Source organism: Moschus berezovskii, chromosome 12 (assembly GCF_049115385.1).
Source record: "Moschus berezovskii isolate FMDL1 chromosome 12, NW_MosBer_1.0, whole genome shotgun sequence".
Taxonomy (NCBI): domain Eukaryota; kingdom Metazoa; phylum Chordata; class Mammalia; order Artiodactyla; family Moschidae; genus Moschus; species Moschus berezovskii.
Genome location: NC_142471.1, coordinates 95,307,533 through 95,371,611, shown reverse-complemented (window position 1 = coordinate 95,371,611; position 64,079 = coordinate 95,307,533). Strand labels below are relative to the sequence as shown.

At 48.9% G+C, this 64,079-nt stretch overlaps 1 protein-coding gene across 3 annotated transcripts; it reads left to right on the top strand.

Moving 5' to 3' along the window:
- Nucleotides 1-11,318: 11,318 nt before the first annotated feature.
- C12H10orf143 (chromosome 12 C10orf143 homolog) lies at nt 11,319-41,570 on the top strand. Of its 3 annotated transcripts, none has more exons than XM_088842439.1 (5): nt 11,329-11,483; nt 14,154-14,345; nt 31,005-31,178; nt 31,276-31,338; nt 41,041-41,570. In XM_088842439.1, exons 2-5 carry the CDS (start codon nt 14,277-14,279, stop codon nt 41,068-41,070), a joined length of 336 nt encoding a protein of 111 aa, XP_088698565.1. In that variant the 5' UTR covers nt 11,329-11,483; nt 14,154-14,276; the 3' UTR covers nt 41,071-41,570. The 3 variants fall into 3 exon arrangements, with proteins under 3 accessions (XP_055280361.1, XP_088698565.1, XP_055280362.1); XM_055424387.2 differs by having other exon boundaries at nt 11,330-11,483; nt 14,154-14,340; XM_055424386.2 differs by lacking the exon at nt 14,154-14,345 and having other exon boundaries at nt 11,319-11,483.
- Nucleotides 41,571-64,079: the final 22,509 nt, after the last annotated feature.

Below are 64,079 nucleotides of genomic sequence, written 5' to 3'. Positions count from 1 at the left end.
AGGCCTTTCTCTCCGCCGGGTGAGGGCCCGGAGCGGGCTTCTGCCCACCTGGGTGAGAGGCTGGTTTTCCAGTTTCCGCACATCCTCTGTCGCGGCTTCACGGTTAGAAATGACCAGACACGTGTCACAGGGATTTCTGGCCACCGCTTTTTTTCTCCCCTTGAATCAGGTCTTACCCAGGACCGAGTTATTAGGGGGCATAACTGTATTTACCCTACAGAAACATGTCCTTTTACGACAGGACATAAATATTAAATAACAGTGTTCTGGAATTCCTGTCCACTGACGCAGCTGGGGGAGTCGAGTTTAGAAGAATCCCGAGGCCTACTCTGATCCCTAAATGAGATGTTTTGTTTTAAGGACAGCGAAAAAAATCTTTAACACTATTTAGCAATTTCTGTGGAGGGATTTGTCTCTTCTTTACCGAAAAATGCAGTATGTGAGTTCGTGTGCCTTTGCTTTTGTTTTATAATTTCAAACAGTCAGAAAAGATGGCATCTGCTGGCAATCAATTTATTTTGATTGATAAAAAGGGGTTAATAAAAGCCCCTCAGAAATAAAAAGAAGGTGACTAGTGATATATCTTTCAGGAGCCTTCTTTCATCTGTGCATAAGCAGAGCAAGCTTTTGCTTCTCCCCAATAAGTCTTCTCGCCTTGTTTTCTCTACCTACCCAGTCATTTATAATCCTTATTATTTCCAACCCACATGCTAACGCAGCCTCAGTCATATTTCCACAGCCTGGGGCTTTCTCCTTACTACGTTGTGAGAGCCGAGAGGCAAGAACACCCTATAATTTATATGAAAATACATGCCAAAAATGGATTGTCAAACATAGCCAATGGGACTTCATACACTTGCAAGTAAAAAAATTTTAGGATGAAATATAAAACATCATGCTACAATTTCCACTACTGCCGAGACACAGCACAGCACAGAAAGTCCACTGGTGTCTAGCATCTAACATTCATCATGCAGCGATTAGAAGCAGAGGAGAGTTAAAATGAGATAAAGTGTTCAACTCTAAAGTTAATGCTTTTGCAAGCACATATGTGGTTTATTCATATTGTAATTTTTCTACAGCACCTATGTAGAAAATGCAAAATGACAGACTATAAAATCCCTGCCCACTGTATGTAGCAAGTGTTTACAGTCCCATTATGGGATGGACAGAGGCACAGACATTTTACAGTACCATACAAATCTCTAATTTGCACTGGTTGTAAAGCCTTTCAAATAATTTTCTATTTTTGATCATCCCTGAAGAGCATATGTACAATGTCAGGAAATAATGTAGGGAAATGGCTTAGATCCCAAAGGTCTCCATGTAGGGATGTTATTTTGAAAGTTGAAAATGGTGTTTTATTATTATTATCATTATGATTTGCCTTAATGAAATAAGCCTGGATCATTATAAGGATTGCATTTAGAAAAATCTTATACTGAGTCTTACCATAAAAAAATAATAATAACCTGAGCGAAAATAATGTGGAGACAAAACCATGGCCCTTAGGAAGACAAACACGTGCTAACTTTCTAGAAAGACGGGCATCCTTCGCACTCTAATCATTGCCTTGGGATGGAGCAGCTGTCCATGGTGAGTGGGCCCTTCTAGGTACCCGTGTGCTGTCCACCTGAAGACCAAGGCAGGAGAGGTGGGCTAACTGTGGGGCCCTGTAGGCAGTCCTGACCAGCCACTCTTTAGTAACACTTTGACTGAGGCATGGAAGCATAAGATAAAATCACAAAGACAAGAGGTGGACTAGTGGATGGCTTGTGCATTCTCATTGTTCCCTTGTCCCTCCTAACATCCCAGAAACATGGGCTGTCTTTAGCTGAAAATAGCCCAGAGTGGGCAGGTGACCCCACACAACCACCTCTGCTGAACGCATTCATTCATCGGCTCAGCCCTAAGCACCCTAGCTGGGTCCCGTCTGTGCTGGGCACTGGGACCACAGATTTTTAGGAAGAGAAGCCCTTGGCCACGCACTCCCACGCACGAACGACCTTGAGCACAAAGGTGGGTGTTCAGAATAAAGATTATTCACATCTGTGCACAGCAGAGGCGCCCCCTGAGGGGACCTCTGTACCCACCAGCCGTGCCTGGAAACTCATGTGGGGACATCAAGGCCCCTGGGGCAACTAGCAGAGCTGTTTTGTTTGTTGAACTGTTGCTGTGGTTTGCTTGGCCAAACTCGCTGGGTTTCAGGAAGACCTGTGACGTAAGGAGGAGGGTTTCCAAAGGAAGGAAAGGCGAGGGCAGGAGCTGTGTCCAAACAGAGCTGTGTCTGAATTCAGGTCTGCCCTTCAACCTTGTGCAGCCGCGTCTCTGACGCTGACGTCTCTATTTCTTTATCCGAACCTGAAGACAGACCTGCAGCGTTGCTGCGAAAGTGAAGTTGCTCAGTCGTGTCCGACTCTTTGCGACCCCATGGGCTGTAGCCTACCACGCCCCTCCATCCATGGGATTTTCCAGGCAAGAGTACTGGAATGGGTTGCTATTTCCTTCTCCAGAGAATCTTCCCGACCCAGGGATCGAATCTGGGTCTCCCGCATTGCGGGCAGACGCTTTACCATCTGAGCCACCAGGGAAATCCGCAGCGAGGATGATGGCAAATCGAGGGTGCAGGAGTGACCACTAAAGACGTTAACGACCGGTGGGCGGGGACCTCCCGAGCGCCAACTGCAGGCCAGGCTCCACCCCGGGGAGACCAGCCCTCCGGGAGGGCACGGAGACCATCCCTGGACAGAAGAGAAAGACCCCTCGCTCCCCAGGGATCAGTGCCCTGGGGGACTGGAACCAGGACGATGGTGTCGGGGTGGGGGCTTCACTTCTCTTAGCAGGGAATAGTTTCCTCAAGCTCTGGAAAATAAGAAGGAGAGCTATTACTGTTTAGGGAGATGCGTTTCCAGGCAAAGATGATAAACAGCATTGTCACAGAACAGCCAAAGAAACTGTGAATTTCAAAGGAATGAAATAGTCAATAATCTATACTAGTGCCCAAGGAAGTTCTGGAAACTTTTTTTAAAATAAGAGGGCAAGAAGAAAGGAAACAACATTTATTAAATACTCACTATGTGCCAGGCTCTGTGCTTCTGGCTATCAATATGTAAAACAGGGGCTTCCCTGGTGGCTGAGTGGTGAAGAATCCACCTGCCTGTGCAGGAGACATGGGTTTGATCCCTGGGTTGGGAAGATACCCTGGAGAAGGAAATGGCAACCCAATGCAGTATTATTTTTTACAGACGTCATTAAAGATTTAAAGGAGGAAGGTTAAGTCAGTGGAAAAGTAGAAGTAATGACTTCACAACAGGTCACCCCCTCCTCTCAAGACATACACAGACACACAAGACATGTATGTGTGCACACAACCTCCCACCCATTAGAGAGGCTGTAAAGAGCATGCTGTCAAAGGCAACCCATAGCTACTCCATGAAGCCCTGACATCCCTGACAGGCTTTACTCCCATTTTACAGAAGAGGAGACAGGCTGCGAACAAACACTCCTCTCAGCACACCTCACTAGTTAAGCAGATAACAGAACCTTTCCAGAATCTTCCTGGACTGCAAATGATCCAGTGCTTGGCTAGGAAAGACTAGAGGTTCCTCCCACCAGCTACGGTGAACTGCAAATGTGCCAAGTACCACACATCATGCTGGTCACTGTACAGGGTCTCACAGTAAACTCAGAGTGCCCCACTACAGAAGGGACAGCACACACACACACACACACACACACACACACAGTTATTGTTCAGTCACTAAGTCAAGGCTGACTCTTTGTGGCCTCATAGACTGCAGCACGCCAGGCTCCTCTGTCCTCCACTATCTCCCAGAATTTGCTCAGATTCATGTCCATTGAGTCGGTGATGCCATCCAACAAGCTTATCTTCTGTCAACCCTTCTCCTCCTGCCTTCAATCTTTCCCAGCATCGGGGTCTTTTCCGAGTCAGTTCTTCGCATCATGTGGCCAAAGTATTAGAGCTTCAGCTTGAGCATCAGTCCTTCGAATGAATATTCAGGGTTGATTTCCCTTAGGATTGGCTGGTTTGATCTCCTTGGTGTTCAAGAGACTCTGAAGAGTCTTTTCCAGCCCCACGGTTCAAAAGCATCAATTCATCGGCACTCAGCCTTCTTTGCTTCCCTTGTGGCTTAGCTGGTAACGAATCAGCCTGAAATGCAGGAGACCTGGGTTGCATCCCTGGGTTGGGAAGATCCCCTGGAGAAGGGAAAAGTTACTCACTCCAGCATTCTGGCCTGGAGAATTCCATGGACTGTATAGTCCATGAGGTTGCAGAGAATCGGACACAACTGAGCAACTTCCGCTTCACTTCAGTGCTCTTTATGGTCCAGCTCTCACATCCGTATCTGACTACTGGGAAAACCGTAGCTTGGACTATATGGACATTTTTAGGCAAAGTGATGTCTCTGCTTTTTAACCCACTGTCTAGGTTTGTCATAGCTTTCCTTCCAAGGAGCAAACATCTTTTAATTTCATGGCTGCAATCAACATCCACAGTGATTTTGCAGCCCAAGAAAAGAGTATCTGTCACTGCTTCCACTGTTCCCCTTTTATTTGCCATAAACTGGCAAATACACACACACACACACACACACACACACACACACATAAGCTGAAGAGTTGATTCATTAGAAAAGATCCTAATACTGGGAAAGATTGAAGACAGGAGGAGAAGGGGATGACAGAGGATGAGATGGTTGGATGGCATCACCAACTCATGGACATGAGTTTGAGCAAACTCTGGGACACAATGGAGGACAGGGAAGCCTGGTGTGCTGCAGTCCAGGGGGTCGCAAAGAGTCAGACACAACTGAGCAACTGAACTGAGCTAAAACTCTGCCCCAGTTAAACTCTCCATCCCCCTCCCCTGGTCCCCAGAGGCCACCACAATGCTGTCTGTCTCTCTGACTCTGAAGACCCTACTACTTCACAGGAGTAGAGTTCTTTTGCACTTGACCTTTTGTGACCTGCTTATTTCATTTTGCATAATGTCCTTGGGGTTCATTCATGTTGCAACCAGTGCTGGAGTTTCCTTTCTTTGAAGACTGAATAATATTCCATTGTATGGATGGATCACATTCTGCTCCTGCAGTCACCCACCTGTGGACACCTGCGCTGCTTCCAGCCCTTGGCCATTGTGAATAGTGCTGCTCCCTGTTTCATTATTTGGTGTAGATATTCAGAAATGGAATTGCAGGATATGATAATTCTATCTTTTAACTTTTTGAGGAAATACCATAATATTTTTAATAGTGTCTGCACCATTTTACATTCTCATCTGTAACACACAACGGCCCCAATTTCTCCACATTTTAGCCAACACTTGTTAGTTTGTTCTAGCCCTCCTAATGGGTATGAAGCGGTATCTCATTGTAGTTTTGATGTGCATTTTCCCTAGTGATTAGTGGTGTTGAGCATCTTCTCGTGACCTTTTGTATATTATCCTCCGAGAAATGTCTCTTCCAGTCCTTTGTTCTTTTTTTAATCCAGTTGTCTGAGTTGTAGGAGCTCTTATGTATTCTGGATATTAACTCCTTTTCAAATATATAATTCGCGAATATTTACTCCATTTTGTGGGTTGCCTTTCACTGTGCTAACAACATCTTTTTGCAGAAGTTTTACATTTTTATACAGTTCACTTTACCTAATTTTTCTTTTATTGACTGTGTTTCTGGCATCATTTGCAAGAATCCAATGTCATGAAGCTTTCTCCTGTTTTACTCTGTTGTTGTATACAGTACATTAGAATAATGAATACTTCAAACTATCACATTTTAGATACTTTGTAAAGTCTTAAATTGTAAGATACACGAATTTAAATATACTAGGTGAATAACAGGAGGGGTTTAGTGTGCATCTTGTGGTTGGAACCCAAATGGCCAATGTTCGCTAGTGTGCTACAGTGAATGGCGTTCTAAATATCCCAATTGTATTAAATGAAAAAAGAATCATGACACTTGTTAAAGAATAAGGCAGCCTTAATGCAGGGGATCACTGGGACAGGTATAGGGACTACTGAAATGGAATTTTGTGAATGCAGAGAGTGGGCTCAACTCTAAATACAAGGGAAAGGGGAAATTTACAGCCAAGGAGCATGGTAGGGAGAGTGGGGTCCATGGACGGAAAGTTTCCAAGAGGAAACATCCTGTATAAGGGGAGGTTCTGGCTAAGTCAACCTAGCAGGATTCTTGCTGAACGCAGACCACCTCCGTCAGACGTCTCCTGGGGGATGGTGGAGGATGAGGAGACACACCACAGATCAAGGGCGAGGGCTTCCAGCTAAGTGACTCCGCAGAATTTGTGCCGGAATTGGAAAACTCAGGGGTGAACCTGGGAGCCTGAAGGTCACAGCCTAGTTGATAAGAGGATTCAGAGACCCTGACTAGAATTCGGTCAAGGAGACCACCTGTTCCTTCCTCAGGAACTAAGCTTTTGTGCCCCTACAATATTTGGATCAAGCATCTGAAAAAGCAGCCCTAGGTGCAAAGAGCAGTGAAACTGAAATGGACGACGAAGCAGGTCCTTGACTCAACTGCAAGACACACACAAAGCTCTTAAAGTAGAGGTAGTAATACAGGTCTACAGTAGTACTTCATTTTCAATTCTGAAATGCAAAACATTCTAAGACTTACAAGTTTTCCCCTAAGTGAAAGTGAGGTGAAAGTCGCTTAGTTCTGTCTGACTCCTTGCAACCCCATGGACTATACAGTACATGGAATTCTCCATACTAGAATACTGGATTCGGTAGCCTTTCCCTTCTCCAGGGGATCTTCCCAACCCAGGGATCAAACCCAGGTCTCCCGCATTGCAGGCAGATTCTTTACCAGCTGAGCCACCAGGGAAGCCCTAAGTTTGGAGCAAACTCATTTTAACTGAGACAGAGACTATTCATAGCCTTCATATATCCCATTTCTGGGTAATATTTGTGATTCTTCACACATTTTTGCTACAGAAATACTGTCTTTGATCAAATGTGGTTCCAGACCCCACTGAAGGCTTCTTGTAGTATATATACCGCCCTTTCAAACAGAACCCAAAAAATTTTGAATTCCAAAACCACATCTGGCCCCAAGGTCCCCACACTCATATTACCGAGCTCCGACTGACATTTCTTGGTCTTCCTTTACCGTGTGCAATGCAATGATCTGATATATGTCTATACTGCAACATTGTTGCCAGAATATGGTATGTTAACACATCCAGCACCTCACATGGTTACATTTTATGTATGTGTGGTGTGAGACGTTTTAAAACCTCCTCTTAAGCATCTTTCAAACATATAGTACAGCACTGTTAACTATATAATCACCATGTTGTGTATTACAAGCCCAGAGCTTAATTACCTTGTCACTGGAAGGTCCCAAGGGTTTTTGATACAGGATTAACTAGTAGTCCCAGAAATATTACCAGTAGTATCAAGTACTTAGTTTGTGTCAGTCATTGTTCTAAGTACTTTATGTAAGTACCTCATTTAATCCTCCCAACACCATGTGAAAGTGTTAGTGGCTCAGTTGTGCCCAACTCTTTGCGACTTCACGGACTGCAGTCCACCAGGCTTCTCTGCCCATGAGATTTTCCAGGCAAGGATACTGGAATGGTTTGCCATTTCCTTCTCCAAGGGATCATCCCAACCAACCCAGGGATCAAACCTGGGTCTCCTGCACTGCAGGCAGATCCTTTACCGACTAAGCTACCAGAGAAGCCCATCCTCTTTTATAAATGAGAAAACTGAGGTAATTAGCTATTTAATCTGCTGAATATCATGTAGCAAGTAGCCCAGCTGAGTAGGGCTTCATGCATTTCAGCACAATGGATACAGATAGGTCTTTGTAACAAAACAGCGTCCAAATGCAGAATAGTAAACTTACAGTGACTCAAATATCAAAGAGGAGACAAGAAATCTGAAGACTGGTGGGCTGCTGGTTTTGGTTGGTTCAGAAGCTGCTTTTGAACTATTAAGAAAGCTGAGCACTGAAGAATTGATGCTTTTGAACTGTGGTGTTGGAGGAGACTCTTGAGACTCACCTGGACTGAAAGGAGATCCAACCAGTCCATCCTCAAGGAAATCAGTCCTGAATATTCATTGGAAGGACTGATATTGAAGCTGAAACTCCAATACTTTGGCCACCTGATGCGAAGAACTGACTCATTTGAAAAGACCCTGATGCTGGGAAAGATTAGGGCAGGAGGAGTAGGGAACGAGAGAGGATGAGGTGGGTGGATGGCATCACCAACTCAATGGAAAAGAGTTTGAGTAAACTCTGGGAGTTGGTGATGGACAGGGAGGCCTGGTGTGCTGCAGTCCACGGGGTCGCAAAGAGTTGGACACGACTGAGCAACTGAACAGCTTTCTTTATAGTCCAACTCTCACATCCATACATGACAACTGGAAAAACCACAGTTTTGAATGGACAGACCTTTGTTGGCAAAGTAATGTCTCTGTTTTATAATATGCTGTCTAGGTCGGTCATAACTTTTCTTCCAAGGACCAAGTGTCTTTTAATTTTATAGCTGCAGTCACCATCTGCAGTGATTTTGGAGCCCAAAGAAATAAAGTCTGTCACGGTTTCCATCGTTTCTGCATCTATTTGCCATGAAGTGATGGGACCAGATGCCATGATCTTTGTTTTCTGAATGTTGAGTTTTAAGCCAGGTTTTCATTCTCCTCTTTTACTTTCATCAAGAGCCTCTTTAGTTCTTTGCTTTCTGCCATAAGGGTGGTGTCATCTGTGTATCTGAGGTTATTGATATTTCTCCCGGCAATCTTGATTCCAGCTTGTGCTTCTCCCAGCCCAGCATTTCTCATGATGTACTCTGCATATAAGTTAAATAAGCAGGGGGACAATATACAGCCTTGACGTATTCCTTTCCCGATTTGGAACCAGTCTGTTGTTCCATGTCCAGGTCTAACTGTTACTTCCTGACCTGCACACAGATTTCTCAAGAGGCAGGTCAGGTGGTCTGGTATTCCCATCTCTTTCAGAATTTTCCACAGTTCATTGTGACCCACACAGTCAAAGGCTTTGACACAGTCAATAAAGCAGATGCTTTTCTGGAACTCTCTTGCTTTTTCGATGATCCAATGGATGCTGGCAATTTGATCTCTGATTTCTCTTCCTTTTCTAAATCCAGCTTGAATATCTGGAAGTTCATGGTTCATGTACTGTTGAAGCCTGGCTTGGAGAATTTTGAGCATTACTTTGCTAGCATGTGAGATGAGTACAATTGTGCAGTAGTTTGAGCATTCTTTGGTATAGTCTTTCTTTGGGATTGGAATGAAAACTGACATTTTCCAGTCCTGTGGCCACTGCTGAGTTTTCCAAATTTGCTGGCATATTAAGTGCAGGACTTTCACAGCATCATCTTTTAGGATTTGAAATAGCTCAACTGGAATTCCATCATCTCCACTAGCTTTGTTCGCAGTGATGCTTTCTAAGGCTTACTTGACTTCACCTTCCAGGATGTCTGGCTCTAGGCGAGTGATCACACCATTGTGATTATCTGGGTCATGAAGATCTTTTTTGTGTAGTTCTTCTGTGTATTCTTGCCACCTCTTCTTAATTTCTTCTGCTTCTATTAGGTCCATACTTTTCTGTCCTTTATGTGCCCAACTTTGCATGAAATGTTCCCTTGGTATCTCTAATTTTCTTGAAGAGATCTCTGGTCTTTCCCAGTCTATTATTTTCCTCTATTTCTTTGCACTGATCACTGAAGAAGGCTTTCTTCTCTCTCCTTGCTATTCTTTGGAACTTTGCATTCAAATGGGTATAGCTTTCCTTTTCTCCTTTGCCTTTCGCTTCTCTTCTTTTCACAGCTATTTGTAAAGCCTCCTCAGAAAACCATTTTGCCTTTTTGCATGTCTTTTTCTTGGGGATGTTCTTGATCCCTGCCTCCTATATAATGTCACGAACCTCCGTCTACAGTTTTTCAGGCACTCTATCAGATCTAATCCCTTGAATCTATTTCTCACTTCCACTGTATAACCGTAAGGGATTTGGTTTAGGTCATATCTGAATGGTCTAGCGGTTTTCCCTACTTTCTTCAATCTAAGTCTGAATTTGGCAATAAGGAGTTCATGACCCGTGCCACACTCAGCTCCCGGTCCTTACAAGCTGATTAAGTTCTGGGCTTGTAATATACAGCATGGTGATTACAGTTAACACTGCTGTCGTGTGTATTTGGAAGATGCTTAAAAGTAGGTTCTAAACCATTTCGCACCACACACACACACACACACAATGTAACTATGTGAGGTGTTGGATATGTTAACTGTACCTCATTGTAGTGATCATTTTGTAGTATATACGTATATTAAGATCATTTCATTGTACACAGTAAACAGAACGACTGTGGGGACCTTGGGGCACATCCTTCTTTAAACAGTAAAGAACATCTGTCCCAGAGACAGCCGTGCCCCAACAGACCCATCAGCCCATAACGCTCAAAGGATTAGCTTATACCAACTTTAATTAAGCAGAAAGGACCTCGGGCTCCATGCTTTGGTGCAGAACGGAGCGGGGGCGCCGCGGTGGGGTGCACGGTCCAGCCTGGACAGACTGGCGGACTCCTGAGCCTCGGACCCCTGAGAAGAGGGCGGCGCAGCTCGGCACCGGGCTGGGTCGGGGAGCGACGCCCAGGGTTCCGGGGGTTGGGCGGCACACGACCCGAATCCCACACCGCACGACGGCCGCTGGCAGCACGACCTCGCTTGCCCCTTCCGCACAGCGCGAGGGCCCGCGCAGCTCAGAACTGCGACTTCAGCGAAACGGGGGTGTTCCCAGCGCCTCTGGATGAGAAGCCACAGTGCACCACGCAATGCCAGGCTGGAGGATACCACGCGCCGGAGCGTGGCTCCCGCCCGGAAGCGACGAGGACTCCCAAGGACTGCAACTCCCAGAGACGCCAGCGCTCCTCCCCTCTGATAGGCCCGCTGTGCCACCTATCAGCCAACCAGCGACGGCAGACAGGGCTCAGCGACCAATCACAAGAGGGGAGGCGGGCGCTCCCCCAGCCGACCGCAGGTCCCAAGTCGAATCGGGGCGAAACCCTAAACAGGAGGTTCTCTGGAGCCCCAAGGCCGACACAGTGACCGGAGAAGTGACAGAATCAACGACCTAGGGAAGTGACAGTCGCTAGAGAAGTGACAGAACCAACGACCTAGGGAGGAAATCCCCTCATGTCCTCAAGGTTCTGGTCTCCGCTACTCCAGCCTGTCGCCGCGCTAGCCAGAGCTCGCGAGTTCCTGGCGGCGCCCCGCCCCCAGCTCTTTATTGGCTCCCTTGGGGCACGTGAGCGCAGGGGGCGTGGCCTCGGCAGCCCGGGCTGGGCCGGGAGGGCGGCACCTTGCCGCTAGCGGGGGCTAAGAGGCCCAGCCGCCTGGGGCCTGGGGTCGCATGGACACCCTGGCGCTGGGCCGATGGCGACGGCGGAGGCCCGAAGATCTGCAGGTCCCGGGGGACGCGGTGAGTCCCCCGGGGCCCGGGCCTTACTAAGGGGAAGGCGGCAACGGTGGGCAAACGCCCACCGGGTTTGGCGACTCCTGGCGCCTGAGGCGGGAGGAGGCCGGGCCCAGGCGGGCGGCGCGCGCTCGCTTGGTCGGTGCGTAGTGGGCGCGGCCTGGGTGAGGCGGACCGCCCCTCAGACCGCGCCTGCGCAGAGATGCGGGCCCGGGCGCGCGGTGTGCGCCGGCTTGGGCGGAGCACAGTGGGCGGGGCCTGGGTGGGGCGCGTCGCCCCCTCAGATGCGCCTGCGCAGAGTTGCGGGCCCGGGAACTTCGGGGTCCTGGAAACCCGGCGGTGGTCGTGTGTGTTCAGGGCTGCTGCGGAGGCCTCGGAGGTTCCGCGTCCAAAGTCAAGGGCCCTCCCGTCTTCTGCGCGCAGCTGTTCCTGAGTCAAACCACCACCTGCAGGCGCTGGGCTGGATGTGGTGTGGGTGCCAGGCCAGCAGACACTCCAGTCGTTTGCTGCTAGAGAGCAGGGTGAAAAGTGATGGGTAATGGGAGGGTCCCTAATCAAGCTCGGGGTGTGTTGGTCGTCGAGTCTATGAGAGGCTTGAAGGGAAAATTAGTGTGGGCTGGAAGTGAGTAGGCCTTCAGGGGACCGACAGAAGCCTTGTGGGATTGGGAGAAGGAGGGCAGAGCCTCTTGCCCAGCACCTCTGCCTGCGAGTCGCCGGTTCTCATTTCATCTTGTTTACTTCATGGATCCCTCTAAGAGCAGCAGCCATCTGCCGCCGTACCGAGCAACAGAATTATTTATCTGCTTCTTCGACTCCCGGCTCCATAAGCATGGCGTGTGCCTTCCCAGTTAGTGCAGGCAACCTTTTTCTCCAGTGTTTTGCACAGCCTATCAGGATTGAGGAGTTTCTTCCCTGAAGCCTCTTTTCTCGCTGCCCGCTGCCTGACCATGAGCTAGTGTCACTTATATTCTTGATGCAGCACCCCTCTCCCTGGTGCCACCTCATAGGGCATAGGCTAAGCTTCTGTAACAGGGAGACTTCAGACCACCCCGGCTCAAACCCGAGGGAAGTTTAGTTCTGTGCATAGCAGTATGGAGGTGAGCCCAGGGCAGTGGAACAGTTCAGTCCAGTTCAGTCGCTCAGTCGTGTCCGACTGTTTGCGACTCCATGGACTGCAGCAGGCCAGGCCTCCCTGTCCATCACCAACTCCCGGAGTTTACTCAAACTCATATCCATCAAGTTGCTGATGCCATCCAACGATCTCATCTTTGCTGTCGTCCCCTTCTCCTCCTGCCTACTAGTGGTACCCAGATCAGAGACATCCACACACCCAGTCTCATTCTGCCCGTGGCTTCAGCAGCCCCTTGTCCTCCAGACACGTGTGTGTTCAACCTCAGTTATGTCTGATTCTTTGCAACCCTGTGCATTGTGGCTCACCAGGCTCCTCTGTCCATGGGATTTCCCAGGCAAGAATACTGGAGTAGGTTGCCTGCTTCAGGGGATCTTCCTGACCCAGGGATTGAACCCACGTTTCCTGTGTCTCCTGCATTGGCTGGTGGATTCTTTACCACTGAGCCACCTGGGAAACCCCATCCTCCAGACAGTGGGAAGTAAATAGGAAAGTGACACGATCATCCTGACATTTCAAGGGGCACCCTTTCCACAGAGCAGCCTTGTGGGAAATGAAAGGGATGGTGGTCAGTTGGGAGGCACAGTGTATAGACGGTGAGAGGTGTCAGAGGCTCAGACTGGGGAGTGTAATGACAGCACACAGACGTGGCTCTGTATTTCGGAGGAAGAACTGGCAGATCTTGGGTAGGGTGGGTGTGGAAGGGAATGTGAAGGCAGGAGTCCAGATCATCCCCAGGGTTGTGACTTGAGCACCTGGGTGTGCAGTGGTGCTGACTGCAGGAGAGGATGTCTTGGAGACAGTTAGCTGAGATGTGGCAGATTCTGCCAGTCCTCAAGTGGCCACCATATGGCTTATCAGTTTCACAACAACCTGTTAGGATGCCCATATGACCAACGAGGAAACTGAGGTACAGAGAGATTAATCAACTAGCAAGTGGTGGCTGCTGCTACTGCTGCTAAGTCGCTTCAGTCATGTCCTACTCTGTGCGACCCCATAGATGGCAGCCCACCAGGCTCCCCCATCCCTGGGATTCTCCAGGCAAGAACTCTGGAGTGGGTTGCCGTGGCAGTAGGTCCTAAACCCTACCAGCACCCTCCAGAGCTTGTGTTCTTAACCACTGGGCTATACAGCTTCCTCCAGGGTGCTTGTGGAACTAAAACATGAGACTTCAAAACGAACTCCGAAGTTGGCCATAAACTGATGAAAGGTATGATGTGCTGGACTATCAGGGATGGGGAGGCGTAGGTCACTGTTGATCAGAGGAAACATGAAAGACTTAGTAGAAGAAACCTTGAGTGATCTTTCAAATTGGAGTTGGTGGGATGAAGTGCCCAGGCTGAGGCTCCAGCACTTCCAAACTGTTACCAGTCAGGGATGAGGGTGTGTAGTGCTGGGTATGTCCTGTCTTCTGACTTGATAAAGTTCTTGGTTGTGTTGTAGTGTCCTAGTTTTTGATCTGATAATCTGGATTGAGCTTCATAAAGTAGCCAAGTTCTTCCCTCCATTTTCCACTCTCATTCTCTCTCTCACACACACCCATTCAGAGGTTGGTTTCTCGGGAAGCATGAGTCCCTTCGTGCCTCTGTGACAGCCCAGTGGCTCTACACCCTGTGTGTTAAAACCAGCAGAAGAGATTAGGAGCTGCAGCCACCAGGACCATCTCTGGAATGAGGATTCTCATGAGCCAGGGTCAGGAGTCTCTCCTGTCCTCTGGGGAGTGTCCTGATCATGGTAAGGTTAGTGAATGTGGTAACAGTTAAATAGCAGTAATGCTTATCGTTTCTGTTGCATAGACTTTTTAAAAATTATTTTTCTGAGCATGTATTGTATACCAGCACTGTTCTAGGCTCTGGAAGAAGAGAAGTGGGGCCTTGCTTAGGTTGACTCCGTGACTGGGCATCCAGTGCCTGGCTCCTTGCAGTCCCTAACCACCACACTCACCACACCTTTCAGAATGGAAGTGTCAACCCAGACGCTCGAAAATTCATGTCTACGCCTCAGCCTTTTATCTCCCTGAAGACTGTTTTTCCAAAAAAGCTCTGTAAAGAGCAGGCTCTCTGGGCAGAGTACAGAGATTTCAGTAACGAGAACAAAAACTTACTGTTTGCCTACAGAGTTACCATTTCCAGTGCACTTCAGTCTTTTGAATATTCTTATTTCCATATTTTTGGTTTTCTTCCTGAAGGAATTCCTTCAACACACATTCCCTGGTGGCTCAGATCTGCCTGCAGTGCAGGAGACCTGAGTTTGATCCCTGTGTTGGGAAGTTCCCCTGGAGAAGAGAATGGCAACCCACTCCGGTATTCTTGCCTGGAGAATTCCCTGGATGTAGGAGCCTGGAAGGCTACAGTTAATGGGATTGCAGAGTCAGACGCAAGTGAGCGACTAACACTTTCAGAGTTCGTGTAGGTTCTGCACTGCAGCAGCAATGTCACTGCTGACTAAAGCCACTAACAGGTTAATGTTTTCAACACAGAGTTTAACTCGTCAGCCCTTACGTGGCTTTGTTTAGCTGTGCTGTGAGGGTTCTTCTGCAAGTCTGGAAGTGGTTAGGTGCACATTCTGTTGGCAGATGTGTTTTTCCTTCCGGGTGCACCTGTACACAGGTCATGCCTTCAGTCCCAGGGTGAGCACACTTGAGCTTTGCGGGAGGGCAGGTAACTGATTTGTGGTCTGGAATGTTTTTGATTCAGCTTTTGAAATTTAGACGTGAGTAAATTGTAAAATTCCTGCCATTTTCACCAATCCTTGATGTTATGAATAGCTGCCCCTAAATTAGAGGGCTGATGATATTTTAAATCTGCTTTTTCTGGGTAACTTATAGATCTACTTTTGCTAATGCTTGAAAAGTTGTCCAGTAAAGCTGGGTGTTCTTGTCAGCAAAACCACTCGGATGTATTGATGTCTCTAACTCCATCCAGGTAACGTTATGGGGTCTAACTTACAAACTGAGAAATTCAGAATTAAATTTGCTTGTTCCGCCCCATAGGACAAAGGTTTTCTTGCTCATCTGCTGAATGAGATCCCCACTATGAAAACCTAGTGAATAGTAGCTGATGGTGTGGATCCCTGACAAAACCATTTGGCTCTGCCTTTCGGTGGCTACTCTTTTCATTCTAAATAATTGCAACCCACTCCTCAAGGAACTATCTATTTCTCTCACCTGTTTTTTTTAGTTTAGAAGTTATCCATTGAGCTATTTTGTATTGTTTGGTCTACTCAGTTTAATTGTACTCAGCTATCAAAAGCAGAGTCATTACTTTGCCAACAAAGGTCCATCTAGTCAAGGCTGTGGTTTTTCCAGTGGTCATGTATGGATGTGAGAGTTGCACCATAAAGAAGGCTGAGCGCCAAAGAATTGATGCTTTTTGAACTGTCCTTTGGGAGAAGACTCTTGAGAGTTCCTTGGACTTCAAGGAGATTCAACCAGTCCATTCTAAAGGAAGTCAATCCTGAATATTCATTGGAAGGACTGATGCTGAAGCTGAAGCTCCAATACTTTGGCCACCTGATGATAGGAGTTGACTCATTGAAAAAGACCCTGATGCTGGAAAGATTGAAGGCAGGAAGAGAAGGGGACGACAGAGGATGAGATGGTTGGATGGCATCACTGACTCAATGGACTTGAGTTTGAGCAAGCTTCTAGATTTGGTGATGCATAGGGAAGCCTGGCGTGCTGCAGTCCATGGGATCGCAAAGAGTCGAACATGACTGAACGACTGAATGACAACGATCCTCCCATCTAGAAAAAGGAAATTTAAAAATCACTTCTTCATCTTCAGTTGTAACTCTAATCAGATATTCATGCTGCCGGCTACACACAGCCTTAATCATTTAGTTTTCAACGGGTTTCTTTGTACATAACTCAGAAGAGTCAAGATGAGGTTGGGTCAGTCAGGAGGCAGCTTTGGACGGTTTGGGCCCTTTTAGGCGTCTGCTGTGCACAGCAGGGCCCCATGGAGGATCAGGACCACACGGGGCACACCAGAGGCCATTCAGCACCCGCTTTGTAATTGCTCACCATGAAGAGTGTGTGTGTTCAACTGAAAAGAAATGACGGGAGACTCACACTGATGCATCAGGTTGTTGGTATCTTCGAAGTATATATCATTTATTTAGGGAAAACTATAAATCGCCTGGTGCAGTGTGCCCTTTCAGAATGGTCCCCGTGGCTATGACTTCTCAGATTTCCCTTTCACACTTACCATCAAGACCACATGGATTAAAGTTTTTAAAATTTTAAGTGTACAATGAAGTGATTTTTTGTGAATTTAGCTGTGCAGCTACCACCATAATAAGACTACTTTGTTCAGAAGGAGATGAGTGCAATTGTGCGGTAGTTTGTGCATTCTTTGGCATTCCCTTTCTTTGGGATTGGAATGAAGACTGACCTTTTCCAGTCCTGTGGCCATTGCTGAGTTTTCCATATTTGCTGGCATATTGAGTGCAACACTTTCACAGCATCATCTTTCAGGATTTGAAATAGCTCAATTGGAATTCCATCACCTCCACTAGCTTTGTTCGTAGTGATGCTCTCTAAGGCCCACTTGACTTCACATTCCAAGATGTCTGATTCCAGGTGAGTGATCACGCCATCGTGATTATCTTCGTCGTGAAGATCTTTTTTGTACAGTTCTTCTGTGTATTCTTGCCACCTCTTCTTAATATCTTCTGCTTCTGTTAGGTCCATACCATTTCTGTCCTTTATCGAGCCCATCTTTGCATGAAATGTTCCCTTGGAATCTCTAATTTTCTTGAAGAGATCTCTTGTCTTTCCTGTTCTGTTGTTTTCCTCTATTTCTTTGCATTGATCGCTGAGGAAGGCTTTCTTATCTCTTCTTGCTATTCTTTGGAACTCTGCATTCAGATGCTTATATCTTTCCTTTTCTCCTTTGCTTTTCACTTCTCTTCTTTTCACAGCTATTTGTAAGGCCTCCTCAGACAGCCATTTTGCTTTTTTGCATTTCTTTTCCATGGGGATGGTCTTGGTCCCTGTCTCCTGTACAATGTCACGAACCTCCGTCCAGAGTTCATCAGGCACTCTATCTATCAGATCTAGACCCTTAAATCTATTTCTTACTTCCACTGTGTAATCATACGGGATTTGGTTTAGGTCATATCTGAATGGTCTAGTGGTTTTCCCTCCTTTCTTCAATTTAAGTGTGAATTTGGCAATAAGGAGTTCATGATCTGAGCCACAGTCAGCTCCTGGTCTTGTTTTTGCTAACTGTATACAGCTTCTCCATCTTTGGCTGCAAAGAATATAATCAATCTGATTTCGGTGTTGACCATCTGGTGATGTCCATGTGTAGAGTCTTCTCTTGTGTTGTTGGAAGAGGGTGTTTGCTATGACCAGTGTGTTCTCTTGGCAAAACTCTATTAGCCTTTGCCCTGCTTCATTTTGTGCTCCAAGGCCAAATTTGTCTGTTACTCCAGGGGTTTCTTGACTTCCTAGTTTTGCATTCCAGTCCCCTATAATGAAAAGGACATCTTTTGTGGGTGTTAGTTCTAAAAGGTCTTGTAGGTCTTCATAGAACTGTTCAACCTCGGCTTCTTCAGCATTACTGGTTGGGGCATAGACTTGGATTACTGTAATATTCAATGGTTTGCCTTGGAAACGAACAGAAATCATTCTGTCGTTTTTAAGATTGCATCCAAGTACTGCAAGTCATGCTCAAAATTCTCCAAGCTAGGCTTCAGCAATATGTGCATCGTGAACTTCCAGATGTTCAAGCAGGTTTTAGAAAAGGCAGAGGCACCAGAGATCAAATTGCCAACATCCGCTGGATTATGGAGAAAGCAAGAGAGTTCCAGAAAAACATCTATTTCTGCTTCATTGACTATGCCAAGGCCTTTGACTGTGTGGATCACAATAAACTGTGGAAAATTCTGAAAGAGATGGGAATACCAGACCACCTGACCTGCCTCTTGAGAAACCTGTATGCAGGTCAGGAAGCAACAGTTAGAACTGGACATGGAACAACAGACTGGTTCCAAATAGGAAAGGGAGTACGTCAAGGTTGTATATTGTCACCTTGCTTATTTAACTTATATGCAGAGTACATCATGAGGAACGCTGGGCTGGAAGAAGCACAAGCTGGAATCAAGATTGCTGGGAGAAATATCAATAACTTCAGATATGCAGATGACACCACCCTTATGGCAGAAAGTGAAGAGGAACTCAAAGGCCTCGATGAAATTGAAAGAGGAGAGTGAAGAAGTTGGCTTAAAGCTCAACATTCAGAAAATGAAGATCATGGCATCTGGTCCCATCACTTCTTGGGAAATAGATGGGGAAACAGTGGAAACCGTGTCAGACTTTATATTTTTGGGCTCCAAAATCACTGCGGATGCTGATTGCAGCCATGAAATTAAAAGACGCTTGCTTCTTGGAAGGAAAGTTATGACCAGCCTAGATAGCATATTAAAGAGCAGAGACATTACTTTGCCAACAAAGGTCCGTCTAGTCAAGGCTATGGTTTTTCCCGTGGTCATGTATGGATGTGAGAGTTGGACTGTGAAGAAAGCTGATCGCCGAAGAATTGATGCTTTTGAACTGTGGTGCTGGAGAAGACTCTTGAGAGTCCTTTGGACTGCAAGGAGATCCAACCAGTCCATTCTAGAGGAGATCAATCCTGGGTGTTCTTTGGAGGGACTTATGCTGAAGCTGAAACTCCAATACTTTGGCCACCTCATGCGACGAGTTGACTCACTGGAAAAGACTCTGATGCTGGGAGGGATTGGGGGTGGGAGGAGACAGGGACGACAGATAATGAGGTGGCTGGATGGCATCACCGACTCGATGGACATGAGTTTGAGTGAACTCCAGGAGTTGGTGATGGACAGGGAGGCCTGGTGTGCTGTGGTTCATGGGGTTGCTAAGAGTCGGACACGACTGAGCGACTGAACTGAACTTGTTCAGAAGGATCTCTTGTGCCCATTCATGCCCCCAGGTCTAGTCAATCACCAGTCTACTTTCTGTTTCTCTAGATTTGCCTTTTCTAGACATTTCATGTAAACAGAATTATATAATGTATGGTTTTGCCGCTGACTTCTCTCACCTTTATAATGTTTTTGAGGTTCGTCCACAATGAAGCATATATTAGTAGCTTGTTTTTTTATTGCTCAATATTATTCGATTGTATAGACGTACCACATTTTGTTTATTCATTCATCAGTGGATGGACATTGGTGCTGTTTTTTCTTTCTGGCTGTTACAAATAGTGCTAAAAACGCGGAAGGATCACATGGAGATCGTTGTGTAGACGTAAGTTTTCATTTCTGCCAGATAGTCACAGAGGCATTAGAATGACTGGTTCCAATGTTAAATTTATGTTTAACTTACTAAAAACTGCCAGGCTGTGTTTTAAAGTGGTGGCAGCATTTTACACCCCTTTGCTGTTCAGTTGCTCAGCCGTGTCCGGCTCTTTGACCCCATGGACTGCAGCACACCAGGCCTCCCTGTCTAGCACCATCTCCCGGAGCTTGCGCAAACTCACGTCCGTTGAGTCAGTGATGCCATCCAACCATCTCATCCTCTGCCATCCCCTTCTCCTCCCGCCTTCAATCTTTCCAGCATCAGGGTCTTTTCCAGTGAATTGGCTTTTAGCATCAGGTGTGCAGAGTATTAGAGCTAGAGCTTCAGCTTCAGCATCAGCCCTTCCAATGAATGTTCAGGGTTGATCTCCTTGCAGTCCCAGGGACCCAGAGGAGTCTTCTCCAGCAGCACAGGCCGAAAGCCTCTGTCTGGCGCGCAGCCTTCCTCCCGGCTCAGCCTTGCGCCCCTGCGGGCGCTGAAGGCAACTCTGCCTTGTCCACATCTTCCTCACGCCTGTCTTCACTAGTCATTCCAGTCGGAGAAGTTAGGTATTCACAGCAACCTAAACTTCTGTCTCCCTAGTGATGAATGTCTGACGTTGAACATCTTTTTATGTGCTTATTAATCATTGATATCTTTTTGGTGGTCTGTCTATTCAGATTTTTTGCTCATTAAAAAAATAGCTTTCAGTTCAGTCGCTCAGTCATATCCGACTCTGTGCGACCCCATGACTGCAGCATGCCAGGCTTCCCTGTCCATCACCAACTCCCGGAGTTTGCTGAAACTCACGTCCATCAAGTCTGTGATACCACCCACCCATCTCATCCTCTATCGTCCCCTTCTCCTGCCTTCAGTCTTTCCCAGGTGAAAAAATAGCTTCATTTATGTGTAATTTTAAATGGGTTTCTGAACTTAGTTCCAGTGTGTAGTGGAGGCTTCTGCCAGCAGTTCTTGGACACCAACAGGATGTCTTGGAATTCAGCTCAGTCCTGACACTGACTGCCCAGAGACGGCCTCAGAGCCCACGGGTGGAGGGCCCAGGCTCCCACAGCCACCGTTCACTCCAGATGCCAAAGCTCAGGTTGTCACCACTGGCTGTAAGTCATAGGTTCCTACCACCCCTCCTTAGAGCCAGTGACCTCTGGAGCAGCTCACAGAACTGCGGCAGCCCATTCACTCACCAGATTACTAATCGTCGGTAAAAGGGTATTGAAAGACGTGAATCCACAGCCGTAGGAGACACACATAAGACAGGGCCCGGCGCAGAGGAGGTGTGTCCTCCTGGAGCCCCGGCCCACACACTACACCGGCTCGGGCTTCCCCATCCCGAAAGCAGCCAGCCCTCATGGGTTGTACGGCGGCTTCGTTTGGCAGGCGTGAGTGACCAGTGGCCTCTGTGACTCAGCTTCTGTCCCCTCCCCGCTCCCCAGAAATCAGAGGGTGGGACTGAAAGTCCCAAGCACCTCCTCTTGGTTGGTTCCTCAGGCAGCCAGTCCCCCCAGCCCCCCTCAGGTGCTTTCCAAAAGTCACTTCGTTAACGTGAGTAACAGGACACGCATTTCACCTTTATGGCTCTGAAGTGATGTCAGGAACCGAGGACTAGAGACCACGTGTTATGACAGAAAATACCCCCATTGCCCTGGTCGCTTAGAAATTCCAGGGGTTTTGGGATCTGCAGTCCAGGAGCCAGATATATCTTAAAAATACATTTTGGTTACCTGAATGACTATATGTGTGTGTGTGTGTGTGTGTGTCTGTGTATAATAAATGTATATATTTATTATATACATATATACCTATATAAATAAGTAATATATATATAATAAATGACAGTTTTGCAGATTTGTATCCTACTGAAGTTCACTCTGAAAGTGCACAGATCAGTGGTTTTAGTGTAGTACAGAGTTGTGCAAACACCATCACAACCTGATTTCAGGACATTTTCATCACCCCTGAAAGAAGCCTGCTCCCCTGTCCCCCTGCTCCCCTATCTCTCAGCAACCACCAGTTTACCTTCTGTCTTCTGCTGACTTGCCTGTTCTGGCCATTTCATATAAATGGAATCACATAATATTTGGTCTCTTGTGACCGACTTCTTTCACTTAACGTAAACGGTTCATCCGTATTGAAATATAGGTCAGTATTTTATTTCTTCTTGTTGCTAAATATTACATTGTATGAATAATACCACATTTTATTTAAGCATTTCTCAGTTGATGGGCATTCGGGTTGTTTGCTCTTTGGAGATTTTCTGAGGAATGCTGCTGTGAACATTCAGGTACAGGTTTTTTGTGTGGACGTGTGTTTTCATCTCCCTTGGGTAAGTGCCTCGCTGTGGAATTGCTGAGTTATTAGGTAACTCTGTGCTTAACATTTTGAGGAATCACCAAACTGTTCTGCAAAACAGCTGCACTATTTACATTCCCACCAGCAACAAATGGGGGTTCTGTTTTCTCCAGGTCCTTGCCAGCACTTGTCTGGATTATAACCGTTCCAGTGGGTGGGACACCGTATCCCGTTGTGGTTTTGATTTGCGTTTTTCTAATGACTAATGATGTTGAACATCTTTTCATGTACTTATTGACCATATGTATATCTTTGTCAGCAGAATTCCTATTCATATCCTTTGCCTGTTTAAAAAATTGTGCCATCTTGTTGAGTTGAAAAACTTCTTTATATATTCTGCAGACAAGTCCATTAGCGTGCATGTGGTAAGCAGTTTTGGATATTGATGAAATCCAGTTTATGAATTTGTTTCTTTTATGAGTCATGCTTTTGGTGTCATAGCTAAAAAATCTTTGCCAAGCCCAAGATCACAGAGATTTTCTCTTATGTTCTGCTCTAAAAATTTAATGCTCTCTGCTCTTACCTTAGCTCTCTGAGCCACACCGAGTTCATCTCTGTGTGTGGTGTATGTTAGGGCCCTGAATTCCTCTTTCTGCCTGTGCATAGGGAGTTACGCCAGTGCCCCTGCTTATGAAGACTCTTCTTTCTCCATTGCGTTGTCTCGGCGCCCTTGTCAAAAGTTAGTTCATCGTGAACAGAAGGGCTTCTCCTGGACTCCCGGTCTGTTCCACTGATCTGTGTGTGTCCTGTGCCATTCTCACACTATCCTGATTACTGTAGCTTCATGTTAAGCTTTGATATATTTTCCATACATTATTAAGTTTTTAGTGCATCTTTAGTATATGTTTCAGTCTTGTCTGCCCAGTTTGACTGAACGCACGCTGAGCCCTAGGTCTGGCATTTCCAATCATTGGACTTCAGGCAAGTTAGCTGGGGTTTGTGGACTTCATTTTCTTCACATGCAAAATAGAAATAAAATGCCCTACCTTTCTGATAGCACAGGATTTTGGTCTGTTACTGAAATAACAAATATAGAAACAGTCCATGCTATAGTTTTTTTTTTTTTTTTAAATCATTCCTAGGACAGTTACTAGGTTCCACCTGTGGTAAGTAGGTTTTTTATATTAGGTTTATACTGTCCTTGGTAAATCATGCAAGCAAAATTAGTGCTCAATCTAGAGCGTGTTTATGTCTTTTAATTTTCATTGGAAGTAGAAGAGTGGTTTTTCTTCGCTCTCCTCCACCACCTTCCTCTGGGGAGCCAGCTTTATGGAATCATGGGGGTGCCCGCGGCTTACCTCGCTTGTCTCCTCATCAGTTGCTTTCTCTTTCCCTTGGCCTGGGGTGTGGACGCAAGTCTGTGCCTGGGACGGGGAGGAGTCTTCTGGAAAGGGCAGCTGATGACACACAACGTCCCGACGTTATGGTCCCCGTGGCTAAAGTCCCAGGGCGCCTGGCCACACGGGGTTGAGAGCAGGCATCATTGCTTCTTCTGGTTTCTGCAGTTCAGTCTGTGCTGCAGAAAGCAACGCCCCCAAGAGCGCAAGGTCATATCCAAGTGACTGTCCCCGCGGGGGCTTCTCTGCACGCTTTCTCTCCCAGCGACAGTCTGCAGGCCTCATCAGTCGCGCTCCTCAGCGCTAGCAGTTCTGTTTCAGAGCTGGTGGATGTCCACATCAGCTGCTCCAGCCAAAGTGAACTTTCTTTACTGTGACAGAGATTAGACTAGAATACCTCACTCAGCAACTTTCTGATAACTGGGACTCAGTCAGCACCACACATTTATGATACAAGTGATATTTAGAATAAATTCCACTGGTCAATAAAAATCCTTAAAATACCTTCAAATGAAAGATGAGATTATTGTGCGTGTATGTGTGTAGTTGGAGAATTACTTTTAATTGCATTACCAACTTCTGACAATTTACATTGGTATTCTAACTTAGCGTATATGTGCTTAACATATATTAGCATATATATTACATGTGCTTGACTTAAGCCTTTTCAAGAACCTGCCACTTTCTTGCTGTGCTGGTTGAAGAGAATTCACAGGGTGTTTCTGTCAGAGCATTCAAGGAAGTTAGCATCTTCTTTCTTTATCCTCCACGTTCTCTTTGAGTGCAAAGTCGAGGAATGGGCTTCCAGGGGTGGCGTCCTATCAAGCGTCTTCTCTTACTCAGCTGTGTTTCTTTTTCAGCTCTTCTCTGGCGAGACTGCTGCTTGATAGATCTTCTGTGGTTACTAAGTAATGGGGTTTTTGTGTCTATTCAGGGTTTGAATTTTGTTTACACAGCGCCAGAGTCACTTATTGTTCAGTTGTGTCTGACTCTCTGCGACCCCATGGACTGCAGCACGCCAGGCCTCCCTGTCCGTCACCATCTCCCAGAGTTGCTCAAACTCATGTCCATGGAGTCGGTGATGCCATCTAACAATCTCACCCTGTTGTCCCCTTCTCCTCCTGTCCTCAGTCTTCCCCAGCATCAGGGTCTTTTCCAGTGAGTTGCCTCTTCGCATCAGGTGGCTAAAGTGTTGGAGCTTCAGCTTCAGCATCAGTCCTTCCAATGAATATTCAGGGTTGATCTCCTTTAGGATGGACTGCTTTGACCTCCTTGCAGTCCAAGGAATTCTCAAGAGTCTTCTCCAACACCACAGTTTGAAAGCATCAATTTTTCGGTGCTCAGCCTTCTTTATGGTCCAACTCTCGCATCCTTGCATGACTACTGGAAAAACTGTAGCTTTGACTAGACGGATGTTTGTCGGCAAAGTGATATCTATACTTTTTAGTATGCTGTCTAAATAGCTTTTCTAATAGCCAGGACATGGAAGCAACCTAGATGTCCATCTGCAGATGAATGGATAAGAAAGCTTTGGTACATATACACAATGGAGTATTATTCAGCCATTAAAAAGAATACATTTGAATCAGTTCTAATGAGGTGGATGAAACTGGAGCCTATTATACAGAGTGAAGTAAGCCAGAAAGAAAAACACCAATACAGTATACTAACGCATATATATGAAATTTAGAAAGATGCAAATGATAACCCTGTATACAAGACAGCAAAAGAGACACAGATGTATAGAACAGTCTTTGGGACTCTGTGGGAGAGGGTGAGAGTGGGATGATTTGGGAGAATGGCATTGAAACACGTATGTTGTCATATGTGAAACGAATCACTAGTTCAGGGTCGATGCATGTTATAGGATGCTTGGGGCTGGCGTGCGGGGATGACCCAGAGGGAGGATAAAGGGAGGAGGGAGGTGGGAGGGGGGTTCAGGAGGGGGAACTTATGTAAATCCGGGGTGAATTCATGTCAATATATGGTAAAACCAACCAATATAATATTGTAAAATAATTTGCCTCCAATAAAAAATTAATTACTTAAAAAATAAATAGCTTTTCTTCCAAGGAACAAGCATCTTTTAATTTCATGGCTGCAGTCATTGTCTGCAGCTAGATGGTAAACCTTCACATGCCTTGATGAAGGCTGACTGAAGCCTTTCTAGAGGGGAGTGGGAGAGAGCGAGGCATGTAACACGTGCGTCCTGGACTTCAGTGCCTCTCAGCCCTAGTTTTCCCTTGGTCCAGGCCAGTCATGGTAATTGGAATATTTGCCGAGTAAATATGCGAGTCAGTGTCATATTCAGCCAGCTTTCACTAATTCCTGTTCAAAGCAGAAAACGAATGGTTTAATCTTCTCGGCCAGCCGAGGGTCACCATGTTCCCTGGAGGAGCCCAGCCCTCGAGGACTGACTCGGGGTCAGTGTGGCTCCCCGTCCCCTGCCACGTGGGGACCCAGTGTCCGCCACCAGAGCCTGTCTAGGAGTGTCCACCGTGGGTGGCCACAGGTCTGCTGACCCGCTGTGCCAGGCCTCGTTTGACCCCACAGAGAAGAAGTTAGAATCCTTCTAACTCATCGAAAAACATGGAGTGTGTAGACCTCATCGAGAAGCACGCTTCCTGCTCACAGTCACCCGTCCACACCCCTCTGCTCTCCTTTCTGGTAAGCGATGTTCCTCAGAAAGGAGCACGGGGCTGGGATGTGACCGCAGGAGGAGAGTCGCGTCCTGCGTGGGGATGACATAGGGCATGGTCAGTGTCCCCCCTTCTCTTTGCCTGGATTTTTTCTGGCCACACTGCATGGCATGCACGATCTTTGCTCCCCAACCGGAGATGGAACTCAGGGCCCTGCGGTGGTCGCACCGGGGCTTAGGCGAGTCCCGCGCAGATAGTCGGGAGTTGGCAGGAAACCCCCTTACACAGCATGCCTCCTTCTGCAGTGTGAAGGCTGAGCAGTCCTGAGTAACCGGAGATCGCGGTCCTCAGTCTTTTCTTCCTCAATCCTTCCTGCCGGCTCAGGCGGAACACGGAAGGCGGCACCATTTCCAATCGCGAAGGGGACTGGTATGATGATGGCGGTATTTGGCAGTACTTTGATACACTGGAAAATAGCAAGGAAATCAGATGAGACTTGGAAACGAAACTTAAGGGTTACGGAGTAGAGCCTGGCGTTAAATTTAAAGTAGAAGGACCCTCAGTAGTCCCCAGGGACGGGCGGGGCTTCCTGTGCGGGAGACAGACTAAGCTGGGGGGTGCCAGCCTCCTGTGGGCCAGGGAGGCGGGTCGCTGGGGCCCCTCCACCGGGGTTTTTTCCCTGTGGACTCGGGACCACGGCGTGGAGATGGGGGAGCTCTGCTCGCCTCCGCGGTGGTGACTGCGTGTTGGGAGTATTTTACACGGTTCATTTCAGGAGGAATAATGACGATTTAGAAAGTCTAGGACATGGTGTCTAGAAGAGGAAGATTCTGGAAAGCCTCTCAGATACGGGAGAGTGAAAGGGAGCAGGCATGCTTGGTCGGAGAGAGGCAGCCTCAGAGGTATCCAAGAGCTGTCTTCACACATGGGAAAGGCTTGTGTTACACACGTCACTCTTTCAGTCGCTCAAGAGGGAAAACTAGGATCGTGGGAAGGTGACTTGGCTTATATCCGTATTTCTAGATGTGTGGTATACACCAGAACAGGTGCAGGAGCTGTTTTATCTTCGTTTTTAAAACTTCATTTCCAAGTAGTTTTAGACTTACAGAAAGGTTGGGAAAAGCAACTGTAATATAGAGAATTCACCTGGACAACGTATGTGGGCTCAGTACGATCAGCAGACTGCCAGGCTCACCTCGTGCCCAACCATCACCCGAGCTCCAGCCTTACTCCAGCCTCACCTGTTTTCCCGCTAGCACCCTTCTTCTGTCCTGGATCTCTTCCAGGACCCCACACTGCTCCGAGTCCTGCTCTGTCCTCTAGTCACTGAAGTGTCCTTGGTTTCCTGACCCTGGCACTTCTACGGAGCAGTGGTCAGCTATCTGGCAGAAGACTGTCAGTCCATTTGGGTTGACCAGCATCTTCTGTGATGAGGTTAAGACCACGCCCTTTCTGGCACAAGTATCACGAGGTGATGTTATGCTTTCTTAGTGCATCTTATGGGGACTGCGATGTCAAGATGTCTCATTACCGTGATGCTGACCTTGTCTCTGGATGAAGATGATTTCATAACCTGTGAAGTTACTGGTCTTTTCTGTATAATTAATAAATACTTTGGGGGAGATATGTTGAAACTGCACTTAAAATATATTTAATTTATAAATTAAATTATAACTATTGTAATTATAATTAATAAATATCTTGGGGGAGATATGTTGAAACATGAAAATATATGTTGAAACTATATGTGAAACAGTTTTATGTATAAAACTGAAACTTTATAAATTAATAAATACCTTGGGGGGAAAGCATATTTCTCCTTAAGACTGCCTTCTGAGTTAGCATCTATTAGTAAATCTTGCCTAAAATATTTTTCACTATGTATTTACTTCATGATGAGTCTGTCTTTCCCTCGTTCATTTAACACTTACTAATCCTTTTACTAATCTTTTCCTGGTGCCCTTTGATACACGACTGTCACTTGTACAGTATTGACCTGTAGGACAGAATTTTTCCACTTCCCTCCCCCTTCATCTCTCATGTTTTAGTGGAATTATTTCCACCATGTCAGAGGATGTAATATTTGCACATTTGTCTGTCAGCCTGATTCCACCTTTATTTTAAATTTAGTCTGAGATGTACATCTTAATACCGTTAGATGCTTACGAAAAATCCTTACACTGGAATTTTCCCAGTCATCACTGGTTAGTTAGATGAAGCTTACCCTCACATAGAATCCTCTAGAAGGGCTTATGGCTATAGTGGTCTCTAAATTCATGTATGTTGAAATTCTATTTCTGTAATCTTGATATTTGAAGGACAGCATGGTAGATTTTAAATTCTTGGTTTGTGTTTCTTTCACTGAGTTTTAAAAGCATGTTTCTCCATTGTCTCACTTATGTGTTGGCCTTGAAAAGCCTGATGCCTTTCTAGTTCCTTTTCACTCTGATTGATCTGCGTGCCCAGGGGCTTTGAGGATTTTGTCTTCATCTTTGAAGTCTCCTGGTTTTATTAGGATGTCTCGGTGTTGATCATTGTGGGTTAATTTTCCCAGGTACCCTGTGAGCCTCCTCATTTTAAGCTTCAGTCAGTTTTCTGTTTCCCTGAAGTTTTCTTGGGTTACAGTGTTAAGTCTTAGCTTTGCTTTGTTTCTTCGTCTTCCTCTTTCCAGAACTCTGACTCAGCGAACATTTCTTGCCTCTTCGTCTTCTCCTGCCGCCCTATTTTTCTACCCCTGTTTCTTTATGTCGCTTTCCTTCTCCTGAATATGCTCCTGCCCTTCTTTGGTGTCCTCTAGTAATTGTCACTTGAATTTACCCTCTTTAGTGCATTTTATAATTTATTCCTCATTTCCCTCCTTTACTTGCCTGAACTCATTCAAGTCTCTCTTGACTTCTCCCCATTTTTGTCCTTTCTATTTTTACATTGCTAATTCAGGGTGGCTTTTCATATCCTCAAATGTTTGAGTGTTTAATTATGTTTTTAAGAGTGTTACAATCTCCTTTTGACTCATGTCTTTTTCAGGAGGAATTTTTATGTTTGGGGTTATTATTTAAAGATTGCTGGTCTTTTAAAGATTGACATTAGGCACCTCTGCTGTTGGTATGGCTGAGCACAGGTGGAGCAGGTGTCTGTCTGGTGGTGGATGGGGTGGCGGTGAGCCGCCTGGTACGATGGGCATCCTTACTTGCTGGACTGTAGCGGTGAGCCCCCTGGTGTGATGGGCATCCTCACTTGCTGGACCCCAAACTTGCCCTCTCTCTCCTTCTCCTCACCACCACCCGGCCCCGGGGGCACCCGCCTGCCCCTCTGCCCATGTCCCTCCCGGGAGCTGAGTTGGGAGGAGCACGTCTGTAAGTGCTTTGTCTGTTTCCACCGTGCGGACTTTGGAGCCCCTGCCCGCCTCTGGGCTCTGGGGCTTGGGCTCCTCCTCGCTGCAGGTCCGGGCGCCTTTCCCTTGCCGGTGACCCTGTCCTGTGCCACTCACAGCGTCTCCTCCTGCCCTTCTCAGGGCAGGGCCACGTTGGAGCGTGTGGGCTGGAGCGGAGAGGACCCGCGCTGGGGTTTGGTGGCTTTTCTCTCCCCCTGGCCGTATTCTCAGATGTGTCGTTCTCTGATTCAGGTTGAGCCTGGGGTGTGGTTCTGCAGCAGTGACTGTGACCTTTCTGGACTTCCTTGTGTTCAGGAAGGACTGTGGCGTTGGGGGCCAGAGGTGTCTGGCTACCTCTGCCCTTGTCTCAGCCTCCCAGAGTCTGCACTGTATTTACCCCAGGGCATTATTCTCTGGTTTAGGGGCTCAGAGGTCAGCATTTGCCATTTTCCTCCTCAGGTATCTATCTTAAGACATGTTAGTTAGGGAAGAGTAAAACTAGCACTTGATACCAGGTTTCTATATTAGATAAATCCATAAAATAAAAAGTTCATTTAGAAAATAATGAATAAATAATGGAATGGATCGTGAACAGATTTGGCACAAATCATGACGATGGTTTGCTGGTGACTGAGGAGGGTGTGGGACCACCCGTGAACCAGGGGTGTTTCCTGACTCTGGCAGGCACCGTCCAGCAGCGGGGACCCAGGACAGGGTGGACCTTCTGTCCCCTGCAAGAGGCCTCCTGCCCATCTGCTCTGTGTCGCTGAACACATCCTTACCCCACGGAGCACAGACTTGGAACTTGGAGAGTCAACCATTTCCTTCAGCTTTGGAAGACTGCTTTTGTAATTCATCTTTAGTTCACAGGAATGCCAAAGTCAAATACTGCCTTTCCTGAAGGTTATCCGTTGTGGGCTGTGTGTGCAGCTTGTAAGATAAATAAAATCAGCCCACTCTTCAGTGTCAGGAAGAGAAAGAATTACCCATGTGGAATCATTCTATCGTATTAAGACAGTACCCACCTGGCAAAAGTATCCAAGCGCATAACTAGTTTCTTGAATAAAAATTTATAGGTTTTGTACATTCTCGATATCGATAAACCAGTCACAAGTTTATTATAAGAATTTTAACCAAAATTGCTTCAGATGACTATTTTAAACTTGTAAAGCTAAGGAAATATCAGACTGTGCTGGGAGTATGAGGTTAAGTGTAACTGATGGTGGCTATTCCCCGAAGATAAAGTTGGACGTTGTCTCTCCTGACGTTCTATAAACTTTCCGAGCTCCTCCGGGGTCTGTTTGCAGCGAGGTTCTCAGAGGCAGGTTCAGTCAGAGCGCCGTGCGCTTTCCGAGGCCATCTAAAGTGAGACTGTGTCGTTGCAGAAGCGGGCGTGCAGGAGGCTGGACGCCGCGGCGCCCGAGCGGGACTGCCCCCAGGCGAGGGTGCGCGTCCCAGCGTCCGGGGGCAGCGAGGAGCCCGAGTCCCCGGAGGCCCAGCGCAGAGGCCGCCTGCCCTCACCGCGGCCCGACAGCGGCCAGGGCCGACCAGGCGTGGGGGTAGGTTCCTGCTCCCGCCAGACCAGCCTTTACCTGTTCAGTGAAAGTGTGAATAACCGCTGTCCTGGCTCATCCGCGGCTGTGATTTGTTGAACAGGGTCCTCCGGACGGCGGAAGGAGCCGGGCCCAGCCTTGCCCGAGGTGTATCGCGGGAGAGTCTGTAAGTGCATTCCCCTGCTCGCTGTGTCCTTAAATCCTGGATCTGTAGAACACGGGGCGTAGAAACGGCCGTTTTGTTCCTGAGGAACGAGGGGTGTAAATTAAAAGGTACAGGTTGATTTTCTGAGCATTCTACTCGGATGCAAACTAATTTGCTTCCAGATTCAGACTGAGACTACAAATTGAATATACATTTTAAATTCTTTCTAAAAACAGGGTTTAGAGAAGGGAACAGGTCCTAGAAATGGTTAAAATAGAGCTAATTTGAGGACATCTTAGAGAAATGGCCTTAACTCATTTACTTACCCAAATAGGAATGAGTGTTGCTTTTTCTTTCCCCTCCTTAAGGTTTTCTTTCCTATTTGCATACGCTTCACATAAATCCCAAATTTCAGAAGGAGAAACACAGCATTCACACCATTAATTCAGAGGAATGGGACGTCTTAACGTTGCCAGAGTCAGATTCTCAGTCCCCTGTGCTGGGCAGAGAATCGTGAAGTGTACGTTGTTGTTGCTGTTCAGTTGCTAAGTCGTGTCCGACTCTGCGACCCCGTGAACCCCAAGCACGCAGGCTTCCCTCTCCTTCACATTAACATCGTGATACCTTTGTTCCTAAATTTGGGTTTGTTCTAAAAATAAGTTAATAGCTTTGAAACCTCTATAATTCTTTTCGTTTTTTGTTTTTTAATTTTAAGCTTGCAGTCTTCAATTGCAATAAAATAGAATTGTGTTTAATTTCCACATAGAAACCAGGAGCATGTGTGTGTGTGAGTATTTTCAGGATTTTCCCCTAAAGATCTTTAGAGGAAACACAGTGCTGCTTTTGATAAGCAAACGTTTGAGTCAGTAAATTGCAGAATCTTCACTTGGTGCATTGTAGGCGACTGTTTTGTAGGGGGAGGCAGTGATTTTGTTTTAAACAAAGGCCAGTCACCATGGGGCCCTCTGAAGTCCTTAGACAAGTACAAAGACCAAGGCCAGGTGGACCCGCCCGTGGAGATGTGCCTTCCTACTTTCGTACTCCATCCTCAGGAAGATTTACACAGGTTGTGTTGCATTTTGTGGTGTGGAGGTGGTGGTGGTTTAGTTGCTAAGTCATGTCTGACTCTTGGGACCCTGTGGACTGCAGCCCACCAGGCTTCTTTGTCCATGGGATTCTCCAGGCAAGAAGACTGGAGTGGGTTGCCATGCCCTCCTCCAGGGGAATCTTCCCGACCCGGGGATCAAACCCAGGTCTCCTACACTGCTGGTGATTCTTCAAAAACTGAGCCACCAGCAATCCCGAATAATGTTGAAACTAAAGATCCAGCAACTTAAACTGTATTTCGGTTGATTCATGTAACTGCCAAATGTGCCCTTGATTTTGATAATTAATATTATGACCCCACTATGGGTAAAGTGCATTATTTCTGGTGACTAACTCGAAACCTTTCTTGTTCTCGTCCCATTTCCATGGAATGTGTCTTTCAAATCCCCCATCTGTTGGGCAAACAGTTGGAACGTAATACGGATTCTTAATGCTCCAAGAGGTTGTCTTCTGGCATGAACAGCTTAAAGGAAAAAAAATTTTGGCTCAAGCAGCTGATTGGATCATTTAAGCTAATATTCTGTTTGAACAACAGCACCTATTTGATTAGGGTTTTCCTTCCCTTGTGAGTCCCCAAGCTTGCCTCTGTATGTTTCCTAGGAGATGAGTCTGTGCGTGGAAAACCTATATTGATATGTAAATATATCATTTTTTTCACTAATGCTCGATATTCTTTTCATCTAAATTTTCAGAAAGTGACTTTAAAAAATCAGTTTCCCTTTATTTGTAGTTATTCTCAATAAAATTTCACCCAGGCTTGGGTGATTTAATATTTACACCCACTATTTCTAAAAGTCCTATGTAAATAAAGATTGAAATGTGAATTTGAAAAGTCACACCTCTTGATATTTGAACAGACTACAGCTGCATATATCTTCTTTTTCTAATAATATGGCTAGTTTCTCTCTTAAGCTTTTAAAATAATAAGACACTATTTTTGTATTCCAGAACATCAAGAGGCTCAGTGTTAAATAAAAAGCAAATAGTATTTTTAGAAATGCAGGATCCCAGGGAGAAGTGCTTAACAGTAAATCACCGATGGGCCGCAATTCCAAATTTCAGAAGACTTCATTAAATGCGGGGCTCCACTCACGCGTGCGCCCCGTTCACACAGAAGCCTGCCTGTCCAGGCCCACAGTTCCCGTGGCTGACCCCGGTGATGAGCTTGGCTCAGAGAGCAGCAGGGGTCATGGTGGGGATTGTGTGGGAGCCCTGTGTGTGTGTGTGTGTGCGTGCTCAGTTGTGTCCGACTCTGTGACCCTAGCGAGTGTAGCCCACCAGGCTCCCCTGTCCATGGAATTCTCCAGGTAGAAATACTGGAGTGGGTTGCCGTTTCCTTCTCCAGGGGGTCTTCCCGACCCAGAGATTGAACCCGTGTCTCCTGCCTTGGCAGGCAGATTTTTCACCACGGCGCCCCTTGAGAAACCTGCGGGGAGTCGCTGACGAGAAGCTTACCTTGGTGTCTCGGCTAGCTGGACGCTTTTCCCTGAGAACCTCCTCGGGTGCCCCTTCTCTGCTGTGTTTCTGACCTCAGCAGGTAGCAGCTGACCCGGTTGGTTCTGCTCAGAATTCTCACGTGGCCGTCTCAGCTCACTGCCTGGGCCTGTTGTCTTTCTCCCACGAAGCTTTTCCTGATTGCTATCGTGAGTCCTTGCTCATGTACGCAAGGACTTTTCCCGTAGACCTTCTCAAACTCACTCCCCAGGCTGACACATGAGCCTCCCGTTTGGCCCGTTGCAGCTCCCTGATGATGTCTTAGGGTGATCAGTGTTCAGCTTCAGCTCCTAGTACACGTTATTAAGAAATAGCTCCTCGTCAGCCCGCTCATGGTACTGACAGCTGGGGTGAAGCCATCCCCAGTTGTTGGGTTGTGGTGTTATGTCATTCAGGGTGTCTGCTTTGCCCCCGGGTGGGTAGCCCTCTCTGCTCTGCACCATCCAGGCTTCAGGGCCAGGGCGATGGTCTCCGCCTACAGGAGGCGCCCTTCCTTCCTTGAGTGCTCCCAAGGCTGGGCCTGCCATGCAGCTGGCTTCCTTCCTTACTCAGTTCAGTAATCGGGCCCAGGGACTCATGGTAGCCAAGTAAGTGTGTCATGAAATCATGCTCTTCTTAGAAATTCTTCCCATTAAATGAATCCTAGTGAGGCTGTGAGAAGTCTCCAGGATAACCACGTGAAGATGTGTTGGCGGGGGCATTATCAGGCTGGAAGCCCCAGGAAGAAGGGCTTCAGGATGCTGGCTGAGGGGGAGTGCTGCGTTGTCAGCATCCCTTGTCTGAGTGGCACCTGCCACTCCTCAGGGAGGGGCACCCCAGCCTGCATGGGTCAGCGTGGCCGTTGCCCTCAGCGCCGTTCCCTCCCCTGGTCTCCCTCAACCCCAGGCAGCCTCCCTGCCCCTCCTTCCAGGGTCCCAGCTCCTGAGGACTTGGCCCTCTTGCTCCCAGCTCCTGCTGGGTGGCATCCCCCAGGCTCTGCGGTCACCCCATCTCTTCCCTTTATCCTTCCAGGTGTCCTCCGCCCAGGAGGGGGCCCTCCTGGGGAACACATGCCTCCCTCCCCTGTGCATCTTCTTTTCTTCCTTCATCTGGGCCCTCCTGGGGAACACATGCCTCTCGTGAGATGTCTCACCTGAGTCTCTGCTCTGACTGGACCCCACCGGGCTAACCAGCTAAGGAGTGGACACATCCTCCTGAGAACAGAAAACCTGCAGTCTTTAACTAGGCCTGGGGTCTTGTTGCCCAGCAGGCTCAGCATTTGGGAGCCAGTCCCCTCTGCTGGGGTTTATCTCAGGTTACTGAGTTTTTGCCCAAGCTGATAGTTACTACATAAGAGCCAACATGTAAAATGATGTTTTTAGTTTTGGGGACCCTGTTGCTCCTAGTCCCCAATAAATTGATTTGACTAACAGTCTGTCCATTAGTGTTGAAGGCAAAAACTAGGGGAGCATCTTAACGATCTTCTACGTTCTCCCTTTTTTGACCTTGAAACCCGTCGCCTGACGACAGCGTTGGGGTTGGGAGGAGAGAGGTGGGCGACGTGGGGGCAGCAGTGGAGGGCGGGGCGGGAGGGGGCACCAGGGGTGTCCCCTGCCCACTATCGGGGTTTGCTCTCCCTGCAGGGCGGAGGGAGGCGCCCCAGGATGGCCATTCTCAGTCTGGATGGATGCATGTTTCCCTTGTACTACTTCTTATCTCCAAACAGGTGACCTTTAAAGTATTTGCTCTATCTTATTTACCTGTCTGTCTCATTAGCAACTGCCTCCTGCACCCGCAGCATCTGTAAATACTGCCCTGACCCAGGGGCGGGGGAGAAGCCGGTGCAGACAGGCGTCTCTGCCCCCCTGCCCGCCGTGATGGGGGCAGTGCCGCCTGGCCCGGGGGTTAGGCCCGCAGCCGGGGCCGGGACTCTGATGTGGATTAACACGGGCGCGTGCACAGCGGGTCACTCTGTGTTTCAGCAGCAGCTAGATCCTCTCAGCCCTTTACCCCTGTGTCCTGAGAGAGGACAACAGAGGGCTCACCGGGGATTGCACTGACCACTCCTTAGGAATCAGAGTGTCCTGTGCACTTCCCCGAGGTTCAGCAGGGGCCCCAGAGGTCATTGGTCAGGTTGACGATAAGGAGCACGGTCCACGGGGCTAGGTGACCGGCCCGCCCTGCACCGTGGTCAGTGGGGAGGCTGGGCTCCGGGCCCGCAGTGTAGGCCTCTCCTGTGCCCGCTGTCCTGGCTAGTGTGTGGCCCCATCACTCCCGCACCGGGCACCGCGGCGGCCCGCTCTGACTCACTCAGAAGCACAGCCGTGAGGCCGCGGGGCTTCGTGGACGTCCTTCCCAGACCCGTGAGGGCTTTGTGGCCAAGACAGGGCTGAGTCCTCCAGACGGTGGGAGAGACAGCCGGCCAAGGAGGAGTCTGGCTGTGTTGGTATAGCCAAGTAGATGAGTTTGCATAGACTTGCTGACAGAATCTTCAGATAGAATCTCTGACAGTAAACGTTTTCTCTGAACATGGATGCCAGAAAATTAGTTAAAATTTTTTTTTTTTTTTTTACTGTGTTGTTGATCTCATTTCAGGTTCTGACGGAATAGAGAGCCTTCAGGTGACTATAAAGAACAAAACTAAAGCTTCTTTCTCTGGGTGTAAAATGTTATACTATGAGGAGACGGTGAAGCGGATTTTCACAGAAAAGCTAATGTTTGTTAAAAATGGAGTTTAGGTTTCCTACAAGCATGTTGGACTACACTCGTGTATGCTACAGATAAAGACATTAAACGTGTTGTTAATCATATTGTACTTGAAGAGAGAAGCAAAGCAGTAGATGCAGACATATTCTGCTGTGGCTGTTGTCAGGACTTGGCTTTTGTTGGGTCCTAGAGTGGGCCCACAGAGATGTGTATAAAACACTTGTGGCACTCTTTGCTTAGCAGAAAGCCAGAAGCCACATCAATACCCATCAGGATGAGAACGGATAAGTGGCTCAGTCGCTCAGTCCTGTCTGACTCTGTGACCCCATGGACTGTAGTTCGCCAGGCTCCTCTGTCATGGAATTCTCCTGGCAAGAATACTGGAATGGGTTGCCATTTCCTTCTCCAGGGGACCTTCCCCACCCAAGGATCAAACCTGGGTCTCCTGCATGGCAGGCAGATTCTTTACCAACTGAGCCAACATAAGTGGATTGGCATGTATTTATTCAGTAAATATACACTTCAGTGAGAATGGATGACGTTTTACCTGTGGCATTTTATCTCATAAGCTACATAATGGTTCGTGTGTATTTGTTATATTGCTGTCTATACTTTTTTGTGTTCCTGAAAAGTCCTGGTGAGTCTTGGACCTGATGTATCTGCACATCTGATGTATCATGGTGAAAGAGAATTCTGGAGAGCTGAAATACTGATAGCCATGAAGGAACAGTGCGTTGAGTGACAGCAGACCCCCCATTAGTTACAGACACCAAGGACCTTGGAATAGCGCTCTGCAGTGCTAAGGGGGCTGTCCTGTGTGAACATGTGTCTGTAACATGCTCAGAGCTGGGGGACCAGTGCAGTGGGAGTTCCCTTGCCCTCACAGTAATTCAGTTGCCAAAACTAACTCCAGAAGAGAGAATCACAATGGAATAATTTGGGAAAGTTCTCAAAAGCTACCATCCCAGATGGTTTTGTAGGTTAAAAGAAATTCTACATAAAGGAACATACAGATGACTTGCTTTAGAAAAAGAGCTACATTATTTGATCAAAGGAGGTAAAAAAGAAATCAAACTGTCATCTTAATAGAGGCAGAAACTGCTCAGTTACTCCAAATCCCACTCAAGATAAAACCAGAAATAGAGGGTTTATCCTGGTGAGATTGAAAGGTCTCCACAGTTAGGAGAGCATTTCTTTGGATGAAGACGGAAAGTTTGCCATCACCACTTCTGCTTAGCAGGGTTTCTAACTCAGACAATTAAACAAAGAAGAAGAAACAATGGCTATAAGAATTAGAAGGGGAAGAAAACTAAATTGTTATTTCCTGATATCATCTACATAGAAAATCCAAGCAAATCTGCAGATAAACTATTAAAACTAATATTCAGCAAAATTGTTGACCATAAGATGAGCTTGCAAAATTAGGATGGAGGAGGGATAAAGAAAGTGTGCTCTTTATCCAGTGGGATATTACTCAGCCACAAAAGAGGGAGATGCCACCATTTCCAGCAACATGGATGGCATCTGGGGTCATTGTCCTAAATGAAATGAGTCAGACAGAGAAAGACAAATTCTGTCTTATACAAGGAATCTTAAAAACAAAACAAAAGCTCATTGAACAGATTGGTGGTTGCCAGAGATGGTGCGTGAGGGGTAGGAGAAATTGGTGAAGGGAGTCAAAAGGTAAAAATGAAAACAGCAACAGGAATCTGTTTTAAAAGCAGCAACAGCGGTGGGTAAGTGAGCCCTTTCAGCTCCTCAGACTCTTTGCAGAGCAGGTTTCTCAGACCTCTTAAGGGTCAGCATCTCTGCTGAGGAGCCAGGCTGTCCCTCCCTTCCAGCCCACGGTAGTTTGAGATAACACGAATTTATGTACGAGAACAGCCAGAGTGAAATCTGGAGAGTGTCCTCCACGCCTGCTTTGGAAGTCCAAGAAGGCTGTGTGTACAGTTTTTTCTAGCTTTAAACTCAAGGCTTTTCCTGGAGTACACATGCCCCCTTGTACCCTGTTTTCAGAGCTGCCTGTTTGCCCACGGCTCCTCCGTGAAGCTCTTGATGCTTGTGTGTCTGGGGCAGGAGCGCTGCCCATCACAGCGCTGTGGCAGGAGGGCCTGCCCCTCAGCAGTCCGGGCCCGGGCTCACTCCTGCATCTTCCCTCCCAGCCTGAGCCCCTGACTCAGCCTCCGCGGAGCAGAGACGGCCATGGGGTGTCACCTTGCTCTTGCCCTCCTCCCCCTGACTGCCGTGCCACCCACGTGTCCTTTCCCTGCTCTAGATGCATCGTTTCCCAGGCTTGATCCCTTTGGACATACTCGGTAGGGGACTGACTGAAAACAGCGTGCTGGCTGCTGTTCTGAGCTGCTCACCAGAAGCTGCTGCTGGGCACCGATAAGTACTAAGCTTTGTCCCCACCATCCACTTCCGCCCCAGAAGGCTGTCTGTGCACTGGGCTGGGACAGGTTCCAGCACCTGGGAACGTCAAGACAGTCTGGGACGGAGGCAGAACCTGACCTCAGGAATCCAGTCTTTTTCCCTGGTGTGTGCTCTATGCTTCTCCAACTACTGCAGACTTACACTGACAAACAATCCTTCATAACAAGGTGGAAGGCGAGGTTCAAATAGAGAATTGTGGACTTTCTTGGAGCTCCATCCTGGGATCTGGTGCAGTGAGGGAAAGCTCCACCCCTGTTCCCAGCCCAGGCCCTGTCCTGACAGACAGGAGGCCTTAAGCACACAGACGTGTTCTTTCCCGTCCACATTCCCGCTCCCACCTCCCCGTGGTGGACCTTTCAGCCTGCAGCACACATGCCAGAGATGGGCTCTGATCTCAGGAGAAGGCACCTGGTGGGGAGGCTCTCCCAGCCAGGGGACTGGCTCTGGAGGGGACAGGACCTATGGAGGTGGGTGTTCATGGGAAGGTGCAGCCAGAGGGGGTCCTTCAGAAGCTGCAACCCAAGGCAGAGAGAGTGCTGCTGAAATAAGACAGCTTCAGTGGAGGGGGGACTCATAGGTAGTAATTAGGGAAAAAATGCCATTTTCATGGATTCTTGTGGACTTGAGTTACGATCTAAGGTCCTTTAGTTTTAACCTGAAAGAGCCTCATCAGTATTTCTTGTAGGGTAGGTCTGCTAATGACAGATTTTTTGTTTTTGTTTATCTGGGAGTGTCTTAATTTCTCATTTTTGAAGGATAGTTTTGTTGGATACAAAATTCTTGGTTGACCTTCAGCACTCTGAATTGGGCTGAGAAATCAGCTGTCAGTCTTGTCGAGGATCCCTTCAACTTGATGTGGCATGTCTTTCTTTCTGCTTTCAAGACTATTTGGGTTTGACAGTGTTATTCTGAAGTACCTCGGTGTCTTTTTGGACCTTCGTCTCTTTTGATCCCAGTGTTAGAGACAAAACTCTTCAGAAAACACTCTTCTCTTGCTTGGTGGAAAAATACTGAAATTGTGTTTTATCAAAAGTGTTGTATTTCCCACTATTGCTTTTAATACCACTTTTCAAGCCTACTCAGGCAACGGACATGCTAACTGTCAACAGTGAGACCAGCGTTTAAGGCACCACTATCCTCTTCCTCTGTGACTTTATCAAATCGGGCTCAGTGCCCAGACCCCCCATCAGATGCAACTCCAGTGGCTGGTCCCTGCCAGTGGCCGCCTCAGAGTCTGAGGACATGAGCCCTCACTTCTGCATCAGGGACAGGTGTCTAAGCTTTGAGAGGGATGTCGGCAAAGTGGACCCTGGGGAGGAAAACGTGATGATTTGGGAACTTGAAGTCGTGTCAGGGAATAGAGATTGGGTGAGAGGTTTAAGTGAGTGATTCCTGCGGGTTCTTTTGTGTAGAAGGTTCTAGGTTTCGGCCCCTTTTTGATGTGTCTGTGTGTCTAGTTGTCCCGCATCTTATTTGTTCTGCCTCCAGTGTGTCTCCAGATAAACCCCATCCAGAGGGTGGAGTGGGGCGGCACAACGAGATGTCTCAGTCACTTCTGCATGAAGGCGAGGAGGCAGGAGGCCTGCTCCAGGGGCAGGAGGGCCAGGCCCGAGTGGGATCCTCGCGGAGCTGGGCTGCTTTCCAGCCCCGGGCACCCTGCGAGGAGCCTGCTGCCGTGCACTTGTGCTGAATCCATATTCAGTATTCAGACACCATTAAAAAAAAAAAACTATGAATTTATAGATGATACTTTCATTCTTTTTTTTCCCCTCTCATAGAACTGTAGGAGAGAAGAGAAATAACATTTATCGAGAACATTCTATGTGCCAAGCACTGTAGGAAACACTTTAAATATCTTAATTATAGTATTTTATATATGTTCTGTGAATCCGTGCTTAGCTCAGAGTGTGTGTTAGGTCAGCCGTTTGAAAGGCAGAGCTCAAGTGTCGTGAACCTGAAGCCAAGGTTGGTTCATCCCCACGGCGCACCATTCTCTCGTTGCAGGGACACTTTAACCACACGGAGGACCGGTAGAGGAACACGCCAGGGAGGAAGGCCCTGGTCATGGTTTCGAGCCCTCCTGCACCAGTAGCTGTGCTCCCCTGGGTGGACCTGGCTCCTCCTGTTCCCACAGCAGCCGCCGTGCTCCCGTCGGGAGGTCCTGCCTCCTCACTCCAGAGCCAAAGAGCCTCCAGACCTCACTCCTGAAGCCACCTTTCCAGTGCAGGCTGCTGGGGAAGATCAACGGCTTTATTTAAAAGTTGAAAGCATCCAGCATCAAACTCTGTGTGAGGTTTGAGAGTCCGCATCCAAATGTAAAGCCCCACTCCCTACTTTTCTATCGTTTTGAGGGTGTATCCAGAGCTGCTTATGTGCTCTTTTTTAATTAAAAGTCTTATTTTTATATTGAAAATGCTCTATAATCTTACACCGAATTTTCCTAAATGTTACCATCCAGTCTGTTCTGTGTGATATCCCCAACTGAAGTTCCCGGGCGCAGGACCTCTTTTATATTAAAATGGGAGTTTCTCATCCTCTCTCGGGTTTTCAGTGCCTGGTCTGACTGTGGAGACTGGTGTGCTTCCCGGGGTCTGCAGGCTCCTCCAGGATGCCCTTGTCACCTCGAGATGGGCCCCAGCGAAACCCTGGGTGGCAGCTTGTTCAAGATCCTGTCCCCCCTACCCAGTTCTCCGTGTTTCCCCGTGCCATCCACGTGGCCATGTCCTCTGCCAGCAGCTGGCCCGCAGCATCCACGTTCAGAAGAGCCTGACCCACAGGTGATCGTGGTGTGCCATCATGGGCAAGGGATTCAGGCTGGACAGACAAGGCCAGAAGACAGGGTGCAGAAAGGAGATGAGCAAATGCCGACTGTAGGACGGATTACCCGTAGTCAGGGCGCTGCCAGGCCGCAGGACGGAAAGCATTTTCTGCCCCCAGCGTTTTTGGAGCCACTGGACAGTGGACCCCAAATAAGCTCGCAGAGCTGTGACCGGATGAAGCAATGTCCAGGCTGCAGGAGAGAAGGAGCTGAGATTCGAGGCTGTAAAAAGACATTTTAAAAAAGCGTTAATTTGCTTCTCTCTTCTCAAAATGAGATCGACATCTTCATTTGTTTGGAAAACATGAAGATGCTCAGATCCCAACCTGGCATTTTGTGTCTAAGCTCTTCCTTTCCCCCCAGATCCATGGGGAGAGGGAGTGTCCACGTAGGCACAGCAAGTGTTTGGTCACTGAGGCGGCACGTGGGTCGTCCCAGCCATTTACGTGAACTGAAAGCTTTCGGGAGAGAAGAAGCCCCCATGCAGCGCCCGGCCTGGTACAGGACAGCCACCCCTGCCAGGGGGCCAGGCAGACTCACCTCCCCATGCCCACCAGCATCTCCGCCTCACTCTCGAGTATGCAAGGGTCTGAGGACCCAGGGACTGTCATTGGTGTAAGACCTGAGTACACGAGGCCTGGCCGCTGCTGGGCATCCAGCCCCTGCCCCACGGCCCTTCTGAGGCCAGAGCGGTTGGTCTTCTATGGAAAAGCCGTGCACGAGGACACCTAGCAGTGTGAGTCTGACAAGAGGGGTGCATTAGAGCCGGCCGGCCTGCGGGAGCCAGCGGCTTTGTCCCAAACTCCTGCAGCTCTCAGGCGGGAAGGCCAGCGTGGCGGAGCTGGTGGGCCCTGTGGGATGTGGCCTCCATTCTCTGTCCACTCAGAATAGGCTCGCAGCGCAGCGCGCCAAGGGTCTAGACTTCCTGAACCTTCTCTGTGCCCCTCGGAGCCCGCCATCTGGCCTTCTCGCCCAGAGAGACCCCAGGCCCAGAAAGCCCGGCAGGGCGACCTGTGGGCGTTCTGCCCTCCTGGCCTGGCCTTTGCCTGGCTCCAGAATCACCCCCTAATCGTCCCCATCTCTCTCACCAGCCCACTTCCTTCTGGGCCCTGCAGCCTGAAACGGATGAGGGAGAGGATGTTTTGGTAAAACTTTCTTAATTGGAATTTTTATGACTATAAAAATATACTTGTTGTAAAAGAGAAGAGAGGAAAACAGCCCACCCCACCCCACATGTCCACCCTGGGCTTGCTGGGGCCCCCCTCCAGATACAGACTTCTTTATTTCCAGCCGAATGTCACCAAGCAAACAGGCTCCCATGTTGTTGTGGGAGAGTGTCATTTTAAAAGGTGGCAGGGGAACCTCCCTGGTGGCCCAGTGGTGAAGTCTCCCCGCTTCCAATGCAGTGGGTGTGGATTTGGTCCCTGGTCGGGGAACAACGTTTCCACTTGCTGAAGCCGACAAATGTTTAAAAATAAGTAACGTGTAACAAATGTTATTTTAAAAAAGTGGCGGGGCACCCCACCTCGGGACAAGCAGCCGTCATCCTCATGGTTCTGACACTAACTGCCGTCGGTCGGGAAGGGCTGGCTCTAAGGGTGTAGGTAAGCTTCAGGGAGCCGCTCTGTCCTGCCTGGATGTGAGGGGCTGCGAGGGGCAGGAGGCAGACCCACTGCCCAGAGACCTCGCACAGGGACCCCTTCTCCCAGCACCTCAATTTGTCAGCCCCACAGGTACTGAAACAGATTAGGCAACACGCAAAACCTGCACAGATTCCATGAAACTGGGTTTTGACACACCCAGGACAAGCATGAAATGTGATTATACCTTTCAAGTGCTCCATTTCTGTGTCCTTGCCAAAAAGAGGAACACCCTGAGGAAACAGACCAGGCATTTGTGTGTGTTTTAAATACACTTACACATAAGTTGATACCCATTAAATTTTCCATTCGTTCTTTAAACATGATCTGTCCTTGCTTTTTGTGTAGAGACAAAAATATCAATACATACCTTTTATCATTTCACAAAATAAGTTTATATTGGTTTCTAAAGCTTGAAACAACTTATAAAACTCTCAGAAAATTTAGAAGCATGGTAAATGGTTATCACAGACATATTAGCATCACTTGAAATGTTTTGCCTCCTTTTAAAATGTAGTTTAATCTTCAAATCTGTTTTTTACACATGTTCCAAAAATGTTACCATGGGACTTATCTGGCAGCCCAGTGGTTAACACTCCGCGCTCCGAGTGCAGGGGATGTGGGTTTGATTCCTGGTCAAGGAACTAAGATCCCACATGCCATGCAGCTCAGCCAAAAAAAAAGCACAGAGATACCTCAAATTCCCACAGATGAGTAGAAATGAAACAGGAATGTAAAAGCACTCTATAATCCTGTTACACAAAGGTAGCTACTGCTCACATCTCACTGTGTATCTTAACTTTGCCTGTGTGAGCATGCACACCCGCAAGCCTGTCTTCTGGATGTTACCGTCATGGACGTCTTCCCATGTCAGCACGTGTTTGAGTCGTCATTCTAAAGGTCAGCATAGGGACTTCCCTGGTGGTTCTGTAGTTAGGATTTGGTGCTCTGACTGCCGTGGCCTGTCCCTGGTCGGGGAACTGAGATCCTGTAGGCCACGCATCGAGGCCAAAAAGGCAAAGAAAGGCTGAGTTAGGATGCTGCACAGTGTTAATCCCACTGGCTGGGAACACTGTGTTTCCCCACTCGCTCCCTGACCTGAGTTTATGCGCTTTTCGTTCATTCTTTTTTTCACCTACCTGTCACAAAAATTGCTGCATAAATAGTCCTACATATACAGTTTCATAAGGTCTTTCAGTTATATTCGTAAGAGAAGATTCTAGAAGTTGAGCTGCTGGGTCAGTGGGCCTACTCAGATTTTCTGCCATCTGGAAAGGTGGTCCCATGTCCCTTCCCATTCACCAACACCAAATAGAACCCACTCTTTTTATTATTATTATTAACTTGGGACATCTTGAACACAGAGGAAAGTAGGCAGAACCAATAGTACAAAGAGCCTGTAGCCTTTGACCTTCGCCAACAAAGGTCGCTGTGGCCAGTCCTGCCCACCTCCTCCGCCTCCCTGTCCCCTGGGAACAGATTCTAGCCATAATACTAGTTCCGCTATAATTATTTCCATCTGTCCTCCCAGAGAAGCAGCATAAAAAGCATAACCACAATACAATAGTCAGCCCTCAAACAAAATTTACAATAATTCCTTATTTATGAAATCTCTAGTCTTTGATTAAATCCCTCTGCCTCTTCAATTTCATAGCTGATTGTTTTCATTTTGTTTGGTTTTTCACGATGTGTTTGAGTTGGATGCATACAGGGTCCATGTACCAGACTGGCTGATCCGTCCTGAGTCTCTGATTGAGGGTCTTCCTCCCCCTTTACTCCTATGCAGTGAATTTTCAAGAAGCTAGTTTGTTCGTACAGTCTGTGTCAAAATGTTGCTCTTTACATCTCCCAAGTTTTACCTACTGCTCTTGGTTTGTCCTTGCTCCTTTCCTTCCAAAGAGCAATTGTCTTTTAATTTCATGGCTGCAGTCACCATCCACAGTGATTTGGACACAGAAAAGAAAACCTGTCACTGCTAGACCATGTATTAAAAAACAGAGACATCACTTTGCCAACAAAGGTCTATATAGTCAAAGCTATGATTTTTCCAGTAGTCATGTACAGATGTGCGAATTGGACCATGAGAAGGCTGAGCACCAAAAAATTGATGCTTTTGAACTGTGGTGCTGGAAGAGTCTCTTCAGTGTCCCTTGGACTGCAAGGAGATCAAACCAGTCAATCCTAAAGGAAATCAACCTTGAATATTCATTGGAAGGACTGATGCTGAAGCTCCAATCCTTTGGCCACCTGATATGAAGAACTGACTCACTGTAAAAGACCCTAATGCTGGGAAAGATTGAAGGCAGGAGGAGAAGGGGGTGGCAGAGGATGAGACGGTTGGATGGCATCGCTGATTCAATGGGCCCGGAGATGGTGAAGGACAGGGGTGCTGGCGTGCTGCAGTCCACAGGGAGGCAAAGAGTCAGACCCGCCTGAGCAACTGAGCGGCAACATCAACTTGCCTCAGTTCCTGGTCGGGGAGCTGAGATCTTGGTATTTACTATAATTGCTGTTGATCCAGAAGCTTGATCAGATTCAATTTTGATTTTTTTGGCAAAAGTTCTTTCTTAATCCCTGCCGGTCTGACCTTTGCACTGACTCTGTGGTTTTAATGTGTGGGTCCCACACCGCATTTCTGAGGTGTATTGTCGGCCACGTTTGTCCTTCGTGAATGATCCGTCTTTGGATGTTTCTCTGTTGGCATGCTTCTCTTTGTTATTTATTTTTAGGAGTTCTTTAGATATTAAGGCTGTTACGTCTGTTTTCCTCTCATTTGTTACCCATATTTTTTCCCGCTTTTAATTTTTCACATTCTTTTCAGTGATGTCTATGGCTTCATTTACTGGACGGTTTTAGCTGTCATAACTCTTGGCCTCCTTTTAGCGTGTTTCTAGCCTTGGAGCCATTCAAGAAAGACCTTCCTTTCCCCAAGATTATGTACGTTACATAAACTGATGTGTAAATTATGGCCCACATCTTTGCATGATTCTGGTTTCATTTTTTAATTTTTTACTGTTGGCTGCATTGGGTCTTCTTCCCTGCGAGCAGGCTTCTCTCTGGCTGTGGCGTCGGGGGCTGCTCTTGCGGTGTGTGGGTGGCTCATTGTGGTCTCTCGTGAATCGTGGGCTCTGGAGTGCAGCTCAGTAGTTGTGGCACTCGGGCTTAGCTGCTCCTGGCATATAGGATCTTTTGGACCAGGACAAACTGGTGTCCCCTGCATTGCAAGACACATTCTTAACCACTGGACCCCCAGGGAAGCCCCTGATTTCACTTTTAACACATAAAAGTTTGTGCTTTAGCTACAGAGCTTTAGGGCATAAAGGGCAATATATCTAACTTTGTTTTTCTCCAAATATTAACCAATTATTCTTTTTTGGAGAGGAGGTTGTGAAATGTTTCATTGAAGTATAACCTATACACATAAACGGATTTTCTTTATATATGTAGCAAAACAGTGGTGCTGAAAGTAATGTTTTCTCTTATTATTGTTAACAATTTTTTACTTTATATTGGAGTGTAGTTAATTTCCAACACTGTATCTGTTTCAGATGCACAGAGTGGTTCTGTTATGTATTTGTGTGTATCTGTCCCCCTCCAGAGCCCTCTCCCATGTAGATCGTTGTAGAATGCTGAGAGCAGCTCCTGTGCTGCATAGTAGGTCCTCGTTGTTTGTTTATTTTATGTACAGCAGTGTGTATACGTTAGCCCCAAACTCCTAATTTATCCTCCCCCTCCCCTTTCCTCTTTGCTCGCTGTAGACATAAACTTGTTTTCTGTGTCTCTAAGTCCTTCTTGCCGGTAAGCCCATCGGTATCCTGTTTTTAGACTCCACGTAATAGGTGATGTCACGTGGTGTCTGACTTACTTCACTTAGTATGGTCATCTCTAGGTCCACCCATGTTGCTGCAAATGCTGTTATTTCTTTTTCTTTTTTTTTTAATTGGCTCTGATGTAGTCCAGCTTGTCTAGTTTTGCTTCTGTTGCCTGTGCTTTTGGTGTCATATTACATGCCATATGGGGCTTCCTTGGCAGCTCAGTTGGTAAAAGATCTGCCTGCAGTGCGGGAGACCTGGGTTTGATCCCTGGGTTGGGAAGATCCCCTGGAGAAGGGAAAGGCTGCCCACGCCAGTGTTCTGGCCTGGAGCAGTCCACGGGTCTCAGAGTCAGACGCGCCGAGCGCCTCTCACTACACTACGTGTCATACCGTGTCATTGCCAAGACCAGTATCATGAAGCTTTCCGCTGTGTTTTCTTCTAGAAGTTTTACAGTTTTGGATCTTTAATCCATCTTGAGTTGATCTGGGTGTGGTGTAAGAGTCCAGCTTTATTATTCTGTGTGAGGATGTCCAGTTTTCCGGCACCATCTGTTAAAGAGACGGCCTTTCCCCATTGTGTATTTTTGGCACCTGTGTCGAAGATCACTTCACCTTACATGCATGGGTTTATTTCTGAGCTCTATTCTGCTACATATGTCTGCCCTAATACCAGTACGTAATTTTTTTTATTACATAGCTTTGTAATGTATTTTGAAATCAGAAAGTGTGATGCCTTCAACGAGCATGTGAAGAGACGCTTAACCTCACTGACCATCACAGAGATGTGAAGCAGAACCTCACTGAGATAGCACTGAGCTCCTGCTGGGATGGGGTAATAGATGTTGCTGCGGCGGCGGCGGCAGCGCTTCAGTTGTGGCCGACTCTGTGTGACCCCATAGACGGCAGCCCACCAGGCTCCACCGTCCCTGGGATTCTCCAGGCAAGAACACTGGAGTGGGTTGCCATTTCCTTCTCCAGTACGTGAAAGTGAAAAGTGAAGTCACTCAGTCATGTCCGACTCTTCACGACCCCATGGACTGCAGCCTACCAGGCTCTGTTCATGGGATTTTCCAGACAAGAGTGCTGGAGTGGGTGCAATAGATGCTAAGTGTTCACAAAGGTGTAGAGAAATTAGAAACTTGCGCACTGTTGATAAGAGTGCAAAATGGTGCAGCTGCTGTGGAAAAGAGCGTGGAGGTTCACCCAGAAGTTACAAATAGAGGGACTTCTCTGGCAGTCCAGTGACTGGGACTCTACACTTCCACTGCTGGGGTGAGAGTTTGATTCCTGGCTGGGGAACTAGGATCATTCATCCCACACAGTGTGGCCAAAAAATAAATTTAAATTTTTTTAATTGATGCAAAAAATAAAATCCATGATGAACAAAAAAAATCAAAATTAAAAAAAATAAAAATAGAACCATCAGATGATCCAGCAAGGCCAGTCCTGGGTATATAGCCAAAGGAACGGAGGTCAGGACCTCGAAATGACAGCACCCCCGTCATCACTGCAGCACCGCTCACAACAGTGAGGCCTCGAGACTGGCCTCACGGCCGTGCCTGAGTGCTTGATCACTTAAGTCACGTCTGACTCTTTGATACCCCGTGGACTGTAGCCCTCTAGGCTCCTCTGTCCGTGAGATTCTCCAGGCAAGAAGACTGGAGTGGCTTGCCATTGTCTCCTCCAGGGGATCTTCCTGACCCAAGAATCAAACCCACGTCTTTTGCAACTCCTGCTTGGCAGGAGGCTTCTTTACCACGTGAGCCACTGGGGAAGCCCAGTTAAATGGCCATCAACCGATAAATGGGTAAAGAGAATGTGGTATATGCACACAGTGGAATATCACTCAGCCCTAAAAAGAAGGAAACCCTGCATTATGTGACCACATGGATGACCCTGGAGGATATTATGCTAAGGGAAATACGCCAGGCGCAGAAGAATCAATATTGCCTGATTCCACCGATATGAAGAAGCTAAAGAGTCAAGCTCATAGAAGCAAGGAACAGAATGGTGGTTGCCAGGCCGGGGGAGGGACACAGGGCAGTGGTTGCCGGGCAGGTAACCCGTATTGCCGGCAGGTAATACGCCGGGCAGGGCTGACGCGCAGGGCGGCTGAGCCCCGGGCTCTGCTGCACAACAGAGTGCCTGTGTCCACCACACTGTATGTGTTGCACACGAAAAGCCCTGGAGAGGCCGGATCCCGTGTTAAGTGTTCTCCCCACAATGAAGTTAGAAAGAGCGCAGGGCCCTTCTGGGGAGGCTGCCCTCGCTGTTGGTCTTTGCTCTGAGTCGCAGTGCTGCCCCTCCCCACTGGGTCCTGCATTCCGTGGTGGCCGCTGAAGGCCCTCTCCGCCCTCTCCGCATGGTCAGTGGCTTCTCCTTGACTGGAGCGGGAGGGGACTTTCCACAAAGCCTCTTTGTCCCCCCAGATGGTTCCACTTAGGCTGTGGTTTCCCTGGCATCCGGGGTAATTGACAGAGGCGCTCACGACCCCTGGTCCTCAAGTCCAGGCTCCAGAGCCGCCTGGCTGGCCGTTGTGCCCACCCGGCCTGCAGAGCATCCCACGGCCAGCGAGCAGGGCTTCCGACCTCACGTTCAACAGCAGAACCTGACACAGATGCACATAACCCAGTGAGGGCCATCACGGTCTGAACCCTCTTCTGGGAAAGGCCAGAGGGACCGCAGAGCCTCCCATGGCCAGCGAGCTGGGCCTCCAACCTCACGTTCAACAGCAGAACCTGACACAGATGCACATAACCCAGTGAGGACCATCACAGTCTGAACCCTGTTCTGGGAAAGGCCAGAGGCTCCCCCTGGAAGATCTGACTGTATCCCCAAGACCACGTGAACAATAGCGACAGGCCCAGCAGTTTCCAGAGGTCCCGAGGCCACTGAGCCTCATTTACATCCCCTCAAGCTCTGCCTCTCTTAAGAAACTTGGGTCTTAACAAAAAAGACGTATTGAGACAATTCGTTTAAATGTGTAAGATGGTCCAGGGTGCCGTCCGCGTGGCATTCAGACTTGGTGTTTCTTTGACTGCTTATGTGAAGTGCATTCACGTGGCTCTGTCTTCTTTGAGGCAGAAACCGCCATGTGGATTCTCTCATTCCTTTTACAAACCGTGTATGTTGAAGGCTTACTGTGATAACCCCTAATTTTCTCCTCCATCATGCCTGTATTTTGTGGCTTCTTGTCGTTCACCCCGTGGGCGCCAGGTTTCCCTGTCCTCCACCATCTCCCAGAGTTTGCTCAGATTCATGCCCGTTGAGTGGGTGATGCTCTCTAACCATCTCACCCCCTGCAGCCCCTTCTCCTTTTGCCTTTGTGGCTCAGTGACGTTTATAAGTTAGGGATGAGGCCAGGTCACGGTGCCTTTGCCCCCCCACCCCATCCAGTCCCAGGGCACCCGTCCACCTCTATCTATCGGTCCAGTTGCAGAGCCCTGGGGGAGGCTGGCCTTGGAGGGCAGGGGTGGGGTTTGCTCGGGCTAGCGGAGGCGAGGATGGTGCTTCGCTCATGGGTGCCCCAGAGCTGGGCAGGGCTCCCGGCACCTAGGGCGCTTCAGTGAGTATCCGCAAGGTCAACTGAAACCAATTTTTTAAAAAACATTTATTAATTTACTCTTGGCTGTGCTGGGTCTTCGTTGCCGTGAAGGCTTTTCTCTAGTTGCAGCAAGCGGGGGCTCCTTGCCCGCGTTCTGTGCGGCCTTCTAAGTGCGGAGCTCAGAGCACAGGCTGCAGGTTCATGGGCTGCGGCTCCCAGACCCCAGAACACAGCCTCGACAGCAGTGGCTCACGGGCTACGGCTCCCGGACCCCAGAGCACAGCCTCGACTGTGGTGGCTCACGGGCGGAGCTGCTCCGAGGGATCTTCGCAGATCAGGGCTGGATCCCTGATTGTCCTGCATTGCCAGGAGGTTCTTTACCACTGAGCCGGCAGGGGAGCCCCGGGAACCGATTTCTAATGAGCTTCCGAAAGTCAGGAGCCCAGGCCAGCCGTGTGTTCAGCTAGCGGGGGCTGGGGGCTCGCTGGGAGGGGCCCACCGAGGCCGGTCCAGCTCCTGGTCCTGTTCCCGCAGCTCCGACCCCCCGGCTGAGCCCACCACATGCTTCCCGTCTCCAGGCCCGCCCGCCTCTGTCCGCGGTGACCCTGGCCTGCTGGAGAAGCCACACGTGCGCACTGCGGAGGCCGGCCACCGCGCCCACGGGACCGGGGCCAGGTGGTTGGAGGTGGGCGTCCAGGCCGCGCCCGGAGCCCCGGCCGCCCCAGGGACTCAGCTGGGACCGCGCTGAGGGCAGAGCCCCAGCTCCAGGGCGTCCAGCCGGGGCCTCCGCGTGGGTAACACAGTCCAGTAACAGCCGCGTCCCAGCTGCCTGTGTCACGCGTGGCTCTCTCCACGACGCACGGGCTGTGTGCGTCCATGAGACAATCCCGTGGACTCCCGCGACCTGTGTGACTACGCGGATCCCAGTGGTCCGCAGAGCCTGAAGCTGACCGAGCTCCCTGCAGGCCTCAGCCTCCCCAGCCCCCGCGTCTGGAACAACAGCCAAACCCTCTCACCCTGCACCCGATGCGGGGGCCCGCAGAGCTGTCCCGGGGCCACAGCCCGAGCAAATGCACAAGGCTGTGGTGGCCCCAGCAGCGGGCACAAGGGGCTCAGCCCGCCCAGCCAGGGTGGTGACGGGGTGGGGGTGCAGGGGTGCTGGTCTTGGGTGGGGCAGGGGGGAAGAGGCTACCTGCCCCCAATCAACCTGCCCGCCTGCCCAGCCGGCGGGGTGCCCACAGAGGCAGGCTGCCCCCTCAGCCTTGGTGGGCAGGGCCAGAGAGGGGGACACAGCCAGACCGGCCACTCCCCTCCCTGCCCTGCAGCCGCCACAGGGAGCTGGGCAGCCCACCACAAAGCTCGTCTGTGATGAGCTCCGAGATGAAGGCAGACAACAAACCCGGCACCAGAGCGCAGGAGGCCGGACGGGGCGCCAGGTTGCCGGGCGCGAGCGGGAACTCTTTCTCTGGGCTTCCAGGGCACAGTGGTGGTCTGTGTGTGCCCCGAGGGTCTGAAGAGGGAAGGCACACCTGTTCTTCAGAAGAACTGCGTCCTTTCCCAGGAGCTAATTCCGAAGAAACACTTCCCGTGAATGTTTATGTAAATAACGTTGATGGGAGGTGGGAAGCATCCCCACTTGGGGCACCAGCGCCTGCATGCTGAGGCGCTAGGTCGTGTCCGACTGTTTTGTGATCCCATGGACTGTAGCCCAGCAGGCTTCTCTGTCTATGGGATTTCCCAGGCAAGAACACTGGAGCGGGTTGCCATGCCCTCTTCCAGGGGATCTTCCTGATGGAGGGATGGAACCCATGTCTCCTGTGTCTCCTGCATTGGCAGGCAGATTCTTTACCATTGCATCACCTGGGGCACCAGAGGGCTGTTAAATATACACCCGGGGAAGCGTGACCAGGGTGTCACCAGTCTCAGCGACAGGAGTTAGAGGAAGTGGGTGGGGCCACTCCCCTCCCCGCGTCCCCCCGCGGTTCCTGGGTCTGCTTTGTAATGGAAGCTGGAGCCTGGAAGCCTGGAGGGCTGTGTCTGGGTTACGGGTTACTTATAAATGGGAGATCCAGGCAGGTACAGAGCTGTGGGCACTGCCCAGGGTTAAGGCAGCCCCTGGGAAGGGTGGGGCTGCTGGAGACCCCATTTTCATGGCTGTGTCCCCACCAGGCATGTAGCCTTGAGCAGAGCCTCCAGGGTCCTGTGGCGACACTCAGGAGGAGAGGGAAAGAGCAGGCTACCTTTATCACCCCGGCGGCGGTAAGATCGTGTTCCCTGATGGACGCTTCAGCTGCCGACAGTGCACGTGTCAGCTTTGTCCCCACTTTACAGGTGAGAGCGCCAAGTCCAGAGCGGCTGCAGAGTGCACATGTGGGTCACCTGAGGTCGTGCCGTCAGTCGGGTGGCTGCTCTTGGAGCCCGCCTGGGGATCAGCAGGTGTGAGGGTCACCCGCAAGGTGGCGCTGTGACAAGCAGGGTGACCGTCATGGGTGGAAGACCCACCTGGATAAGAGTGTGTGCCTTTCCTTGCAGTTGCAGAGTTTTATTGCCTGTCGTTTAGAACACAGGGCAAGTGTGCACAGGTGCGCGTGCACACACACACACCCCTGAGATGCGATTCACATTGCCCACCGCCCCGCCCTCGAAAGGTAAGGGGCCTCCCCATGGGATACCTAACTGGCCTCTCCCCGGAGACCCGAGGCCCCACGCAGCGTGGAGGGCACTGACTGAACGACCTTCTCGTCCTTTGTCTAACGCTCACGCTGCGTTGGAGCACGTGGAGCTGCCAGCGGCCTCGATGCTCGGGAAACACGCCCAGCGCATGGCAGGGGCAGCTGGCAGCCGGCGCCGCCAGTGACTTATAGGAGGATGGCAGCTTTACATATTTAAAAGGAGCATGGCCGGCTCCCTATCTGAAGTATGTTTCCCCGGAGGGACCACCACCATTTGATCTATTTTTGATTAAAATGTAAAAATTAAAAATTAAATCAAATGGTAGTATAAGTCCTTGGGGAAAACACACTTCAGTTATGAAGTATTCCCTACAGTAACCTTGAGACTCTTACGGCAGCATTGTCTCATCTGTAGGTGGTCTTTTCATGTCACACGTAATTAAAATAAATTGCGGTGAGCTCCACTGAACGCCTGCCTTCGGATGTACGGCCTGCAGGCTGGGCCCCTCCGGTGAGTCTCGGTGGGGGCGGCGCCAAGCCGAGGGGCCCGGTAGGGTTGCCCAGCCAGCCTGGGACCCAAGGGTGCCCACTGCAGCCCCTTCCCTGCCAAACCCCCTTGAGCAGTCTCATCCCACCCCCGTCGGATGAAGGATCATGCTCTTCTTACTCAAAGAGCCACAGTGCAATCCCTGTACCATCACCGGATAATGGATGCAGCCCCAGAAACCAAAGCAGGTACAATTGGATTTCCTAGGAAAATGTGCTTTGCAGAATCTAATCTACAACTGATTTGTATCAAACTACTTTATCAGTCTGCCTGGGAATACAGGAGCGCATCTGATAGGTTTAGGGGATGGTCGCCTCGCAAACGAGACACACCAGGGTTTGCATCCGTGATCCCCGCCTCTCTTGGACGTAGCTTTCTGAGTCGTGACTTCACCTCCATCGTGGGGTGTGCCTGGGCACGCTGGAGCCGCCTCATCACACTTCCTTGTCTGCATTCATTCGTTTTTTTTGAAGCCTCTGCTTCGAATGAAAATTCCCCAGAAGAAAAACGTTTCTGGAGTGAAGGTCTTCACGCAGCTGCCATCGGTGCTGTGCTGTGGATTCTAAGCGAACGATGCCGGTTCAGAGCGGGCGGGGTGCTGCAGAAGTGCCGAGTCCAGTGTTGGAGCGCCCGAGGGCTGTGGCTGTCCCTGTCATCAGCACACCCGGGTGGGGCCTGTGCTGTTTTAATTACCGACTAGTGCCAGACACCTGACTCATGTCGAGTCCCCCTTCTGTTCTCAAACGTGCTGGCGGCACAGCCTGGCCCACAGCAAGCAGTCCCGGCTGTCGTGGTTTGGGAAGGCCGTCTCCTGAGGAGCGTGGGGTGAGCCTTGCAAGCAGGAGTGGGCATGCCGTTAGTGCAAGTTCAAGGCGAAATGCCTGCCTCACGGCCTGCCCTGCAGGAAGGCCGTCAGAGGTCCCAGGGGCCAGGCCTGGGCTGACGGAGCTGGCCCCCGCCCTCCAGGAAAGCTAGACCTTCTGCGTGGGGTCTGACACTCTCTGCAGGGGGTGGGCTTTGTTCACCTGGACAGCCCCCCCGCCCACGGTCTAATGACCCCTGGAGCCCAAGGAGAAGAGGCGGCAGAGGGCGCTGGCTCTGTGGGGCGGGCGCCGGGGCGCGGCGCATCCCGCTGAGCCTCGGCCAGTGACGGGAGGGCGCACTTGCGCGCGTCCACTTAGACTCCGCCGAGGACGCGCGCTCAGTCCAGTCGGTGGGCGTCTCCTCAGTCAGCTGCCTTGGTCCCTTGCAAACTGCCCTGCCTGGTTAACGCTTGCAGGATGGCCTTTGCATCTACCCGGCGGCTCCGAGCACTTGTTCTGATTTAACCCCGACACTGGTCCAGCCCCGACATCCGAGGCCATGGCCACCCTCACGCTGTCTCATGTTTCCCCCCACCTGATGCCCACTGGTGCCTCCACCAAGGGCGCGAGTGTGAGTGTGCCCGTGCACACGTGAGTGAGTGCGCCCGTGTGTGCAGACTTAAAGCTGAACACGGAATGCAGCTTTCATTTCCATTTAACACTGTGTCCTGGATGTCCTTCCGTGAGCATAGCTCAGCAGCACAGATCTGCCTCGTTACTTTAAGACCCACATGTAGTACATCGATTATATGACCAATAATTCACATCGCTGGAATCCGGTTGATAGACACTTGGGTTTTTGCTATAGCTATATTTTGTAAGTGTAAAAATACAGTCAGATCTATTAGATATTTTGCTGTCAAGTTGGCAAGAATTTTTTAAAAGCAAAACACTTGGCACTGGTGAAGACATTGGAAACTAGGCATTCGATCCTTGTTGATAGCAAAGAAAAGCGTGACAGTCATTTTGGAAGACCATTTGGCAAAATCTTTTAATGTGTAAAATGCCCCTACTCTTGGCTCAGTTCGTCACCCTCCTAAAAAATTGATTCTGTGCACAGGTTTATGCCCAAAGCTGCATTCTGAGCCTTTGGAAGGGACCACTGTCTTCTTTCCCTCCTGGGGTCAAGCATCCTATGTGGGGACAGTGACACCCGTCAGGGCCCCCAGAGGTCTCAGTATGTGAAGCCTCCTGCCCTTGAGATGTCCTGTCCATGTCTCACATACAGTACCCTCCTGGCAGGACGTCAGCCTGACGCCTGTCTCCTTCCAAGTGGAGCAGACTTCCCCAACTCTGCCCTTCGGCGGCAGGAAGGGGTGAGAGCACGTCGGAGGGCACAGTGCCCCCACCCACCCCAGGAGGCCTCCTGAGGTCTGACCAAGATCCAGGAGGCCATGCGGTGATCCCGGCGCCCCTCAGCCCTCAGGGCCCCTCTCGGTTGGTCTCCAGCTCACTCGTGGTCTTTTCTCCTGTTCTTTTGAAGAAGGCCCATTGCCATGGGTTGCAGGCGGCGTGGGCCAGGCCAAGGGACAGTCACCGAGGACTTCCGTTGCTGTCGTTTCTAGTAAGGAGAATTTGATGCCGGTACAGAATTTGAAGTCCACGAACCAAATGACTCACTGCCTGAGATGTTTTGCAAAAGCAGCCTTGTCACAACCTTCACCTTGGAGAAACCCCAGTGTTCTCATGTGCCTTGCACTGCGGAGACCAGCAGATGCCACCACACAGTCATGATAGCGCCTTGTGGACGGCCCAGCACAGGCTGGCTGGGTGGTGTGTGGCTTTAGCTCAAAAGGGACCAGGGGCTGAGGGTGCAGGGACCCGGGCCTTCTGTGCTGCCGGCAACTGAGTTTCCCAGCATTCCCTAAACAAGGAGGCACCCAGGCTCAGACTGCCCGTGGCTTCATCCGTGTGTCCACTCTCATCCTCACCCCACGAAGAGGGAGAGAGGCAGAGGTCAGGAGGCCATGCTGGGCACCCTGACTGGCTAAGTTGTTGAGAGACTGGAGCTGCCAGGCTGTCTCCTGCTGACCATGGCCTGCTTCCCCAGCCCGGCCAGTGCCCCATCCCAAGCTCTGTACTGTTGAGGCTGTGTGACTTGCTGTGTCTCTGAATGAATCACGCTCACTGGCGCTCTGGGGATGGCAAACCAATGGAGCCCACTGTCTTCCTTAAAGGCATCCAGAGTGCCCTGGGGAGGCCACAGACCCAAACACAGCAGTGTGCGAAAAGCCAAGAGGTCTCCTTGAGGGAAAAGGCCTCCTTACCGTCCGCGGTGTTGGGATGAGGAAACAGGCCTGGGTCGTGAGCTGACTTCCAGGGTCACCCAGGTGGGCAGATAGGACAGAGCAGCACTGAGCTGGGTTCTGGCCACCAGGGCAGCCAACTGCCTTGATCTGTCTTCAACTGAGGGTTTCCCTGGACCCGGGACTCTCAGTGTTAACAGGGATGTTCCAGGCAAAGCGGCCCCAGCTGGTCACTAGGCAGCAGCTCCCAAGCTCCTCCCCAGGTGCTGCCTGCCGCTGGGAGTCTGTCCCCACGCCCCCACCCCCCCGAACTCAGAGGCCCCCAGTGGATCACTTCTTTCTGGGCTGCCATCTCTTCGTCCTCCCTTTGTCAAAGCCTGGCATGGAAGGGCACACACAGTCAGTGTGCTCTGAGCCACACTGGACTGACTTAGGCAGGGCTAGTAGACAGTAATCAGGGGCCGCCCAGGTCAAATTCACGAACGGGGCTGTCCAGGGCTAAGGCAGGAACCCAACTTTGTTCGGCCTGGCGGGAGCGGGAAGGGGGCCTCCAGGGCACCCCCTCGCCCTCCCCACTTGCCCTGTGGGCCTTGGTATCTTATCATCTACACTGAGCAAACAAACAAAAAAGCTGAACGTGTTAGTCGCTTAGTCGTGTCCCACTCTTTGTGACCCCAAGGACTGTAACCCGCCAGGCTCCTCTGTCCACGGGATTCCCCAGTAAGAATAGTGGAGTGGGTAGCCAATCCTTTCTCCAGGAGACCTTCCCAGCCCAGGGACTAAACCTGCATCTCCTACATTGCAGGCAGATTCTTTACCATCTGAGCCATGGTAAAGCCTGCTGCAGCTGCTGCTGCTAAATCGCTTCAGTCGTGTCCGACTCTGTGCGACCCCATGGACCACAGCCCACCAGGCTCCCCCGTCCCTGAGATTCTCCAGGCAAGAATACTGGAGTGGGTTGCCATTTTCTTCTCCAATGCATGAAAGTGAAAAGTGAGAGTGAAGTCGCTCGGTCGTGTCCGACTCTTCACGACCCCATGGACTGCAGCCTACCAGGGTCCTCCGTCCATGGGATTTTCCAGGCAAGAGGACTGGAGTGGGGTGCCATTGCCTTCTCCATGGTAAAGCCTAGGAAGACCCGAAATGAGCACACTAGCTAACAGAACAGCCCACACAGATCATTTTCCTCTCAGGCTTCCTGCCTGTGTCCAGAGGCAGAGTCTGGAGGGAAAGTCACTGCAGGCTAAGATGGACCTTGGCAACGGCCATAGGGACCCTGCTGGTTGGGCTGACACCTGGGCAGGAGCCCAGCCTGGGCCAGGGGCCAGGTGATCCTGATGCCAGCAGGCACGAATTGGAAGCCGGGACAGGACTCACGGGCAAGCGGGCTTTTCCAGACCTGCCTTCTTCTCCAATGAGCACGTTTCTCTTCCGATGAACGACACGCGCTGAAGATTTGTTTCTCAAAAACAAATGAGAAGGTCTGAACCAGAAACTCCAGTCTGGACCCCCTGCGGGCCCCCCGCCCCCTGCCCCCCGCTGGCCCGGACGCCTTAGGACCTGGTCCTTCCTCTTCGCCTGGACCCGGTGGGGCTGGCGCCCGTGTTTCTCCCTGTCACGAAAGAATTAAAGACAGCATCTTGGGTTGGAAGCAATTGTGGAGGGTGGAAGTTTCTGGCCTAGCAAATAAATTGGATTTAAGTATATTACAGTCCTAATCTTTTTCTGCCTCTCTCCAGACGGTCTCTGTACATGGAAAAATGAGAATGTATTCGCAGACAAAGCGTGACCTGAGGGAGAAGCCTGCCGGAATCTGGATTTTCAATAACATAAGACAATAAAGCTTAGACTTCTAACCTGCTGCAATATGGTCCAAGTATAAAGAGCTTAGCTGCTAATAAAAGGGAAGGGGCTCCCCCTCATATCTGCAGATCCAGACCCCCCAGAAGGACACTTCATAAAGATCATAACGGGTTAGCTTGGATCATGCAGACACGGGCCCCTTGTTGACCGATTGTCTGACAGTTGTCACCTACGGGTCTGATATTAATAAGTCCCGCGTTGATTTCCTTGGGGCATTTTTTTCCCTTTCATTGCACATCCTCCTGGTGTGACCTGCACCCGGCGACACGCTGGGCTACAGTTACCTGGCGGCGAGATACACACGCACGTGCGGCGGCCCCTCCTCAGTGAGGGCTGACTTGGCAGCGGCCAGACCGTGGGGAGGCCAGGCTCCTGGGACACAGGCAAAGCTGGCTGCCTCCTCCCGGAAGGTCAAGCACTCTGACTCCTTTTACAGAAAATGGGAGCTGGTGAAATTCAGGATTTTAAGCAATCCATCTCTGATTTTGTTTACCAAATATTTTACCAGGGGATGAATGGGTTGTCAAGCTGGTCCCTAGACAGTGTAATTGAGGCAAATTGCATAAATATGCTGCATCAATATGGTTGTATGAATCAAGCCTGGTTAAAAGTGTTCTTTGACATTAAAATGAGCCAGCAACATGGCTGCAGAGAATTGTCGCAGCCAGCAGGCTTTCTGCCTGTCCATCCTCTCCTGCCCATCCACCCAGACTCTCTGGGGGCTCAGGGCTGGCCCATGCTCTTCAATATTGTCTGTGCTTTAAAACCTCTCTGATGGCTCAGATGCTAAAGAATCTGCCTGCAATGCAGGAGACCCAGGTTTGATCCCTGAATGGGGAAGATCCCCTGGAGAAGGAAATGACATTGAAGCCAAGTTTTCCGAAACATTCCAATTCTGTTCGTTCCAGGTGTTGTTCTTCCCTCCTCCTGCGACTCAGAGGAGCGAACCCCGTCCCATAGACGGCAGAGCTCTCGAAGTTTTCATTTCTGTGGCTGTTCCCTGAAGTGGGCTGTTTAGCTGCCTTGAAGCCAGGCCATTCTCTGGGGACTCAAACACTGTATAGTGATTCACACCCACATGGAGCCGCATCTCTGTCTTGTCATCAAATATGGACCATTGAGACATGGGTGGAGAGAGCTGCTGATGAGCAAGGAGCCCTCCTCTCAGGTGAGGTGCCAGGCAGGGCTTTTAACCAGGCTCCAGCCCTGGTTCTGGGCGCTTCAGAGAGAGCTGCCTGCCTCTGAGTCAGGCTATTGGGGCTCCCAGGAGGCAGTGCTGAGCTATAGGCAGAGCCTGCAGAGCCATCTGGATCCCTCTGTCCAACACGGGAAATGTCCCACTTGGCACTTTCGGATCTGTGTTGGGAGGTTATGAGATCTGATGGTGCTCGTGGCCTACTGGGCTTAGAGGACCAGAGCCCAACATCTAAACTGGGCTCCTGGTCAGACAGGTTGACGTGGGAAGTGGGCACCAGACGTGCCACTCAGCAGCTCCATGGCTGCATCTCCCAGAGCCTGCTTCCTTACCAGAATATGGGGGTAGCATGGGACCACTGATTGGACCAACTGAATCAACTACAGTCTTTAAAGAGAGGGTGGTCCTTAGCCTTTGAAGGGTGATATAACAGGATGAATTCCTTCCTTCTCAAAATTTATACATTGAAGTCCTAACTACCAGTAATTCAGAATGTGACTCTATTTGAAGAAAGAGTCTTTAATGGTATTTCAGATTACATGAGTTTTGTCAGGGTGGGTCCCCATCCCGTGCAACCATTGTCTTTATGAGAAGAGGTTAGGGCACAAACATACACAGAAGGAAAGGCACACGGGGAGAAGTTGGCTGTCCATTGGGTTGGCCAAAAGCTTTAGATTTTTCTGTTAATTGTTACAGGAAAACCCAAATCAGCCTTTTTGGCCAACCCAATACATGCCAAGGAAGAGAGAAACCTCAGGAAAAAACAAACCTATTGACACCTTACTTTTGGACTTTGAGCCTCTAGAACAGTTAGAATATAATTTTCTGTTGTTTAAGCCACAAAGTAGCAGCAGCCTGAGCAGACTAATAAAGGCAGGTTTTCCCATAGCTGGCTCTGCCCTCAGCCTAGAAAGTTGGCATTTTATTCTTTAGTCTCTTCTGAAGGTGTTTCTACCCATCACTAAGTTACCTGCTCAGAGGCCTCCCAGCTTTGTGACAGGTGTACAAAAAACCTGTGCTTTAGAAACAAGCATACAGGTATAGCCAATAAGCTCCTACTGGACCTAACCGTCTTGCACATAAAAACTAAAATCTCTGCAAAATAAGAAAAAACTCTACCCAAATCTCTGACTGATCCCTGACCCACACAGGGTTGTAGGCAGACTCAAGGCAGTTTAGCTAAAATAAAAGATCTGCACTGTGATTTGAGCTGATGCTAAAGACACGAAGTTTGCAGTTTGAACCCAATCATGTTAATAGTCTACCAAAACAAACAAACAAAAATGTCAACATTTTCTGGAGGATTAGAATAGATCCCAGGATTTCTGCAACATAACAGTCCCAACACCGGCATTCAGGATACAATCTAAAATCACTTGAGATATGAAAAAAAATTAAAAAAAACCCACAGGAAAATGTGACCCAGTCTCAAAGTCAATCAACTGAGAATAATCCTGAGATGATCCCAAGATGTTGGATTGAGGAGATGACTGTTAAGAAGACATTACCCCTATACTCAGTTAAGTAAAGAAAAATATGCTGTCAGTGAAAGAAGAGGTAAGAAATCTCTACTAAGGAATAGAAATGTAAAAATAAGAACCACAAAGAAATTCTAGAAATGAAAAAATACGATATTTGAAATTAAAAATGGAGGAGATTAGCTTATTACCAGAATGGAGATAACAGACTGAAGAGTCAGTGAACTTCACTATTAGATGAATATCAGTGATCTAATCTGAAGAAGAGAGAGAAAACAGATTGAAAATAATGAAGGAATTATTATTGGAAACCTCTAGGACAAAATCAAAAGGTCTAACACATGAAATTTGAGTCCCAAGAGGAGACAAAACACAGATATGTAGGAGAAAAAGTACTCAAAGTTACAGTGGCCAAGAAATTTCCTAAATTAGGTGAAAGACATAAAATTGAGTTTCAAAAAGCTCAGCGAGCCCCAAACAGGATAAATAGAAGTAAAATCATGTCTAAACTGAAAATCAAAAGAAAGAGCAGGTCTCTGAAGCAGCCAAAGAAAAACCATACTCAGATGCCATCTGAGCCACCAGGGAAGACCAGCCTACCCGCACTGTATTTGTGGGTCGACAAGTTCTGTGGGAAAACAGGATGCGAGTGACTGCAGACTTCCCACTGGAAACTATGGGAGCCAGAGGGCAGTGGGATGACGTGTCTGAGGCTGAAGGACAAACCCACTAACCCAGGAGTCTGTAACCAGGGACAGCGAACCTTCAAAAGGGAAAACATTTTCGGATTAGATAACACTTGGAGAGTTTGTTGCTACTTATGAGAAATACTAAAAGAAGTTCTTTAAGGGAAATGATACCAGCTAGGAATTTGGACTTTAGGGCAGTAACAAAGAATTCCAAGACTCGGAAATACATGGGTAAATGTAGTGGACTCTGAAATCCTCATTTCTTTAAAATGTGTGACCATTTAAAGCAAAGGGTCATAGCATCGTCTGCTGCGGCCTATTATGTGTATGGGTATAATACACGCGACAGCTATAGATTAAAGGTCTGCGGGCACATATGGGCCTATAAAGTTATAAGGTTTCCACATTCTACATAGGCTGGCACAGTATTGACTCTAACTAGACCGAAAAGGCAAGGAGGTATTGTGTATATTATAATTCTTAAGCAACAACTAATACTCTAAGGTACAGTGTTAGTCGCTAAGTTGTGTCCGACTCTTTGTGACCCCATGGACTGTAGCCCGCCAGGCTTCTCTGTCCATGGGGTTCTCCAGGCAAGAACACTGGAGTGGGTTGCCATTTCCTTCTCCAAAATAATAAACTAGCAGACCTAAATCCAACCATTTCAAAACTCATGTTAAATTTTAGTGAACTAATCATGCCAATTAAAAGCCAGACGTTGTCAGAACGGACAACAAGACCCACACCTCATACTCACTAGAGTGCTACAGTCAAAAACCCAGAAAGGGACAGGTTGTGATGATGTGAAGAAGTTAGAATCCTTGTGTACCATTAGGGAGCAGCTGTTTACAATGTAAAACACTGTGGTGATTACCAACAACTTAAAATAGAGTTACCATCATTTCAATTCAGTTCAGTCGCTCAGTCGTGTCCGACTCTCCATGACCCCACGAATCACAGCACGCCAGGCCTCCCTGTCCATCACCAACTCCCGGAGTTCACCCAAACTCACGTCCACAGAGTCGGTGATGCCATCCAGCCATCTCATTCTCTGTCGTCCCCTTCTCCTCCCGCCCCCAACCTTTCCCAGCATCAGAGTTTTTCCAGTGAGTCAACTCGTCGCATGAGGTGGCCAAAGTATTGCAGTTTCAGCTTTAGCATCAGTCCTTCCAATGAACACCCAGGATTGATCTCCTTTAGAATAGACTGGTTGGATCTCCTTGCAGTCCAGGGGACTCTCAAGAGTCTTCTCCAACACCACAGTTCAAAAGCATCGATTCTTCGGTGATCAGCTTTCTTCACAGTCCAACTCTCACATCCATACATGACCACGGGAAAAACCATAGCCTTGACTAAACGGACCTTGGTTGGCAAAGTAATGTCTCTGCTTTTTAATATGCTATCTAGGCTGGTCATAACTTTCCTTCCAAGGAGTAAGCGTCTTTTAATTTCATGGCTGTAATCAGCATCTGCAGTGATTTTGGAGCCCAAAAAATCAAAGTCTGACACTGTTTCCACTGTTTTTCCATCTATTTCCCATGAAGTGATGGGACCAGATGCCATGATCTTTGTCTTCTGAATGTTGAGCTTCAAGCCAACCTTTCCACTCTCCTCTTTCACTTTCATCAAGAGGCTTTTGAGTTCCTCTTCACTTTCTTCCATAAGGGTAGTGTC

Bases quoted from the DNA above. Each gene is read 5' to 3' on its own strand.
- C12H10orf143 (XM_055424386.2), top strand. From the start codon at position 11,415: ATGGACACCCTGGCGCTGGGCCGATGGCGACGGCGGAGGCCCGAAGAT. The intron at 31,179-31,275 runs GTAGGTTCCTGC...TTTGTTGAACAG, and splicing joins AGGGCCGACCAGGCGTGGGG to GGTCCTCCGGACGGCGGAAG. The intron at 31,339-41,040 runs GTAAGTGCATTC...CTCTCGTTGCAG, and splicing joins GGTGTATCGCGGGAGAGTCT to GGACACTTTAACCACACGGA.